Below are 72,089 nucleotides of genomic sequence, written 5' to 3'. Positions count from 1 at the left end.
TGAGACACATTGACCAGAGGGTCGCATTAAGTTAGCCTTGAGTGGCTAATGTGATGTGTGTGGTATTTTAGGGAACTCACTAAGCTTCATGCTTATCGTGTTATGTGTTATGTGTTTCAGGTACCTCTTAGGATCACGGGAAGGCACCGGCTTGATTGTACACACACCCGAGTGAGAGATATGTTTTTGGAGGATACTGGATTTGTGATGTATTCAGTTTTGGAACATGTGTTTTTATAACTTGATGATTACGGGATTGTTGTAATTTTGAAATGGGATAATTGTGTTTTTAAACAAAAAATTATGTTGAAAATTTACGGTGTTACAAACACACCTCTAAATCTTACCCCTAACTATTCATTTGTCTACGACGGAACTTGAACTCTTAATCCCTTATGGAAGGAACACGTTTTTAAACATCTTGATACCGCTAGGCCAAAGGCCCTTGGTAGAAAATCTATGATATTTGATTTGTAGTTAACTAAATATATGAAATATAATAGGGAATTAAGTAATCTAACCATTTTTTTGTTGGTTTTTTTAGAAAAAAATAATCATTTGGTCTGGAATGTTTATTTCGAACCCAAATTTTGAAATATTTAAATGGGTAAAAATGTTCGACCCGGTAACGTGGTCCATGTATATAGCATGTCATACACCTTATGTCGAACACACAGTATCAGACCATATTTCAGACTACTCTTTCCTTGTTCCAAACTTCAGCAATTTTGAACAATGTCTTATTCTAGCATTGAAGAGATCTAACATTAATGGGTATGTGCGATTCTTTCTATGATTATATGTTATAATATGTTAGAAATAAAAAAATTTGTGCTTTTTGTATGATTTGATTCAATTAATTAGCAATAACACGTTTTCCTTTCGATTTTAGTTGGTGTTAGGCTTTTGTATATATATATATGTGTAATGGGACAACTAAAATCATAAAAAACTACTTTTGAATCCGTTTAGACAAATCTGGAATACACAAAACAAATCCAGAACGCATAGAACACATCTGAAATGCATAGAACAAGTCTGAATGTTGTCCGAAACACTTTCGTTTTATTCCTGAATGTTGTCCTGAACATACAGTACTTAGCTAATTAAAAAAAATCATTGTACCATCACAAACATATGAAGCGGTTGTCATTACAACTACCAATCTGAATTGGACTGGGCAGGGAAATCATAGCTCGTTTACACACCCCCGAGCGTACAACCATGTTTAGGCTTCTTGTTTCGGTGCATATGTTAACATGTCGATAGGTGTAGACTGTCACCAATTTGTAACATTAGGATCTTTAAGGTATGAATTTTAAAAGCATTATGGGATTGTTGGTTGGCCACGACGTGGTGGAGGCATCACTACGGCATGGCAGGTGTTTATGGGGCGTACATGTTTAATGAGTGTCATGGCGTGACGCTATATTGGCGACGGCGAGGCATCCATTTTGTGCAAAACCTTAATTCTGGGTTTTGTTCCCTTATTTAAGGGATGTGAGGGATAGGGTTTTCACACCCTCAATATCCATTACCTCCCTCTCATTCTCTTTGTATCCCTAGCCTCCATTATTGAAGATCATGAGCTTTTGTTGGTATTTTGGTGTTTTGAAGAAGAAGGAAGCACACTTGGAGTGTAAATCTAGCTTGCAAGTCTCATCATCATCTCCAACCTTATATTATGTACCTTTGTAAGTGATTAAGATTCAACATTTATTGTTTATGTCTTTAGATCTAGGTTTTTGTCCCATTTTTCTCCATAATGATGTAGTTAGAGTAGAAGGATCCCATAAAGTTAGCAACTTTATGGATCCTTGAGGTCATATAGTCCGGATCAGTGTGCTAATGTTTTGGAGCACCTTACATGAAATGTTGGTGTTTCTCTTCATTTGTAACGTAGCTTGAGCTCTAGCCATGTATCGGGCATGCATGGCCGAAAAGCATCAATCTTTAGGACATAGTGGTCATTAGGAAGCTTTCTGGAAGGGGTGAATGGTTGGCTTAATGATTTGGAGGTTGAATCCATTAAGTTGTGAAAGTTCAGTGCCCACGACGTGGCATCCTGTTCGCCACAACGTGAGGACAGGAGGATTCACGACTGTTTTGGACTATTGTTGCCATGACGTGGTGATTTGTGTTCCACTGTGTGACGATGGTTTTCCTTACGACTGAAAGGTTGGGCTGGGGCCGAACTCATCAGCCACAATGTGGCCATGGATTAGCCACGACGTAGGTGTCAGTCGAAGTCAAACTTTGACCGTTAACTTTCTGACTAGCTAGGTTGAGTTTTAGTCAAATTGTTAGTATTAGAGTGTAGACTAAGATGAGGCCTTGTATGATTCAATAGGTGGAGAGTAGCACCTCTTTCGTGATGCTAAGCTGAGAGTTCTCTGATCATGTGAGAAAGATGGGTCTTCTCACTATAATGTGCAAAAGTTAATTAATATTATTAGGTAATTAACTTGTTCATTTAATTATAATCTTATAGCATTGATACTTAAAAGGTAATTTTAAAAATATATTTATAAAAAAAATACATGAAATTACCTTGCAATGGCTTGTTAATAAAATAATTAGTTAATTTGCTAGAATCAGACACGTGGGAAAGAAAATTCTAACCAGTTATATAGAAATTTGGCGATATTTAATCTTTAATCGACTAAATATATGAAATTTAAGTTTATCGTCAATGGGCGAGTTTTAAATCAAGAGATATTAATTAAAAATATACATTTACCAAACAATGGTAGATTGACTAATCTTCATTTACTAAAACGCTTTAAAAAATTCCCCAATCTTCTATATATTAAAAAAAAAAAAAAAAAAAAAAACCTGATAAGCAGAAGCACTATAATTAAAACCCCAATTTTTGGCAGCCCCTGTATCTCTTAATTATACAAATTTAGATGATGATGGAATACTAACAATCCCCTTTGTAATCAATCAAGTGCATCTTACTTGATATCACTTTCTTATTTGTTCAATATAGTCCTTAAATTCCATGATAATTTTGTTTTGGTTAAATACAAGAAATAACAACATATTTTATTTTAATATGTTTATTATGGCATCCTACTTTCATTTCTAAACTGTACCCAGTTATAGCACTATCATACAAATACAAAGCCATTTTCACTGTAATAATTACGTTGATTTTTCACTATTTAGCATCCTATTAAGAATAAACAAATTAAAGTAAAATTCTATATTGGATAGATTTTCAAAGTATATTGTCTTAATGCGAAACGTTTTTGAAGTACAAAGCTGCAATAGAAAGAAATGAAATGTGGATATTTTGCTACTATTCCACCTAGGTACCTTTAACCTTTTTTTTTTTTTTTTTTAAATTTCTGTTCCAATTTTGTGAAAACGGCTCAAATGTAACTTGTTACCTATTAGACTGATGACATGACAGTGACATGACCACTATTGTTGCTGACATGGACTAATCACTTGGTAACATATGTGAGACACTTTCATTAAATAATATAGTTATGAACGAATAGTTATTTTATACTATAGTCCCTTCACGTTAACTTTAGTTTTGCAACTTCAGAGATCCATATTAATGAGGAAATATCTAAAGTACTGCATTTACCTACAGATTTACTTTACAAAAAACCAAAAAGAAGGTGAAGAATATACAAGTGAGTGCCCTCATATGTCAAACATGTACAAAGTTGCCAAAAACTCCAAAGTCCTTAAAATCACATTTTCTTGCTTTTCATCATCTTTATCAATGCCATGGTACTTGAATCGGGTGGGACCCCCTCAGATACCATCCTATCATAAAGCATTTCAGCCTCTTCCACAAAACCCTGAGAGCAAAACCCACGCATAAGACAAGTGTATATTACAGTATCTGGTCTAACACCTCGTTCAATCATTTCATTAAAGAGACCAACAGCACCCTCAAGTTTCCCTGATTTACAATAATCGTCCATCAAAACTCTGAACAAAATAACATCAGGAGCAAACTCTTGGACTGGGGTTAAATCTCGTGTCAAAACCCTTTCTTTTCTCCCGGATTTAAAATCCCCTTGAAACAAAACCGTATAAGTTATGACATCAGGTTGTATACCATGATTTATCATGTCATTGAAAAGATCTTTGGCTTCTTTTAAACAATTCACACGACAATATCCATCTAACATAATCGTGTAGGAGATAACATCGGGTCTTATTCCTCTTGCAATCATCTTATCAAAAACCCACCTTGCCATTTTCATATCTCCACCACGACAATAAGCCGATTTGAGTTTGCTATACATAATTTTAGAAGGACCATTTTCTGATTTCAATAGTGCTTTAAAGAAGATTAAAGCTTTATCGGTTTCATCTTTTTCACATAGACAACTAAGAAGTTTCTGGCAACAAGAAGCTTTTGATGCTAAAAACACTTCCTTTTCTTGATTGGATAATGTAAGAAAAAGTTCATACGCCTCGATTGCATTGTTTGTGTCACAGTATGCGTTCATCATAGCAACATAATCATTCAAGCTTTTTCTTTCAAGATTATTAAAAAATAACCCTGCTTCCTTCACTTTTCCACATTGGGATAACCTCTCGATTATAGCATTGTTTGTAGCCCTTGTGGGTTTTAAACCTTGTGCTAACATATCATCATAAAGACTCATCGTCTCCTTGAAAAGGCCACATTTTGAGAACCCATCAAGAAGCATGTTGAAAGTAATGGTATCGGGTTTCAACCCCTTTTGATTCATCTCAATGAAGATGTTTAAAGCATTTAGAAGATCACTTTGGAGACAATACCCTTTAATCAAAGTGGTGTAATGCTTAACATCTACTTTCATTTTCCTCCTTTTCATCACTTCTAGAAGCTCCATAGCTTCTTCCATTTTCCTTAGTCTACATAGAGCATCGATCGCAATATTAAATGAGATTTCATCAAGAAAAACACCGGATTCCATTGCGTTCATGAATTCGTTTACAGCTTCAGATGACATCCCTATATGACACAAACATTGCATAATCAAGCTCACAATTACACAATTTGTTTTGATACCCTTTGAACACATTTCATTATAAAGATCCAAGGCCTTGAAAATATCCAATTTCCGATAGTACCCTTGGATTAAAGCACCGTAACAATACACATTCGGGACAATTGCGAGATTTTTCATATGAAGAAAGACACTTTCTGCATCTTCTAGCTTTAACTCTTTTACAAAACCACGAATGACAGAAGTATAAGCAAAAACATCTATAGGTGAATCTGACCCTTTTAGCAAATCAAAAGCCAAATTTGAGTAGCCATTTGAGCAAAGTCCATCAATATAGGAACCAAAAGTGAAAGTATTCTCAAGTCCAGTTTCCTTTATATCTTCAAATACATCTCGAGCTTCTTCTAAACAACCCTTTCTGCAAAGTCCTTTGATCACAATCCCATAGGTGTATGCATTTGGACAGAAACCTTTCTTTTTCAAATGTTCATAAACTGCCATAGCCTTATCCACTTTGCCCTCTTCAACCAACAGTTTCATTAAAAAGTTACAGGTATATACAGATGGGAGAAATCCAGACTGTATCTTTAACAACATATTAAAAGCCTCATCAAACTTCCTGACTTCACAGAAAGCAGTAACTAAAGCATCAACTGCTCTACCAAACAAATTCCAGCCATCCACATTCATCTCTTCCAACAATGCTTCAAACAGATCAGAAATTTCAAAACCAAAAGCCCCAATTTTATCATCAATAACCTCCAGAAACAAATAGTTTAACCTCTTCATCATACCCCAGTAACAAAAAAACCTTATAACAGCCATGTAAGTTACAACATCATGCTTAAAACCACATTCTTTCAAATGGGTAATTAAAAACAATGCAGTTTTGGGTTTTAATTGTAAGTGGGCTAAGATTTTGGTGAATCTATATCTATAAAACACAATGCGAGAATGATCGAATGAATTGGAACTACTACTTTTGTGAGAAAATGAAGAATTTTCATCTGAACCGGAATCCGAGACGTCGGAGTCGGAGAAGGGTAACTTGGCAAGTGATGAAACTGAATTAAATCGGATAGTATAGTCACATTTAACCAAATTACGGCGAAAAACTAACCTGATTAGAGGAACCCACATGGAAGTAACATGGGGATTTAAAAATAAATTGCACAGCAAAACATAATCGCCCTTCCTTTACATAACCGCCCTCTTTTAAAACCTAAATCGATTTTTAGCAGCTCGTCTTCCGTTGGATAAGATTCCAGTCAAGTGTTTTGCTTTCTGGAATAATAAAGCGCAGGAAAGCACATTGCACAAGACCAAATGCTTCGAGGTTTTCTGGGAAGAAATTGATGCACTTAGCAACTTTATCCTACAGGTGAGCTCGTGGATAGGGTATGCTCCGAGAAGATACTTGAGTTCCAATACAGAAGGACTGAAAAGAAGAAGCCTTATTAACCACGACCAAAAAAGTATCTTAATCATATGAGGAGAAATGATTGTGTCATTAGAAAGAAAAATAAATAGCAGTATGCGATGTAGAGAATCTGTTGCCTAAACCGATCAGACAAGAGATGGATCAAGAGAGGCAATAGATAAAAAATTCAGAACCTTTGTTAAGGTTTGACAGCGGTTGAAGGTATAGCGGAGCAACGTCAGGGTTTAAGCGAGGGAGCGATGTGCCAGAATCCTGATTTCAATGAGAACCCTTGACTATACCATTAGTGTAAAATGGTACCTAAACTATTTGTTAATCTACATTTGAGGTCCATCTAGAAAAAAAGCTACCTTTTACTTTCGTTTGGCCCTACTTTAATAACGTTTTCACCGTTTATTTGCGAGATGCCTTCTAACTGTCTTTGACTCCATTTGCAATTTGCATCTTATTTGTCGTTAACAAAATGGTGAGAATTGTATATAATTGAGATTGGAAAAGGTGAGACTTTTATCACCTTTTTGCAAAACACATAATTAAAGTGGGTCTCTAACTCCATTTAGTACAAAATATAATATTGTAGCATTTTAGTATTCAAACTGTCTTTGGTGCATCCAGGAACAGTTTTGGAGTTTGAAGCATTTTAAATAACTCTGTAAGTGATTTTAACCTTCTATTTTATGTTTGATTTGAATTTAATTCATAAAGAATGATGATTTTATTGTTCAGGAATGATATGACATACCACATCAACATTTTCTTTCCACAAAATACCAAATTTGTGGCTCTTACAAAAGATTTAACACTTTGGCATTTTTTGGTTAAACATAGTTACTACTCTATGATGACTCAATGATGAATTTATGATGACTATGATGATTTCCATATTTGTTTTGGATGATGAAGCATGCCAGGATCATGAGTGATGAAAGTATTGCATAGATATTATTAGTACGTTGCGATTAACCACCATAAAGAATATCATGCAAATTCATAAAAATAGAATGTCTAGTGGTTGATTTCATAAAGAATATCTAAGGTTCAAACCTTAACATGTCTAAAATATTATTAGTACTTTGCGAGTAACCACCACATGATGGACCATTGGGAAGGTTCAGCATGGGCAGCCTATAGGGTGCATTTTCACAGCGGTCGCATTTGCCAATGTTATATACACCATGCCAATTTGAAAAAAAAAAATCAATTGTATATAATTATAAAATAATAAATATTCATAATTAATTAGTTATTTTTAAAGATGTTGAAAAAGCCCATAAAAATAAAATTGGCTCAAAATGACTAAAACCCAAAACAAAATCTGTTTGGGTCCAAGGGAAACCCAAAATATCATGGAACCTTAAAAATACATGAACCATGTTTTTCAAAAAAAAAATGATATTGAGCATGCCCACAAAAATAGACCAAACGATTAACTTTTACAAAATCCAAAAACACGATCCATATGGTTTGGAAACTTACCGCTATACTAAGACTATGTGTATACATACTTTTTGGTCTCCTTCATCACCCATTTTCTTTGCACGTTCTTGGGTTTGTTTCGACATTCATGCATTTGCATATCCTTGTTTCGTCCATCGTGTCCTTTGCATGTCATGTTTCAATCCTCGTATGCTTGCATGTCCATGAGCCTTTTCATCATGAATGTATCACATAGCTAGGGACAACTTATCTAGAATCATCAAAGCACTTGATAAACCTAAAATCCATATAGATAGTCCGAACCACACAAAGTCATCTCACCCATGAACCATATGCATGAGATGTAACATGTACATGATTGACTCATTGACTTAACATCTTTTCACATCGATTAGCATGCAAATTCATAAAAATAGAAATTTATATCTAAGCATACAAAGAATCATAACAATTTATAATGATTAAATACAATTATACTTAATATATTTACATAGCACCCGGATTTAAACCGGAAAAACTACCAAAATATTAGGTATAGAAGTAAAAAAAATGCCTATGTGGCATGCCAAGTATGCAATGTCACCGGGGAGTTAACCTGGAAATAGAATAAGTTAGCCAAAAAAAAAAAAAAAAATACATCAAGGTTTAATAAGTGAAATCGGTTTTGGAGTTTCGTTTTTCTTGTTTTGAGTGTATGCAACTAGTTTTATATTAGCCTAACTTGATGAGGCTGAAATGAATACTTTTCAATGTTTTTTGCTTTAACAATGGTACCCATAACAGGGGCCAACTTGTTGAGGCAAGAAAGACTACATTCTTACGTTATTATTATTATTATTATTATTATTATTATTATTATTATTATTATTATTTTGCGTAATTTTTGCCTTGACTATGGTAGCCATCCTAACTAATTTTTAGATAACGATTTTTGCTTGGCAAAATAGTTCTTTTTGGCCGAATAGATATCCAACATTATCCAAGAGTAAATAATACTTGTAGGGATCAAGTAACCTATGTGATTAAAGGAACAATTTTTATAATTTAAGATCAATAAGTAGGCTTCTTAGATCCATTATTACATTTATTTGTATTATATAATAAGAAGAAACTCATTTGCTATCATTTTTTATAATTTATGACTATAACCCATTTTTGGTCAAGGTTGCTCTTTTGTGATTGTACATAGCCTTATTGGCGTTGTCTCGCGTAGAGGGTACTTCATGTTTCTTTGTTTCTTAAATGTATACTCCTTTTTGTAGTTATTTTGATTTTTGACCTCAACATGAAGTGCAGTTTGCTGGATTTGATACTTTTGAATTGAAAGATCTCTTTACTTTGGTCCTTTTGATTTGGAAAAGGTTAGTAATTAATATAAAACTTATGTTAGAATTTCTCTTTAATCTTTATCACTATTGAATTATGTTCATGCAGTTTGAACGATTCACACAGAGTTTTCACCATTCAACATAGCGAGTTTTACTAAATCACGGGGAGAGAAATATCTTATAACATCCATAAAATTCATGAAAAAATTAAATTTTAAAACCAATCCACAAATCATCATTCTTTACAAAATAGTTTTCAAAACATGTTTAATATCATATTTTTCCCAAAATCATAAATCAAAACACGAGGAGGTTCATGATCACGCCTTCGCCTTCCCACGATCATCTGAGGTACCTGAAACATAACCCAAAACTGTAAGTCCAAAGCCTAGTGAGTTCCCCCAAAGTACTAACACACGAACAAATAACACATATACAATAACAACATACTATGGGTCCAATCAATCATCGGGTTGAAATACCCTAGGCCCCTCAACCATCAAGTTGGAATGCCAATACTATGGGTCCAATAAACAATCGGGTTGGAATACCCCAGACCCCTCAACCATCAAGTTGGAATGTCAACATACTATGGGTCCAATCATCATCGGGATGGAATACCCCCGGGCCCATTCAACCATCGGATTGGTATGCCCCGGTCTGTTGGCTTATGCACAAAGCAGTGAAGCCTCAGCCACCGACCAAACATGAGCACATATAACAGATAATCATATAGCAGTCTACAACCAGTTCAACAGATCTACAGATCACTAAGCATAGCATCATCCTATATACCAGGATATCGATCTAAGAGATCACTACAACACAATAGCATGCATAACAGGATGTCAATCCAATGGGTCGGCATTGGTGCCTTCGACCCACAAGTGCAGTAAGGAAAACTCACCTCGCAAACTGAACAAAACTGATGAGGCCTGACTCCGAATCTCAACTCTCTTAATGGTACCTATTTCCACCAAATGACTAATTCCATTAAAATCCCAAAATACCCTCAAGTTCAAACTTGGTCAAAGTCAACTGGTCAAACCACTAAGTCAATCGAGTCAACCCAATCGAGTCAACTTAACAAGGCTAGCCCATGCGAGTACGTGGGGCGTACTCCGGAGGTACACTTAGCGTATGCGAAGCCTCGAAGAAGACCACAATCGGGGCGGTTGACTGAGTATGTGGGGCGTACTCCCATGTACGTAAGGCATACCCTCGCAGCTTCCAAACTCCATTTAGTGCTTAAAGGCTTAAGCACTTAAGCCCATATTTCAGATCCATGACCAAAACACACCCTAGAGTCATAAAGTTTCCAACTTTGTGACTTTATACGTCTAGTAAGAGCTTAACACAAGGTCTTAATCAATTAATACCTCCTACAAGATGCATGGATCAAAACTAATCAAAGGGACTTCATTTTTATGGCTAAGGACCCCTCCTAGGGTCTGAAAAGACAAATCAAAACGTCCAGAACATGTCATGCTCAAGATGAGACTTTTGGGACCAAAAAGATTACGTAAACCCCCATTACTAGATCTACAAGATTAAGAGACAAATGTGCAAGCTTTATACCTTGAAAGGCTTGCAAATGAAAGATGAATCCCAGATCTAAGGTGTCTCATCCTCCAAGTTGAGCTTGATCTTCTTCCTTCCTCTTCTAATCACACAAAGACACTCTTTAATGCTTGAAATGGCCTCACAAGATGCTTTTAGGGTTTCAAATCATGAAGAAAGGGTAGAGGCTGATTAGGTGAAGAGAAATGAGGCCATAAAGATGCTTAAGTACCACCCAAAGCTAAAAATTAGGGTTTCCAACTTTATTTAGTACGCCCCACGTACATAAGTGTACGCCCAGCGTACTAGAGCACGCCCTAGTACACTCAACGTACATACATGTATGCTTGGCGTACTTCTTTTGCCTAAAATTACGAAAATGCCACTAGGGCTTCAAGGCACATTCTCTTGTACTTAGGGACCAAAATGTCATATAATAAACTTAAAGGGGTAAATTTAGAAGTACCTTAACATTGGGATGTTACATATCTTAAGAACTTTAAATGTTAAGGAGGTTGGTTTTGTCTTTTCACACGAACCATATGCTATTAACAAATTTTTTGGTAAATTGTAAATTTTTTTTTTTGTTAAAATATGATTTAGAATTGTTATAAGCAAAGGGTTTAGATATAAGGCTGGACCTTAAGAAGAAGAAACATTTTAGTTTACAATGGTTCAGTTTAACAATATGAGGTTACTTGGATTAGATGTCTAAGCCCATAACTATTATTGGTATGTACTTGACCCGAGAGTAGCATGCTCCATTTGGGTTGCATATCATCAGGAAAATTTGTTAGGATGGGCTCTTGAGAGAAGGTTATATATGATTTATTAATATATTATAAGTTCTAATATATTAATATGAAATCATATGGTTTTAATTAGTATTGATCAAGAATTAATTTAGAACTAATTTAGTGATCAAATAGAGACTAATTAAATCTATGGTGACTAATTATGTTAATTAGTTATATTTATGTGTGTTGGGCTTATGATCCATGTTGGACCAAGTTTATGTATGGATACATAAAGAGTTGGGCCACATGAACCATGGATCATAAGACCCATGAGTATGGATTTGGCTTATATCCTTGACCCTAGAAATCCCGTATATAAATACATACTTCATTGTCCAAAATCGACACTTGTGTATTCTTGGAGTTCATGGTGGTTTTGGGTGCATGGAGATTCTCTCTCAAGTTCCTTCTTTGTCCATGATGTGTTGTGATTCCACTTGAGGCTTCCACACTATTTGGGCTAAGCTCTTAAGGCTAGATACATCAAGACTTCAATCTCCCACCATAAGATATGTTATCCTAACTAGATTCTTGTGTGGTATATGACAATTGTATGCTAGTTATATGTTTAATACCTTGGAAACACCATTGCATGTATAATTAGTGAAAACATAGATCCAAGGTATTTAGGGTTGCATGAACACCTTAGGAGTGTTAGAATGCTCAAAACCCAACAATTACATCACATTATCAATTATACATCGCCTTATTGGCAAACGTGACAACGTATATGTAGTTTAATTACCTATAATTTACAAACATAGAAAATGATGAAATGTTTATTCAAAAAGTTCGACCACCCTATTGTGGCAAAGAGTTGATGAGTTTTGGGATGGTTTTGGCTGACAGAATCTCTTCTTCACGGTGGACATAGCTTTTCCGACGGGGTGGCGATGAGACCATGGAAGATGTAAGAATCGGTGTCACGAAAGAATGAATCTAGGGTTTCTTACTTTGGTTTAATTGTTATTTCTAAAATTTAAGACTAATTAAAAATCCTACATTTGTATTTATTTGGTATTGGTTTACCATCCAGTTGTCTTGAATAACTTATAAAATAACTAAACTCATTTAAATTAATTTGGTTTCCAATTTAATTATGTTATTTAATAAATAGCAACAATATTATCGTGTTTGGCGAAAAAAAAAACATTAAACAGGAAACCAAGCATTTGTAAATTTTCATATAAGAATTGGGTTGGTTGTTTGGATAAATAAAAACATGGGTTGATGTCATGTGAAAATAGTTAAAAATTCAAGACACATGTTGAAAATGGTTGATGTCATGCAAAAATAATAACATGTTTAAGTTATTTGATCATGCCATATGGAATTGAAACTTGGGATACTAGCAAAACTAACGATTAGAATTCAAAGATTTAATCAAAGGGAAATTGTCACTGTAGCCCAACTATCTTTCGTATTTTGGTTTAAATGGTCAATCGTGACTATTTTTTGCATTTAAAGGGCTTGTACTTGTAAATGATCGGTCACTTTGGTACTTTAACCCACATTTGAAGGTAATACTACTGTGTGGAGTGCCAAGTAAGTGGGTGAGTCAGCATCGAGTCATAGACGAGTGGACTCGTCTTCCACCTAAGTCGATTTAATACCTTCATTAACTTCTACCAACCCACCAACCACCCTTAGAGGACAAGGAAACGTCGGTGGTGGGGGGAAAAAGCACCACCACAAACCCATGTGGGGCTTAACCTAGCATATTCTCAAGAATTTTTTACCTTATTTGGGAAAACACAATTCCGCCCAAAACCCTAAATACTAGCAATGTCAGCTCCACCACCTCCTTCACCTGAATCGATAAATTTATGGGAGTTTCTCAACCTCAACGACCTACATACCATTCTTTGCGACTGTGGAGACAAGATTGTTTCCATCCAGATCGAGATGTAGAGGCTCAAAGATCAGCTGGGTAAAGATTCCAATGTGTGCCATGTTGATCACATCAGTCTCCATCACAAATTGGAAGATCATGACAGGAAGTTAAAAGCGATTGATGTGGTGATGGGTGGCGTCATGGTGGCAATGCTTGGGATGATGGTGGTTGGGGTCAAAGTTCTTATGAAGCTTAGATAAGTTGTTGGGGGTACATTACGATGCATATATATTATAGATATAATAGTTTTAGGTTTTCTATTCATGTTTTTTTTTCTTTTTTGTGTGCTATCTATGGATTATGTGAAAAGCCGTGTGTTGATGACAGACATTTTGTACGTTTGTTAAGCTTCTAAATGGAAAAAGACCTAAGTTGATCTCAGGCATTTTGTATCTCATGTTTGACTTTATGAACACTTTGACTTTGGTTGACATATCATGCAAGAACGAAGAACAAAACATATGTTGGATTCTTGAACCCATGTGCCTTGCACGGTGAGGGTAGTTTTGTCATTTCATGTTCATAACAGTTGTAAAAAGGGGTGTCTCATTCAAAAGGGTCCCTCTTTCATTTTTTTGTCTCTTTCAAATCAATTGTCGAGTGAGATCCAACAAAATTCGACAAGATGAAGATTGTGTGTGGGTGTGGAAGTCCGACAATAATTCTCACATCTCTGACTGACACTAACCCTGGAAGACCATTTTATGCACATACAAACAAGGTAAATGTAGTCATATTTTTAGAACTCTAGTTCACAATTGTTTTCTAAATGTAACCTTAATTTCTTATTTAGGGAGCCCAATTAGGTTTCATTTCTTGGGTTAATGAAATAAATGCAACAATGAAGGAATCATTTTAATTGTACTTTTGAGGTCGAAGAAGAAGCTGGAATCAGAAGTGTTGAAGTTGAAGCTGATTTTACTTTGTAGTTGGGTTTTTTTTTCTGGGTTTAATCATTTATAAGTTGTAATCAAATGTATTTGGGTAGTTGAATTAAGAATAATTTATAGTTGTGTGATGTGACCTTGATGTATTGTTGTCTTGTCATTACCCTTATTTACATATAGGGATGCTAATTACCCTTAATTTGGTGAAATTATGCCACCCTTAATGTCATTACATATAGTACGTTGCTAAAAATCATATTAAAATTGTTAACAATTATTGTATATTTGTCCACTAAGAACACAAGGACCAAATGTTCTTAAATGTTGGAATTACATGTCATTACCCTTAACTTTTTAATTACATATACTACGTTGCTAAATAGCATTAAAAAAATTTAACAGTAATTGTATATTTGTCCACTAAGAACACAAGGACCACATGATACATCATGGAATTACATGCATGCACATTGAAAACTATTATTATTAAAGGACAGCCAAAGCATGATAATTATATAAACCATTGTCAAACCAAACAAACTAACTTCAAACAAATAACTAAATGTAAAACCAAACAACTACACCTTAATGTCAAACCATTATCAAACATAACCACATAACACCATAAAATACTCCCTACTCATTAAGGTCTACTGGGTTTGCACTAGTTTCTCCTTTCTCATCCTTGGTCTTAACCTTCTTTGCAAGTTTCATTTTTATGATTCTCTCTGAATTTTTTCTTTTACCGCCAACTTTTGGTCCTTTATCTCCTTCATCAACTGACTTTGGTCCACAACTTCCTTCATCAATTGCCTTTGGTCCACAACTTCCTTCATCAACAACCTTTGATACATAACTTCTTTCACCATCTTCACCCTTGGCCTTTGTTTTCCTTTTGGTGACCTTAAGTTTTGTGGGCCTTTGAACCCTTTCCATTTGTACATGTGGCCTTTTAACTTTAGGACAAATAACCTTGTTATGCCCTGCTTTTTTATACACAGTGCACGAAATTATTTTCCATACCTTAGACACAATGTGTCTTGGAAGATTTTCTGATGCATCACTTCTTTTGTTTACCTTTGGTCTATGTAACACATCCCAAAAATTACAACCCAAAATTTTCTTTTTTGTTTTTTTTTAAGTTACTAGTTCCATATCCCAAAATATCATTAGTTTCAAAAGCAATGTGTACATACGGTGATTATAGTATTTCAACAAAACCAGACATAGAAAAGTATTATCAGAGCATAAGTCCCAAAATCTCTACTGCGGAAAAACATAGTGTGGTGCGATGAGACCATGCCGACCCTTTCCCCCTTCGAGCTAGAAATACCTGAAACACAAACTGAAACTGTAAGCACAAAGCCTTGTGAGTTCCCCCACCATACCATATACAAAATAAACATATTGCCAATCATATACGAGTGTTGGCCTACCCCCTTCGTTCTATTTCAACTAGATACTGCCAAGCATATATGGGTGCTCGACCAGCCCCTTAGGTCTATTTCGACCGGATAATGTCGAGCATATTTGGGTGCTCGACCTGCCCCTTCGGTCTATTTCAACCGGATATCGGGTCTATTTCACCCCTACCTCTACTATATATTATCACACATAATTCACAGAATTACCAAATAATACATGCACAACCGATAATTACCACAAAAATAACCATCATGTCATATCATAACTAGTATGTCAGCCTTGGTGCCTTTGACCCACAAATTCCATGAAAGGAGACTCACCTCAAACTGTGGGTGTAATAACGTACTCGGTGAATGACTCGCGAACTCCTCCCCTTGTAACGCCTCGAATTTCAAAACAAAATTTTCATTTTTAATTCACCAAACATTATTCATAAATTCAAGTTGTCACGGAATTATACATCATAATTAAAACAATATCAGAGTATCCCAAAATCTACAAGACATCATAAGCCGGTGAATGTGTACAATCATGCATCTGCCTTCCTGGAATCTACAAAAGTACATGAAATATATTTAAATCAACAATATAAGCACGAAGTTTAGTGAGTTCCCCAAAATACCACATACACAAATAATTAACCTCTCATGACTAAATCTCGATAAGGACCCTCCGGTCATGTGTCTCAGTAAAGACCCTCCGGTCTCATGTCTCGGTATGGACCCTCCGGTCATAACTCAATATATACACACAAAATAATATAACAGCATAAGTCACAAAAACATAATGCATAATAATACATATCTCATTATAAGAAAATAAGACCCTCCGGTCAATAATACGAATAATTCAATAACACGAACAAGACCCTTCGTTCAATAATATGAATCAAACCCTCTGGTCACATATAAATAACCACACAAGTATAGTGAGAAGACTCACCTCAAACGCTACGCGAATAATCCTACAATGTCGTTGTTGGTTACATATATGTAACGCCTGATTCCTAGTACGCATTTATTTATAATTTATTCATTTTGTAGAGCTACTCGACGAGTTGGGAGCCCCAGACTCGTCGAGTTGAAACAAGATTGGACGCGGGTTTTTCAGCAATCTACTCAACAAGTTGAGAGCCCTCAACTCGGCGAGTAGGTCTGCCATAGTGAAACCCTAATTTCGGGGTTTTGCACCCTATTTAAGCATCTTAATCCCCACCTTATGGCCTCATTTCCAGCCTCCAAGTCCCAAGCCCTAATCCATGAAACCCTAGAGCTTTTTGTGAGTGTGTGAGCCATTCTTGAGTAATATTTGTGTGTTATTAAAGCTTGAAGAAGAAGAAGGAGTTATAAGGTTCAAGGAGAAGATAGTAGATCCAGAGATTTCCTTCCATCCTAATTATTTTCTGTTAATCAAGTCTCTAACTTGACTATCAGTTCATTAGATCTTCTTAGTTCCATTTTATGAGGGTTTTGGTTTAAGAATCTTGATCTTTGGGACATGGAAGTCCCAAGTGGCTTACCTTTCAGATCTAGGATCTAGAAGGGGTTTCATGGCATAAAGGTGCAAACTTTTATGACCATGGAAGCTGCATGCAAGCTTAAATACGTTATTATGTCCTTTTAAGACCCAAAAGGCCATGCATAGAAGTAAGTCTGAGACTTTACGTGTTCATTTGGTGTCTACGACTTAGACTCAAGGGATGCCTTTTCGAACTCAATCATGGCCCTCAGGCCTTAAACCCCATCACGTCCAACTCCACCAATCAATCCTGATCGGACAACCGGAGAATCACAAGCATCCTATGTTAAGAACCATGATACTCAACCCCTGACATCTCTTATCAATCTGCTACAATGCATGGCACTCGAATCTATAACATCACCCCTCAATCTGCTAAGATGCATGGTACTCGAACCATGGCATCACTTCCCAATCTGCTCCGATGTATGGTACTCGAACCATAACATCACTTCCCAATCTGCTCCGATGTATGGTACTCGAACCATAACATCACTCCTCAATCTGCTCTGATGTATGGTACTTGAACCATAACATCACTCCTCAATCTGCTACTTAGAACCTTCAGAATACTCCCTGTATCGAGTATGGATCCTCTGCTTTCGGTAGTACGGGCCCATACTACCTGCCACATCTACCCATACTTTCCACACGGACCATCCCAGAGCTCCTAAGTAGCTGATCAACCTTCTCGTTCACCAATTCTGTCACGCGTGCTCGCTCCTCAGCGAAATGCTATACTCTGCCAGCGCACTCATCTGGCCAAGGTTACTACCTAGGTTCTTTCTTGGTTCTACCACTTCTCCGCCATCAGCTGTTGAAGAACTCCTAATGATGCCAGCCATCTACCTCCTGAATATCGTCATATTCACTTAGTAGTTGACTCCCATCATCGAGAGCTCCACAAAGCACGAAGCAAGCAGCATTCGGGCATCGAAGCATCTCCTTCAACACGTAAAACCTCCCAAGGTTATTATCCACTCGCTTTCCTCACACTCGAAGGATATCACCGAACTCTAACATCTTCGCCCCACATGGCCTCTGGCTACCCTCTCGGCAGACTCCTCATAAGCTCATATAGATACCTCTCTTAGATTACTCCTCTACTCGAATCCCTTAAAGGATTCCTGCTGAATACTCTCACTTATCTCATACTCAAAAGCACATCTCATACAACAGCAACTCATAGGTTAAGGCATCACAAATCAGGCCACTCTAGTCCTAAGATATGAAATACCTAGCCTGTCTCTAGCATGCATAATATCTCATAAAATGTATCATAAATATCTCATAACAAAGTAAGGGTATTTTGGGAAATCACCGTTCGGGCTCTGGCTGATTGTACACACTGCTCTTTCTCGCTTTCTCTTTGAACTCTTATTCACTTTTAGAAAATCATTTATTTGAAAAATTTTCTTACTTCCTCAGTTTGAGCCCAGATTTACCCGAAGGTGCATCCGAATCCCTCAAACCAAGGCTCTGATACCAACTTGTAACACCGAAATTTTCAAAACAAAATTTTCATTTAAATTCGCTTATTTCTTTAACACATTTCATAAAAATCTCATTTTTATTTAAATTACAAATCATGACTCTTTTGTTCAATCACATTAATAAACCAGGATCCTCCAAAACAAACGCTTCCTCTGGTGTGTACAATCGAGCCAGTGCCGTCCTGTGATTCTGAGGAAACCTGAAACACATAACACAAAACACTGTAAGCACGAAGCTTAGCAAGTTCCCCAAAATACCACTCTAACACATATTAGCCACTCAAGGCTATAACTCTATTGACCTTCTGGTCAGTGTGTCTTAGTGGGACCCTCCAGTCCCAACTCTCAGTGGACCCTCTGGTCCTAACTCTATGGACCCAAAGGTCCTAACTCTGGTAACTCTGAATCATACATATCACATATCACAACAAATCTCATAACATAAATAACATACAAATACACTGGCACATAACTCTAATCCTAACTTTGTGGACCCTCTGGTCCTAGCTCTGTGGACCTTCTGGTCCTAACTCTGATATACACACATCATAAATCACATAGAAATAATGCAGTGCCACACATCGTATAGATAGCATACAATAACTCTGTCACTTAACTATGTTACCACTCTAAGTAAAGTATAGTGAGAAGACTCACCTCGGATGTCTCTAGTAATCTCGCATGCAGATACACTGATCTAGCCTCTGCCTAAATACATAAACAATTATCTCAATCAATAACATCTCTCCAAGCTAGACTAATCCCTTCCATGTCCTCTAAGAAGGATAAAAGACCATTTTACCCTTCAAATGGTCCATATGACCAATTGTTGACCAAACCCTAAAAGTCAACTCAAGTCAATGATCAACACTGACCAAACTCATCGAGTACACAAGGGTGACGCGGCGAGTCCATGCGTGTCTTTTGACTCTTCCATGGCCTCACTCGACTCGTCGAGTAAACCTTCCACTCGACGGGTTTCCACTGGATTCGAATTGTGGGCAACCCGACTCAACTCGTTGAGTCTCCCCATGGACTCGGCGAGTTGCTCCCATGCCAACACTCATCTGACCTTCTGAGGTCAGATTTGTTCCTCTAATCCATAGATCTGGCTCCCCTACGACCAATAACCACATAAAGGTCGAGGCTTGACATACATGCAAGGCTCACAAGGCTTTCCTTGGAGAGATGGCTCCAAGAATGGCATCAAAGTCTCAGTCTCTCCATGAATCAACATAAAGCATATAAAATAAGGTCCTATGGACCTCTATGGGTCCATATCTGGGATCTCTCACATAAAGGGACCCTATACTCATCACTACAAGCCATAGGAAGGTGTGAAAACCCTAAAATCACCAATCTCATCCAAAACAGAAAAGGGAAAACGATTTGATACCTCTACAATGAAGATATAAGCTCAAGAACTCTGAATCAACAACTCCCTTGACCTCCCCTTGCTGGAAATGACTTCTCCCTTGCAAAATCACACCAAGAATTGCTTAGAATGGCTTTATCTCTCTCACTCTTCGCTCCATCCCTCTAGGGTACCTCTCTCTGGACTGGTAGCCGCACAAGAGGGCTATAAGGTCCTTTAAATAGGTCTCAAACCCGGGCAATTAGGGTTTTCCTTAACAGCACTGACTCGGCGAGTCCAGATACCCGACTCGTCGAGTCCCTTCATTAAACAGATCACCAAGCCGCCATCCTACTCGACGAGTTGAGGCATCAACTCGCCGATTCTCTTCATATTCCAACATAAAATACTCAATTTTCCATGCCTGGATATTCGGATGTTACAGATTATGTGTATGGTATGTGGTAGTTTGGGGAGACTCACTAGGCTTCGTGCTTATAGTTTTTAGTTTTGGTTTCAGGTACTTTCGCTAGCAAGGGGAAGAGCTCGGGATGACTGCATGGCACACACCACAACTTTTAGCCTGGGATGTTTAGACTATGATATTTTGACAGTGATTGATACAGAATTTTTGATACGATGTTTTGAGATACATGACTTGTGATTTTATTATTATGATGTCTGATGAATTATGGTTTTCTTAAATGATTTAAAACGAAATTTTTGGACCGTATTTTTGGGATGTTTCAATATATCCCAAATTTCTCTTTAACCTCATCCCTAAGGAGCCTCACGCTTACTTTTTGTTTCTGTAAAAATTGGGTGGTGTAATGGCTACCTATCCAGGCATAGTTCACAATTGAACCTAATTTAAAGTTTCTTGCACAGTAATGCTCATTTATGAGACTCTTAATTTGGAAATATTTTTCCTCACTCATCCAAGAAGCCCACATTTTAAACTTGCAAGCACCCAAACAACATTTCACTAAAAGTCTCATGCTATTATTTTTCTTGTTGCATAATTGATAACCATTTGCAACAGCATAGTTACACATCATGTGTTTCAGTTGTTTAGGATTGACAAATCTCATACCTAATATAGGCTTCTGCTTTTTCCAATAAATATTCTCATTGTAAATAGCTTGGTTATTAGATATTACCTCATCCTCATGTAGTTGATCATATGGCTCTTCACGAGGTGGACTGTGAGGGGTACCTTGGTCCTTTGGCCACAACTTGCTCAAAAACTCCTCATCTTTTGTCTTGTTCATAGGAATACACTTATCAGGTTCATTGTCAACTTCCATGTCAATGTCATCATCTTCCTCACCTTGCAAATCTTCCATAGTACCTTGCAAATTATGACCTAGCAAATCCTCAATGTCAATTCTATCATCCATATCCATACCACCTTGCACTTCTTCATGAACTTCATTTCCAATAGACAGTTCGTCTAATGAACTGCATACTTCAGCTAGCTCGTCAAGTGTCCATTGATGTACATTAACACTAAGATGGTCCATGTATACATGAATTACACAATCAGAATTATACCCCACTTCAATGAACTCCTGGTAGTCTTTATCATTAGCTATTATCCTCAATCCATCAAGGAACTCAATATCGGGCATGCAAAAGTAAACATTCAAGCATAACTCATTAGCGAATCTTTGAAGGAACACCATAAACTCGCTGTTATCCATTTCAGCAAAATCGACATCATCAAACCTTTGCTCTGCTCCATCTGAGTAACCTATAGCGGGTACCCCGTAAAAATTTTGGCAAAATGGAGATCTATCTTCATGTAAACAGTCATAGAAATGATTATGTTGGCCGATTTGAGCAACGATGAGTTTAAGAAACAGATTCGTGCCAAGAACGGGTTGAGAAAAGTATACGGATGAAAAGGTAGCAGAATGAAGAAGATGAAAGGGACAGTTCAGTGGGTTTAAACGGATATTAGGTTTCATTTACTTACACACACGTGGCAATGACATGACATCTTTAATCTACTTGGCAATAGTGGCATAAACAAAGATCCTGATATGATGGGTGTTACCAGTTGAACCCTTCACATGTTAAATTGTGACATATTAAATCATAAAATTATAAGTACAAGCCCTTTAAATGCAAAAAATAATCATGATGGACCATTTAAACTAATATACAAAGATAGTCGACTACAATAACCATTTCCCTTAATCAAAATCAAGATGATCAAATTTATTTATTGTGGAAAAGGATTTCTTTACCGGACTAACCTTATATTACATTAAAATCACTTTTTTTTCTAACAAAATATATATTTAGGAATTTCTGATTCCGGGAAGAAAATGATAAAAACACACTATCTCGGTATTTTATATAATTAACCCATAAGTATAACAAAATTTGACCAAATCTAAAATCAAAGAAGACCTGCTGCTTTATACAATATTTTAGTCCCATATATATGGACAAAAGGGAGCACTAAAATGTGGAAGATGTGAAGAGTGTGAGTGACGAGTGTGGGCCCTCGTCAAGCAGCGATGCAACGTTGAACGTCAATAACTATATTAACAATCAACATACCATGGCAGCTGGTGTTTTCTCCTTCTCAATCACTCTACGCTTGCTCTATAGTTTCTCCGTCGAATTCTATTCTGGGTAAGATGATAACTTGTCTTTCATGTACCGATCAAATTACGTTTTCCGAAAGAAACTAAGTGATTTTGACTACATTTGTAGGTTGTTTCAGCTCAATCTTTCAAACGTCGACTGCGATTTTTTGAAAAATGGCTGTGTAAGTCCCGAATACCTCTGTTCGTGTTTAAATGATTAGTTTGGAACTGAGTCGTAATGGCATGTATTTCTGGTCTATCTTGAACTATGCTTGCTTTGAATACGTTCTAAAGAGGATAATAGAGAAACTTGTTGTTTGAAAGTTGAGTTTTGATCTTTTTAGGGTTGCTTCTGCTCCGGGGAAGGTTCTGATGACTGGTGGTTATCTGGTATTGGAGAGACCCAATGCAGGAATCGTTCTCAGTACAAATGCTCGATTTTATGCTATTCTTAAGCCACTTTATGATGCAGTGGGATCTGATTGTTTGGCAGAGGTGAGTGATCTATGTTGAAATTTGTTTTTTTTTTTCTTTTCTTCTAGTAATGCAATAATCAAACATGTATTTGCACCTGTTATTTGTTTATATATCTATGAAGATAATGCCTTTTAGAACAATATAATGCATTTGTGTGACTATAGTCCTTATCTCTTTTGTTTTCAGGAATGGATGGAAGTGAAGGTAAACTCTCCTCAGATGTCAAGAGAAACTACATACAAAATGTCACTAAAAGATTTTACACTTCAATGTTCAAGGTAAGTGTTTTGATTGAATGTTTAGAACAATGTATGTTGAATACCAACAAATGATTTAGAGCAGTTGATAAAGAAAAATGGGAACGATTATTGGTTTTTTAAGGTGTGGCTTAAAAAGTCTTATCACTGATCTTCATCAACTTTTGCTTCAATCTCAGTGAATCAAGGAACCCCTTTGTTGAGTATGCAGTCCAATATTCCATAGCAGCAGCATATGCCACACTGGACAAGAATAAGAGGAATGATTTGCACAAATTACTGTCACAAGGTACAATATAGGCTTCATATTTGCATATTTTACTGAATAAAACGAACTCAGCATTCTGATGACTAACTGATTATTTATACAGGTATGGATATTACAATCTTGGGTTGCAATGACTTCTATTCATATCGGAATCAGGTATATATCATTCTGTAAAGCAAAATCAGTTGCCCTTTCAATGCTAATTGTATAAAGAGATTTGAAATTGGGTCAGTTGCAAGAAAAGCAATGTACTCCTCACATTCATTTGTTATTTATATCATCCTACTTTCAATTTTTTCCATATTACAACTTTCTACTTTGAAAAATTTACACAATGTCCTACTCCTAATACGAAAAAAAAAAAGTAAAATTGCAATGCACAATGTACAAAGTTGTAATAGAAAGAAGTCAAAGTAAGATGCTATAATGCACAAAGAAATGAAAGTGCATTGCTATTTCTTGAAATTTAGTACTTTGAAGTATCTGAAAAGTTGTATGTACAAGTTTAGATTGAAGCACGTGGGCTCCCTTTAGTCCCGGAATCATTGGCTTCTCTTTCACCATTCACATCAATTACTTTTAATGCTGAAGAATCAAATGGAGAAAAAAACATCAAGCCTGAAGTTGCAAAAACTGGGTTAGGATCATCTGCAGCCATGACAACTGCTGTAGTAGCTGCTTTACTACATTACCTTGGAGTTGTTGATCTTTTAAGTTCCAGTAAAGATCAAAAAAATGACTTCAGTTCAAATTTGGATACTGTGCATATGATAGCTCAAACTGCTCACTGCATTGCTCAAGGGAAAGTTGGCAGTGGTTTTGATGTTAGTTCTGCTGTTTATGGAAGCCATCGCTATGTCCGCTTTTCACCAAAAATCATTTCCTCAGCTCAGGTATCTCTCTCTCTCTCTCTCTCTCTCTCTCTCTCTCTCTCTCACACACACACACACACACACACACATTAGACTTTAGGGATGTTTCTTTTTGACTTAATGGGCTTAATCGGTTAAGCACTTAATGTGCACAGTTAGACAAACATCATTACCCCTTCAACTACTTTACCCATACAGGGCTTAATGGGAAAAAAAAACCTTTATAATATTTCAATGTTATTGAATTAGTCAATTAGACACTATATTGTTTTATGATTACAGGAAGCTGTGTGTAGCACACCATTAGATGAAGTGATTGGTGAAGTGTTGAAAGGAAAGTGGGATCATGAAAGGACTAAATTCTCCTTGCCACCATTAATGAATCTGGTGAATATGCTAACAATAACAATAATTACAATCTTTTAGTTTTTATTTTTTGTATTTTAATGATTTTGTGATTTTTTTTGTAAGGTATTGGGAGAACCCGGGAGTGGAGGATCATCAACACCATCTATGGTTGGTGCTGTGAAGAAATGGCAAAAATCTGACCCACAAAAGTCAACAGAAACATGGAACAAGTTGTCAGAAGCAAATTCTGAACTTGAACAACACCTTAATTTGTTAAGCAAATTGGCTGCAGAAAACTGGGATTCATACAAAACTGTTGTTGAAAGCTGCAGCATGCTTAAATCAGAGAAGGTGATTCCTTTTGTCTCTTTTATTTAAACTAGGGTTAAAAATTCTACCTAATTATAGCAATGCCTTCCAAATATAAAGAAAATAATTGTTGGTTGAGCAGTGGGAGGGGCAATTTAGTAAAACAAGTGATGTAGAAATAGTTAAAGCACTATTGGGAGCAAGAGATTCCATGCAAAACATCCGCTCCCTCATGCGACAGATGGGTGAGGCTGCAGGCATCCCGGTTAGTTAGTTTTTTTTTTGTTATAAATTCATTACTTTTTCATCATCTAACTTCAAAGTCAAACATAAGTTATCCAAATTCAGTCTTGAGTTCAAAAGATTGTTTCAGTTGTCGAAATATGAGTAAATGACCATTTTACCCTTGTGTTCAGAAGTGATGCTGAATAACAAAGAGCTATAAATTACTGTTTATTTGACATAAATAATGATACAGATGCAATTATTAATTATATTTAATCACAATATATGCATTTGAATTTTACAGATCGAACCTGAATCTCAGACTAGACTCCTGGATGTGACGATGGACACAGAAGGTGTGTTGTTGGGTGGAGTTCCAGGGGCAGGTGGATTTGATGCTGTTTTTGCTATCACTTTAAGTGACTCAAGTGCTAATTTAACCAAAATATGGAGTTCACACAACGTATTGGCATTGTTAGTTAGGGAAGATCCCCGTGGGGTTTCTTTAGAAAGTGATGATCCTCGGGCTAAATAATCATCTCAAATTATAATTAAGGCCTTTTTTTTTATAAGTAATTGTTGATGGTTTTTCATGTTCGTTGTATCAATAACTCTTTGCACTTGTCACCTCTAATAAGCATGAGGTTTCTAAAATGTTTTCTTGTTTCTTATGCATAATTTGTTTACTTCCAAGAAAGTACAATCTCATTGTCAAAAAATTTGAGGGGCCCGTTTGTTTTGCAAGACACGACAGATATCCTTGTATTGTGTCGATGGAACAAAAATTGTATATTTTTTTTGTTCGTTCAAAAAGGTGGAACAAGGTGAGACAGAGACTACATTAAGTCGTCTAGTTCACAAGAGGTTAACGCAACATTAAGGAACATTTAAAAGTTCTTATTCCATAAATCGCCTGACGAAAGACAAAAAAAAATGATACCTTTAAAGGTAACTACAAGCAACAACCAAATATTTAACCAAGTTTTAAGGCATGACTATATGGTAAACTGCACCATTTGAGCAGCTCGTGTTAAGTTGTCTCACAGGTTAAGTTGTCTCACAGGGGACACATGTTGGTTATTTTTATAACCAAAACGTAAAACGCGGAAGCATAATATGAAGATCTTTAATCTCGAATCTGATTAAAAGAAAACTTAAACATGAAAGAATGATTAGATACCTTGTTCCATTGAGATTTTCAGATCTAGAGACTAGGAAGAGCTTTCCAGTTGATCTCAAGAGCTCTCTCTAAAATCCCCCAACAATGAACCATACGGATTTCTTAGTGTATTTTCATGTGTTTTGATTTGCTCATCATCACATGTATTTATAGATGGATATAAACCCTAATGTGAGAGATGGAATGGATCTTGAGGATCTTAAGTCAAACCGGGAACTCAACCCACATGGTAAGTAAATATTCTATAAATTGGTCCATCAACAATTTATATTCTTACCATAAATTGATTTCATGATAACATTACATATATATGAAGTGGTCCCATAATTATTTAACAATCTCCCACTGGACCACAAATATATAAATGTACATATAACCGTATAATCGCTTTAATGAATGCTATCATAATATTGGTACCTTTAAACAATCTCGTCCACTAATCATAATAGTATAGGATCAAAGCGGTCTTCGTTACAATTTACGTAACTAAACCTATAAATGGTCACATATACATATATAACTAACGACATAGATTAAACATGAAGTGTGGTTTTAAAATCTAAATAGATTTCCAACGAGTTCCTTTTTAACTTGAAGTGAGATCAAAATTCAAATAAGTGCAACTAATAATGGAGTTAACCGAATTCTTAATTCTGTACAAAAAAACATATTCTTAAACAAGACATAACGCACCATAAAACTCCCACTAAAACCAAATATCACACCAACGTGTGTAGTATGCTCATGAAAGACCTAGGGAGGTAATCCCTTTATGAGCGGATCCGCTTTCATGGAGTTTGTTTATATGTACTATATATATATTTCCATTTTGCACTATTGTGTTAACAGAAGGAAACTTGATGTCAATATGCTTTGATTTAATAGAACTTCTGTTATTGGAATATAACATTGCTGATTTATTATCACAACTTTAATGGTCTTTCAATACCAATAATGTGTAGCCTCGTGACAAATTTTCGCAACCATATTTCATGCTATAAATTATGATGCCATTATGGAAGATGCTACCGAAGTCTATTCCATGAAGTGGTTCATCATGCTAAAATGTAAAAGTATCTCGATATGGATCGGTAACCATTTTGGCATCTAATAAAATCATCTCCAAAACATCTGATTTCCTATAGTTGAGCATATAGCCTTTTGTTATATATAGATATCTCAAAATTCATTTGACTACTTTCTTATGATCCAAACTTAGGTTGTATAGATATCGACCCAAAACCAGAAAGATAAATTTACTCCCACTTAATATGTGATACACAATATCATTTACTGTATTTACCCCAAAACCAAAAGAGATAATAAATTGATGATAAATGTGGTACCACACATAGGATATCCAAAGTTGAGGTTATTGAGTTTGTGTAATCAAAATAGGAGATTGAAAAACATTGTCGATCACTGATTCATAATTTGCATACTATCAAAAGCAATAATAGGAATCAAGATTGATTCCTCCTTAAGGACAATGTTTTAACCTTGTTTCTCCCCCAAACTCAACATCCTCAAAGAATGTTGTTCTATCCAAAATGAATGGTCAATATCCACGCAATTGAGAACTAACATAATGTCCTCATTGCATTCCATAAAGTTAATCTCATTGAGTAAGAATCATAAGTGTGATCAATGTTAACAGGTATAATACCATAATTCAAATTTCTATTTTGAGAGTATAGGTAAATCTACTTTTATGCTCATTAATCCATAAATCGTAATCAATAATTTCAATTTATGACATTTTTACAAGGTATCAACACAACATTAATATCAAGTCTTTGGACAGTAATACTAACTTGCAAGAGATGTCCTTATTTTAAATATAAACGTTGACAATAAATCATGTCAATTAACAAGACCCTCTTTGGATTGACTTATTAATCATATGGAACCAAAAAATCGTCACACGTTTATCACCACATATATGTTTATTCAGCCAAATATCAGTTTACCTTTGGGTCGGCTAATACCCGCATTAATAAACACATAAACTATAAATTTTGATAATAAGAATTGACAATATATCATGTCAATTAATAAATCCCTCTTTGGATTGACTTATTAATGACATGTAACCTAAAAAATCGTCGCATATTTATCATCAAACATGTATTTATCCGGCCAAATATTAACCTACCTTTGGGTCGATTAATATCCGCAGTAATAAATACAAACCATAAAATTTAAGTTCTTTGTAAATTAATTTTCACAAAAGAGATCGCTTTGGCGATATATTGTGTCAATTAATTTACCCTTAAAATAAATAATATGTCATAAATGAAATTTATCAATAATCAAAAACACGTTTATAAGTTTCCATAAACTCTATTGCATGTTTTTGTACAACTTTTTTTAATAATTTTAAATATTTAATTTCACCGTAATTTAAATATTTACTCATAAGATTAAACCTGCAATAATTAAATATTACATACCAAAATTAACCATACAAGTTGAACATATTAAAATAGGTAGCAATTTCATACACCATAATTTTAAAAACTTATTCGTACCATAATTTCATAATTTAAATATATAACTTTATGGTAAAAAAAAATTGCTACTTCATTTTAAGGTTAATTCTTACACACATGTCAACTTGTGACCATTTGCTACTTAAAATATGGATTAAAATCTGGAACAAAGTTACATTGAGCATACACAATTGTATGTGGCCACAAAAATTAATAATTGAAAAAATGAAACCAAATTATAAATAGCAAAGGCTGCTGCTACGTACCCTAATGTCTGCAGTTTTACTAAAAGTTGGAAAAGACACGAATCTATAGTCAAAAGGTTTAATTGAATCAAAGATATACAAATAAACAATATATTAATCCAGATTGGGTTTTATCATGATGAAGATTTGAAAAAAAAATTATAGTCTCCAAATTATATATACATATATTCTTTAAATATATCGTATGTATCTAAAAGTTTAGATACTTGATAAAACCCCTCATGGTCACTGATATCTTTGATTTCTTTATTAGACTTTAATAAACATAAAATCTTTTAAATCAATTAAAAGAATAAAGCTTTGATATTATTATTGGACATCCACAAGTAAAGTAGTCAATTAAACATTGGCTTGTATTTTAAATCATTCACAACCGTAACATAAGAGAAACACTTAAAGCATCACAATCTCATACCATCTTGCTTTCAAGCAAGAAAAAAAATGTCCGAAAAGAACAAGAAGACAAAGTTACGTATACAAGTATGTTATACATCAAATGTTATCAGATCGGAAAATATCCCACAATTTTAATGGTTTATAATCCAATCAAAATTTTCTAGTAACAGATTCAAGTAAGCTCTGATACCAATTGTTGGTTATTTTTATAACCAAAACGTAAAACGCGGAAGCATAATATGAAGATCTTTAATCTCGAATCTGATTAAAAGAAAACTTAAACATGAAAGAATGATTAGATACCTTATTCCATTGAGATTTTCAGATCTAGAGACTAGGAAGAGCTTTCCAGTTGATCTCAAGAGCTCTCTCTAAAATCCCCCAGCAATGAACCATACGGATTTCTTAGTGTATTTTCGTGTGTTTTGATTTGCTCCTCATCACATGTACTTATAGATGGATATAAACCCTAATGTGAGAGATGAAAGGGATCTTGAGAATCTTGAGTCAAACCGGGAACTCAACTCACATGGTAAGTAAATATTCTATAAATCGGTCAATCAACAATTTATATTCTTACCATAATAAATTGATTTCATGATAACATTACATATATATGAAGTGGTCCCATAATTATCTAACAACACATTGAAAAGTTCAATTACAAAACAAAAGCAATATTTTGGGTATGTCAGGGTTCAAGCCTTGGACTTTATGTGTGGAATTTCACATTTCAACCGTTAGGATCTTGTTGTGCGTAGTCATAATCATATGCAACACGAACACATTATGTTTGGGATTTTTGTGTCATTAAGCATAAGCATTTTTAGGTAGTTGAAATTACAATTTAATGAAATGCTAGACTATGCTCAAATACAAGTTAGTTAAAGTGCATACTTGTTTAGAGTAGTTTGATCTTGGGCGTGACGAATGACACAGTTTGTGCCCACTTACTGGGTAAAGGGGCAACGCCTCATAATTTAAATGGTATAAGAGGATTGTGAACATAAAACAAGTGCACACTGCTGCTGCTGAAAGTTTTGTACTAAAACTTGGTCGTGTAATTTTGGTCATAAATATTTGGTCTTAAAATTTAAATGTTTTCGTTCAAATTGCCTTTTATCCCTAAAAATTATCGTTCTTAATATTTATCCGTTTTGATGGATCTATTCCAAATTCAATATTCAAATTTGATTATCTTGTCATGTTCGATTGGCTTATTTTGTAAATTAAAGCATATGAAAGGTAGAGTTACTTAGAGTTTAAGTATTATGAAAGAAAATCACATGGAAAGAGTGTTACTGGTTTTTCAAAAGCTAATTATGTTTGACATTATTAATCATAATTATCGTGTTGGCAACAAGAATTTTCAAAATCAAAAGGACTAAAATGTTATGAATTGAGAACTTAGGGACTTTATCTCCTTTTATCTAAACTAAACTAAACGACCAAACTCCAAAGTGCCAATCTACAAAAGGAAGCAAAACTAATGAAGATACACGGCCAAGATGGAGAACAATCCGGCTCCGGCTCCGGCGCCGACACCACTGAAACCACTGACGCCGCCAGAGTGGGAGTCTTTAATCGACGACCACCAGTACGGTGGATACCGCCGTGACCGCTGGATTTCATTGAACTACACCGGTATCTCTCTCATCGACCTCTGTCTATCATCCATCTCCCGCAAAGATCTCCCACTCAACCTCAAGCTACACCTCATCGTCTTCCTTGAAGAATACTTCACCTCGTTTTTTCCATCGCCGGAATCCGATACCGAAACGGAAAACACCCTAGCTCGCTTCCTCGAAACACTTCGCTCCGTCATCAATTCTCCGGTCGACGGCGTTTCAATCACTTATTCCCTCAAAGAACAGCTACTCGTATCAACTACATCTATATTCATACTTTCTACCATCGATAACAGCGAGGATAGTAAAACCCCTTGTTTGACTTACACAAGTCAACTCGAGGGTTTGATTGAGGTGTTGTTGACGGTTGTAAACCGCCCAAATCATGGTGTAGATCGACAGCTACGTGGTTCCGCATGCGAGTGTTTGCGTGAATTAGAGAGAGAATGCCCTAGCTTGTTATCAGAAACAGCTGGACATCTGTGGACATTATGTCAAAGCGAGAAAACTCATGTTGCTCAAAGCTATGTATTGATGCTAGCAAGTGTCGTTCATGGAATAGTGATCTCGAAGGTAAACGTTTCAATTCTTACAACTTCAATTCCGTTGATACCATTCAATGTTCCCCAGTTTTTGATCGGAGGAGGTTCAACCAGAGAGAATTCTGTTTTACCGATTAAGGAATTGAGGAGGGTAATGTCTTTCTTGCTTGAATGGCCTCCATTTTTGACACCTTTTGGGTTATTTGAGTTCATGTCCATTATAATGCCGGTGGCTGTAGCATTGGAGTTGCAGGCTTCATTGTTGAAGGTGCAGTTTTCTGGGTTACTTTACACATTCGATATGCTGCTATGCCACGCATTTCTAGGAATGTATTTGAAATTCCCCGAAGCTTTTAGTGGACAAGAAAATGAAGTTATCAGCCGTTTGTTGCTAATTTCAAGGGAAACACAACATGTTTTGGTCTTCAGAGTGCTTGCACTTCACTGGTTATTGGGTTTCATGGGAATAGTGATGTCAACAAGAAAGGTCATTAAAGAGAAAATCTTTGCAACAGCTTTAAAATTTTACCCAAGTGTATTCGATCCACTTGCTTTGAAGGCTTTGAAGCTTGATTTGATTGCATATTGTTCAATTTTACTCGACATGTCAAGAGTGGCAGATGCAAATGGTAATGGTCAGATGGTTTCTGATGTCCCTGTAGTGAAGCTATTTGAAGATGGTCTTGAATCTGTGTCTGGTTTCAAATGGTTGCCACCATGGAGCACTGAAACTTCAGTTGCATTCAGGATGTTTCATAAACTTTTGATAGGAGCATCTTCTCATTCTGATAATGGTTCTTCCACCAGAACTCTCATGGAATCCACAATCTTCCATGCTTCAGAGGTAAAATGTAAGATCTTTCATAGCTACATTCCACTTATATAGATTAGGTCATATTCATATTTATGCATCAAACTTCAATTGTGCAGAGGATGTTAGTGTCCATGACACTAAACTCTCAGGGATTGATTCCTGTGATTGTAGCTTTTGTGAACCGATTGCTGAGGTGTCATAAGCACCATGTGTTTGGAGAACGTCTGCTTCAAACATTCAACAATCATTTGCTTCCAAAGGTCAAAGTAGACTATCGATTGGGATCTTATTTCCCACTTTTTGAAAAAATTGCTGAAAATGAAACAGTTCCACCAGGTGGATTGCTTGAGCTTTATGGTAAATACATGCGTATTTTAGTTCAAAAACATGGCCCAGATACAGGATTAAGATCATGGTCTCAAGGAAGTAAAGTTCTTGTTCTTTGTAGAACAATATTGATGCATCACCAAAGCTCTCGATTCTTTCTTGGGTTATCTCGTCTTCTTGCTTTCACCTGCTTACATTTTCCAGATCTTGAAGTCCGTGACAATGCAAGGTATCAAAAAAACAATCCTTCACTATTCTCACAAGGGTAAAATGGTCATTTACTGTACATTGCTATTTCTTGCATTTTCAGAATATACTTGCGGATGCTACTCTGTGTGCCAGGAAACAAGCTCAGACACTTGCTAACAACCGGGGATCAACTCCCTGGAATTCCACCATCTTCTCATTCCACCTCATTCTTCAACATCCAATCTCCAAAATTGTCTTTGGATTCCAAAAAATCAAAACATATTTCATCCTACATCCACCTTGACCGAGTCAAACCCCTATTAGTCAAACAATCTTGGTCCTTATCTTTATCATCTTTCAACATTAGTAACAACAACAATCTTGAAGTCATCAGAGACAATGACACCTCATCATGGCAACCAGAAACCCCAAATAGTATTAATAATAATAATACCGATAATACCCCAATCATTCCTGCAATCGAAGGCCCAAATGAACCCCTTCGTGTGACCGATTCAAAAGTTTCAGAAATCGTTGAAATCTTGAGAAGACACTTCTCTTCAATCCCTGATTTCAGACACATGGAAGGGATCAAAATCGTAATATCATGTAACTTAAGCTTCCAATCAGAAGCCTTTAATCGAATATGGGGTGGGCCCGAACCCGATTTGCTTCCCGCATTATATGCAACTGTCCTCAAGTTCTCATCTTCAGCTCCATACGGGTCGATCCAACCATACCGCATACCATTTCTCCTCGGGGGACCCACCAAAAAGAATACACCTGATTCCCTAGAAATCGTGCCAGCTGGCAACGGGCATATAAAAGAAGATGACAACTTCAAATCACCCGTTTTGATTGAATTGCAGCCACAAGAACCGACACCGGGACTCATCGATGTGTCGATAGAATCGAACACGGAAAACGGTCAGATCATGTGTGGTCACCTCCATAGTGTTACCGTGGGGATCGAGGACATGTTTTTGAACGCGATTGTCCCCGAAGATGTTGATAAAGATTCGATACCCGGGTATTACATAGATTTGTTTAATGCGTTATGGGAGGCATGCGGGAGTTCATCGAGCACTGGGCGGGAGACTTTTCCGGTGAAGGGCGGCAGAGGTGTTGCCGCCGTGAACGGGACACGGTCCGTGAAGTTTCTTGAAATTCCGGCGAGGGAACTTGTTCGAGGTGTTGAACGGAATTTAGCGCGTTTTGTTGTGAATGTTGTTGGGGATTCGCTTATTGATGTTGTGAAGGATGGAGGGGTTTTAAGTGATGTGGTTTTGAAAGATTCCGGTGACCTTGATGTTGTGGTGGCGGATTTGAATGTGAGTGAGGGCCCACTTTATTTGGAGTATGGTGAAAATGGAAATGAAAATGGGGGTTATTTGAATAAAAGAAAAATGGGGTGTTTTTATGTATTGATATTTCTTCCTCCGATGTATCATCTTTTATTTCAAATGGAAGTTGGGGTTGGATCGACTTTGGTTAGGATTAGAACAGATCATTGGCCGTGTCTTGCTTATATTGATGATTATTTGGAAGCTTTGTTTCTTGCTTAGATTCAGAGAGGTACTTTCTTTATTCTCCTTTTTACTGTATTGCCCTTTTGATGATGTTTTTTGGCATTGTGAAATGATTTAAATCTGTAAATTTATGTATTAATTATGTAGTTGAATTATGTTGATTAGGAGATGTGTTTTTTGTATCCCTGATGATTTATTGAATAATGCAACGGATAATATTGTTTTTTGTGAAACAGCTGATTGTTATTGGTGTGTATTTTTTGTTGGACTTAATGGAAGGAGTTTCTTTTTGACTTGATGAGCTTAATGGGTTAAGCACTTAAGTTGGACAGCTATACATGAATGTTGCTTTTTCACTTAAACCGGACAGAATGACCTGATGGGTTAAGCCAAAAAACTTGGCTTAATGTATTAACACATTTAACGCTTTACTTATTTGCCTTTCTTTTTTTGATCCCAACTCTGTTGATTAAAATTGATGAATATTGTTAAACTTGGTTTTTGGAATGGAAGGGTAAAATGGTCTATTAGTCTCTTTCAGGCGGTTTATCCTTGCCTTTTACAAATCTTCCCTCATTTTTTTCCTTCCAATTTCTCAAGTACCTTGTCATTTTCTCAAATAGTATCATTTAAGCATCGTTTATGGAGATAGGGACAGTAGCTGACGGCAAATGAAGCAGGGCCTAAATCACTACTGAAATATTTATTTGAAAAAAGATGAATTGTTTTTGCTTCTGTTTCTTTTGGAGTCGAGTGAGGCTTGCTGTTTGTGGCCTGAAAGTTTATGGTTTTGAACCTTCCGTCGAGTTTTCATTGGCTTTATGAGAGTTGCAATAAATTTGGGATCTTTTTGCTTCAAACTTGCAACTTTTTGGCAAAATTTTCAATTGAAGTTGCTTATTTGTATATGATTTTTAGTTGCTACAAATAATTTTGTTAATTTTCAGATAAAGTAATTTCTAATGAAATTGTTTGGTAAACATTTCGACAAGGATTCAATTTTTGGTGAAATTGCTTGGTTGGACACAAATGTTGTTTAAATAGAAGCGCTGTGACATGATATGATAACCAATCAAATTAACTCTAGCCATGGTACACCAAAAAGAAAATACAAAAGATCACAGGTAATGTGACAAGACTAAGGTGGATAAAATCTCAAATGATATATAATATATAAAGCTCTAAAATAACAAAGCTAACGACGAGGATCGTAGTTTCTTCTAGAAGCTGAAACGTATTTCCTAGAATCAACTGCTGTTGTTCTATCATCTCCATGTTTTTCTGATGCGTCTTGTTGGTCAACTGTTGACTTGCGCCTTCGCCTGAGGAGATCTTCCACGTGTCGCCTCCACAAGGATTCACGATCTTTTCTAGGCATTTTGTTGTATCTGGTGTCGTCTTTTAGAAGCTCTTTGGCTGTTGACCATGAAGTCAAAACCGTCTTGCCATCTTCATATTCTTTTGTAGATGCTTCACTCGTTATCACTTCCGATAACAACGCTTTAAACTCATGTGCACATCGCTAAAACAACAACAACAACAAAAAAATCATTTACATAAAGATATTGTTTCTTTTTTTTAACTGAATGGCCATTTTACCCTCAGAAGAGAAGTAACGCTGTTAATGAGGAGGCTAACTTACATCATGCAATGACTTGACATGTTCACGGAAAAGCTTTTCAAGATCCGATTGATCTAGATATGAATTGGCTGCACGCCCTTGAGGATCCTTCTCTAGCTTAACCTTTGCATCCGTCCATGAAACCTAAATCATCAATTACTTAATTAATTAGTTAGAAATATTATACTATCATAAAACTGTGTATCTAAAGTGTACCTGTGGATCTTTGATTGTTTCTACAAGTAATGCTTGATATGACTCAATGGCTTCCTTTCTTCTAGCTTTTGAACGCACCCTCTCTACTTCCTGTTCTTCTCTCTCTTTCCTCTTACGCAATGCCCGTTCTCTTTCCCTTAATTTCTCCTGTATTTAATAATTATATAAATACATGTTTTACAAATAACAAAAATAATAAAACAATACCTCCTCATCTCGTTTTGCCTTTGCTATGCTTTCAGCTTCATCTTCACAAACTTTTAGCTCGGAAATATATTCATTAAATATAGCTTCCCTATCCTCATGCCTAACAGATTTGTATCGAGGGTCATTTCTTAAAATATCCTTAACCTTCAAGATCAAAAGTTCAAAAAAATAAAATAAATACACAATCTACTTTTGGTTTTTTTAGAAACTCGAAGGTATTTTTACTAACCTTGTACCAACGAGAATTGGAGGAAATGTCCTTGTTATCCTTCAGCATTGACTTGAAAGTAGACACAGAGGCTGCACGTTTTGCACGCGCCTCTTCTTCAACAGACCTCCTTAGAGGAATAACCCTTGAACAGAAACAATATATTTTAGCTTCGCCAATATACTATAAAAAAGTAAACAATAAAAATAAAAGAAATCACCTTTCATTTAATAAAGCTTCACGATCCTTCCTTTCCAAGGCCTCAAAGCGTGGATCATGACCCCATTTTCTTTTAAATGTTTGATAATCGGTGTGGTGGTTGATATCCTGACAGGATGATAACAAATTAGAACGCCAATTTATTTTATTATAAAAAATATATAAAAATTGAAAAAATATTTTGAGGCTTAAAATTAGAGACAGACTTAATGCAAACCTCCTTCGCCTCATCCAGTAACCTTCTGTAGCCTTCGATTGCAGCCTTCTGTGCTGCTCGTTTTTCTTTGCGTTCTTCTTCAGCACGTGTTCGAACAAAATGATCAAAAATAGCTCTTCTTGCACTATAACTCGGAATTAACTACAAAACAATATTGTTTTTTTTCACACTTTATAATTAAAAACGACGAAAAGTAAAAGAAAATTTTAAAAACAAGAATCACAAACCTTAAAACGTGGATCAAACACGAATTTTGGAAGCTCTTTTTCCCATTTAGAAAAAGGAGCCACTCCACGCTCCTTAAGCATCTCCTGAATATTCCATAATATTAAAAATTAATGATAAACGCCAGTTTCAGACTAAATGCCTGTTTCTTCTTTACTTAATATGTTTAATGGGTTAAACACTTAATCTGGAGGACAGCTATCTAATTATAACTGTTTATTTTTAACTTAATCTAGACAGAATGAGTTAATGGGTTAAGCCAAAAAAAAACTGACTTAATGCATCAAGACATTAACTTTTTACTAGACCCTTTATTCAGTCTACAAAAAGAAGTATCATTACAGATTCAGCCACTTTACCCATATAGGACTTGATGAAAAAAAAAAAAAAAACAGCCCTTAAGATGACAAAAATAAAATACATATAGAAGATACCTTAAATTGAAGGGCACGTTCCTCTTTGGTTGGTCCACTGTCCACATCCTCTGAATCTGAAGAAGTGTCTGATAGATTTCCATCAGCATTTTCATCTTTTACTTTATCTTTTCCATTCTCACTCCCTACTTGATCACCACCATTCAATTCAGATGACTTTTCTCCTCCTGGCGGGGTTACAGAGGTGGCAGGAGCTGTGGGATCTTGAAGTTTCTTTTTTATCAAATCCAGTGCAGATGATGATGTCACAGGTACACCTGATATTGCATCACGACCACCTGTGTGAATAGCAGGGGCACTCAAGCTTAAAGGACCAGATCCTTTTTCAGTTAAACTAGTATTTGGCACTGACATTGATTGTTCTTTCAAATTCAATACATCACTCTCTTGCTTTTTTCTTTGCTCAGCCACATCCATTGGTATTTGCCAGCTGCTCAACTGATCAACCAGATAAACATTATATTTTTTATAACAAACATCATGTTTTTAAAAACAGAAAGTTAGTAAAACAAAGTTAAAAATAGAGCTCCGTCTCACTTTACCTTGGTTTTAGCATTGTAGTAGTATCTTTTGCCATCATTTGTGGTAACCAGTGACCAATCAGTGCCAACACACTTCTCCCTGAACAAACAAATAATGAAAAAGGCAGATATTTGACAATTAAAAAGGGCTAAGAGTGAAAAAAGGCAATAATAAGTGTATCCTACTAAAGCATGTGAAGCACTCACCATGAGATTGGAGTTGGTTGTGCATAAACTCTTTCAGGCTGCCAACAAGTACATATCAAGAATGTGAAAGAAAAAGAAAAAGCAACATTAGCTTAATTAAGAAAGCACATATATAGATCATGAAAGGATTGACAAAAAACATTGGACTTACCTCTCCCTTAAAACCAGGAGGTTTCTGGTAAGTAGACTGTCCTGTCACAGAATTATAATAGTACAAGATTCCTGTTTCAGTCCTGTGGGCTGACCATGCATCCAACTGTTCAGCACCAACAGCATTTACATGTTTGCTATTGTCTGCAAAAACCCAAACATAAATAAATAACTCAACTAAACCCCAGCAAATTCACTTCTGGACATTATCAATTAACTCACACATATGACATACCAGTCCCTGGAGGTAATTCAAGTGGCATCACAGAACCAACAGATGGCATGCTGTCAGAAACTATGCCAGGAACTCCAGTTGAAGAACCAGGAGGCTGAGCATCAGATGGTGGTGGCATACGCTGAGCTGGCAATGAAAAGGAACCAGGAAAAGCAGCAGGAGGAGGATATGGTAAAATCGCGGGTCTTGACAAACCACCAATTGGTGCAGGCTGAATCCAGACTCCTTGAGGAGGATTGGAAGCATAGGGACCATAAATTGGCTGCTGTGAAGAGGCAACAGTGGTGTTAGGAGGGGGTGGTAGTGCTGATGCAGCTCTTCCTGGAGGTTGTTGAAAAGGTGGTCCGGATGGCATCCAGAATGTTGGTGAAAAATTTGTAGATGTGGGACCTAAAGTCGAATGAGGGACAGGTGGTGCAGAAGATACAGACTGATGATGTCCATTGTAAGAGAAATTAGCCGCATTTGATGATGTGTCTCTAGGGACAGCAACAGGTGGAGGTGGTGGCATTCCTCGTATAAATGAACTGGGATGTGCCAGCTGTCCAGAAACAGGAGGTTGCAAAGATGTAGGAGATACTGAGACATTCTTTGGCACTTCGGAGGCAACCACCTGATAAGGATGTTTATTACATTTGAGAACCAATGAACAAAGCATCAAAATAAACACAGGTAAATGTTCTAATGGTCCACTCTTTGTGAGAAAATTCACTAGATTTTTTATAGAATCTTATCACATCCACAACTGGAAAAAGAATATTGACATTTCATTCAAATGTAAAAGGTCTTACTTTAAAGATAAGCACAAATCATATAATAAGTAAATGTCTGGATGGAAGTATAGAGAAATTCATCATTACCACTCTTGAATGGAATGACTGACCACCAGACACAGCAACTTCAGTTTGTGGAATGTTATATGAAAATGAAGGAGCACTGCTAGAAGAAATACCAGGAACAGGAGGTCTTGGAAATGAAGAACCTGGTGAATTTATCATTGCCTGCAGTTATAACCAAAAGTTAGTTGACAATATGCACAAAAGGCTTGCAACAACTTCACAACAATATTTGCCTATTTGGGTAATGAAGTAATTGGTAAAAACACTTCCAACAAGCAGAAAAAAGATAGGTTCAGAGGGATCCACTAACAGTGTTAGATGATGAATGATGAGGGCTCTCAGAGTTTCTATTCGCATTTTGAGGCACGTTGTATGAAAGAGAAGGGATGGAAGCAACAGAGCCATGCATTGACTCAGTGCTTACAGTGTCTGCATCCTTTAAGGTGGGTGTACTGAGAACTGAAGCAGGTGCAGTAGTTGGAGTTGATGGTGTTGAAGATTTTCCTTCAACGGGTGATGATGGTTCCATAATCTGAGCTGCAAAATGAAATTGGAAAAAGAAATTTTACTTAGGTTCATCCAATATCGATTTTTTAGAGCAACTAAAATTATTGCTTCCATTTCAAGTGTAATATTCAAGCCCGACTATAGATTTGTGTCTCGATTTTGAAGTGTAATGTTCAATCCAATCTGACACGGACATTCTTGTATAAGATGGTGAAAACAGAATCAAAGCTGGTGTTAATCCAAGTATTCTAGATTCACCATAGGTCATAGGATCCACACTCAACCAACTCAAATATACAATTATCTACAGACTGTATAAAAGTAAAGAGCGATGCATGATGCAGTCATGCACCCAGTCATCACAATTTATCCTAATTATTATTACATAATCCCAAATTATAAACAATGACCATGAGTATTGTTGAAATTTGGATAGTAAGGCAGTAGCAAAGCACTAGAATGCAAATAGGACACAGCACAAATGGAGTCTTGACAGTAACCAGCAATATACAATTTGCATGTGTATTTCATTTACTTCAATCTAACAGGAGTTACAAATTGTAAAATACAACAAAACACAGCCATCTCACTATTCAACCATTGAGCAAAAAATATTGATATTAAAAACCCATCAGAACGATTCAGTATGCAACAAGCGCTAGAGAGATTTATCTACACTTATAGAACAGAGCTTGTGCAGTGCCACTTTATCCTCAAAAACACAGGTGCAGTGTACTAAATTAGTGATTTGACATTTAGAATGTATCAGAACCAGTCAGTGATACCAGCTTCAACAACAATTATATCATGGGCCAAATAATTGAATACTGTTTTTTTTATCATAAACAGTAGAGAGCAGTCTGACTCTGAACCTTTTGGATAATTAGGAGAGCTCAACAGTCAGAAGGTTACAAATTCATAGAAATTCAATCAAAATACTAATTCGCGTATGATATAAGTATCAGAAGTTTTAGAGTTGGAAATTTTTGCAAGATCCTAAACAAGTATTTCTAGTCAATTATCAGGAATTAAGTATTGTAACATGAATAAATACTAAATACATTCTTATCAGTGCAGAGATATTACACTTGTAAATGCAAACCAACCTGTGTCGTACGCCCACAGCAGAGAGAACCAAACAGACGCCGGGGCAAGCGATAACGGTAAAGGCGAAAATGAAGCAGAGGCGGAGCACACTTGCGACGGAGCAGTCGCACGGCGATCGGCGAGGGGGTTTACGGGCCTCTGTCTTGCTCACTCTTGTCGATTCGATTAGGGCTTTTTTATTTCTTTAAACCCATATTCGCTTCATTGGGTTGAATTATAGTACTATCACATCCTTATGGCTCCTGTTCGGGTTCTTACGGCCCCGGTCCGTCCGACCGATTGAAGTGTTTCCTTTCCCGCTTTACATAATTATATCAATTGTTAATTATAATATTTTGTTAATAATATATGACAAATATCTTTTTTTTTCCTACTTATCTTTAAATGATAATGTCTAAGAATATTATTAATTTTATTAAAATATGACAATTATCATAATTTCAAATTAATAGGAAGATAAACAAAAAGAAAAATATATGAAAATATTTAATTTCTCATAATATATTGTTGCTTTTTAGAAATTCTTTATAATTAGTATTTGCCCATCTACATCACCCAAGGAGTTTATCCATTTTGTAAATTGAATTTTGAATATTGTATTAACAAAAGTTAAGTCCAATTGGAAGAAAAATATAAAATATGCATAACCGGGTCAAGTACATACCAAATATAGTTACAGTCTTAATTCAACAGTCTTCCACTTTGATAAGTCTAGTAACTATAAGTACAACTTCAGGATCTGATTAGCAATCGTAGCTCTCAAAGACGCTATCGAACTCTAATGTTATCAGTAACATGTCCTTTAGATAAAGGATCGTATAGTCCTCCGTTCTAGATATCGTGCAGACAATTACATGGAACATAGTCATACTTATTGTCCAACAATTTGTTTCTCGGTCTTTGATTCGCCTGACATAGAACTCAATTGAACACATCAATTCAGTCCTGACCGGGCCCGGCACATAAGTCAAACCAAATCGTCGAGGGGCCCAGATATCGCTTTTACCCTCTTAGGATAAAAGGAACAAATGATAATCTTCGACTTATATGTATTTACCATTCACTCATCAAATCATGCACAACAATGTGTTTTATAACATCAAGTTATCGATGCGTTTACGCATTATCAATGCACAACCAACTTGCAAATAATAAACCATATATCTAGGTTTCAAGACCATATGGTATTATCGTCTTGCGATCACTCGTGATAAATTCCATGAAGTGATGTCAGCAAGCGTGGGTTTAATCCAATGCTTAAATCTTATTCATAAGCACTCATGAACGTTGCAAAAAACCTTTGCTATGTTTAATAGACTTTAAACAATCTACAAACCAATTCATGACAATCTTCTTTCATACCTAATCCTAAAGTATGAGCGGCTGTGGAACGTTCGAATAATCTTATTATTCAGGAAGTCAAAAGATGCAAAGTTAAACAATAGGTAAACAATTAACATAAGACAGTAACTTTACTCATAAATAATACTCCTTTATTTAATCATCAAATGTTAATTACAATTTATCTATTATACGTTTCGAAGCTATCTAATCTACACTAATATTGTCCTTCAGCCCGATGCTCCTAGCATGCTGCAAGTGCTTAACCCTACTCAGTCCCTTCGTAAGGGGATATGTTGGGTTATCCTCCGATGATACCCTCTTCACTACGAGGAGTCCCTCTTCCATCCGATGTCGAATAAAATGATATTTCATGTCGATATGTCGAGATCTACCATGATCCCTCGGTTCCTTGGTCAAGGTAACCGCTCTTTCATTATCACAGAAAATTTCCATTGGCTCCTTTATGGTTGGCATAACTCCAAGGTCTCCAATGAAGTTCTTCAACTATATTGTCTCCTTTGACGCTTTGCTCGCCGCTATGTACTCTGATTCGCACGTTGAATCAGCTACGGTCTCCTGCTTGGAACTTTTCCAAGTCACTGCTCCTCCATTTAGAGTAAAGACCCAGCCTGGCTGAGTACGGTAGTTGTCCCGGTCGGTTTGAAAATTGGCGTCACTATACCCTCGCACCCTTAAGTCATCACTCCCACCGAGGACTAGAAACCATTTCTTGGTCCTCCGAAGGTACTTAAGAATATTCTTGACTGCGGTCCAATGTGCTCTGCCAGGGTTCCCTTGATATCTCCTGACCATGCTCAAAGCGAAGGCCACATCAGGGCGAGTGCAAGTCATAGCATACATGATCGAGCCAACTGCATAAACATATGGTACTCAGCTCGTCTCTGCTATCTCAACTTCGGTACTCGGGCGTTGAGTCTTACTCAACTTGGCATTACTTTGGATTGGTAACTCCCCTTTCTTGGAATTCTCCATACTAAAACGCTTTAGTACCTTGTTCAAGTAAGTATTCTGACTAAGTCTTATTAGTCTTTTACTCATGTTTCTCACTATCCTTATTCCCATAACATAGGCAACTTCTCCGAGGTCCTTCATAGCGAAACACTTCCCAAGCTAGGACTTGACTTCCTGCAGGGTCGGGATGTCGTTTCCTATAAGCAGTATGTCATCGATATACTATACTCCCACTAGCTTTGACATATACACACGATTCATCCTCGCTTCGTAGAAAACCAAACTCTTTGACTTTCTCATCAAAACAAAGATTCCATCTGTGAGACGCTTGTTTCAATCCATAAATGGATTTCTCAAGCTTACACACTCTATTGGGGTGCTTTGCATCAACAAAACCGTCTGCCTGACTCATGTAAACATCCTCAGCCAACTTCCCGTTAAGGAAAGCGGTTTTGATGTCCATCAGTCATATCCCATAGTCATGAAATGCAACAATGGCTAGCATTGTTGGATTAATGTCTAAGTCCATAACTATAATTGGTAAAACTTGACCCAACCCGACATAGTCCATTTGGGTTGCATGGCATCATGCATTTGGATAGACTATAATGATAGAAATAACACTTAAGGTTGGTTAATATATTATAAGTTCTAATATATTAATAAGGTTATTTAATTAGTATTGATCAAGAATTAATTTGGAATTAATTAAGTGATCAAAAAGAGACTAATTAAATATATGTGTTGGTTGTGTAAATCATCCATTCTTATATATGTGGGCTTGTGATCCAAGATTCCTTATGTTGGACTAAGTCCATGGGGTGACCCATGGATACTCCGTGGAGGTTAAAATCCATGGAGCATAAAAGAATGAGTAAAGTTATGAGTTACATGGTGTAACCCTAATAGCCACCATATAAAAGAATCCTATGACTCAAGAAATCGTGTACTAGTGTGTAAATATGAGGGCTATATGATTTCAAGGAGTTTTCCATTTCTCTCAAGTCATTCCATGTGCATTTGGTGTTGTGTGAACCATTTGAGGCGTCACACTTGGGGCACCAGGCACTCAAGCTTCATGAAGACATTCAACATCAAAGAGGTATGTAATTCTACTTGAGATATCCATATGAATCAATGTTATTTTGCTAGTTAGGATGAATACCTTGGAAAGTTCATATTTGCATGTATAATAGAGAAAACATAAATCCAAGGTATTTAAGGTTGCATGTACACTTAGGAGTGTTAGAATGCTCAAAACCCAACAGTAGTATAAGAGTCTAGGCTTGTTTTCAATTATACTTTATGCAAATTGCTGAAAAATGTTAAAAAAATCGATTTTCTGGCTTTCTGGGCATTGGACTCGCCGAGTCCACTGATGAACTCGCCGAGTCCATGATGAAAATCATCCTACTCGTCGAGTAGGTTCATACACTCAACGAGTAGGATCCCCAGACAGCATATTTCCGAGTTTTTTGGCTAGAAATGGACTAAGAACATTACCCTAAGCTGTTTTTGAACTTATAAACTTATTGTTGATGTGGTAATGTTCATACTAATCCAATTTCAAAGATAATTGTCAATAGATTCATGTTTTGTATTAGTTTAAGTGTTATGCTAATTACATGAAAAAGTTTGATTCCAATTATCTTGTTCATATGAGTTGCTTAGATTAATCGATAAGTTAATTGATTATGTGTTTTCAATCCATTTTAATCTAAGAAATGATTCTAAAATGTGTTTGTGTAACTTGTCCTCAAGTTATACGAAAAGTCACATTTAAGTTTCATAAAACTCATAAAAGTTGGCAATGGTTACAAAAATGAAGAGTATTGTCCTCAAGTTATGGAGGTTCAAGAGTCACTTCATTAAATAATAAGAATGTGTAACCTTAATTAGTTCCATAAGTTACAAAAGAAGAAAAGTTACATTCTTTAATAGTTTAAAGTCTTCCATAACTTGTCCTCAAGTTATGGAACTTGAAGAGTTTTTAATTAAAACTACTTTAAACTCATAAGTTATGGAATTAATTAGTTTTGAATAGTCTAAAAAACTTGTCCTCAAGTTTTGGAATTAGAAAAGTTTTCGCTTATGAATACTTTAATTCCAAGTTAGCCCTTAGAATTTTAAAAGTTAAAATTCAACCCTTATACTTTATAATATTATAAGTTAATAATATATATATATATATATATATATATATATATATATATATATATGTATGTATAAGAGTAAAGTCAGTCTTACCGTTAGTAGGCCTCATTCACGAAGTCGGTCTATAAGGGGGGTATAAGGTTACTGCCTATAAAATGGCAATTTAATGGGTGTCCACTCTCACCCACCGCTTCCTTGACCGGTGGAGGGTCGTTAGCCGAACGGGCAGGACAAGGACTAGAATTATCCCTTCATTAAAAGTATTAATGATAAATACTAAGTAACTAAACTCTTATTAATACCCAATCTTAGTTACTTAGGAAAATGTGAATTTGGTGCTAACCCATGAAATTACACTTTGCACTTTGTTTAAGTCGTTAGTGGAGCGTGTGTGGTTAATCGGCACACTAACCTGGACTTAACAAGGTATGCAAAGGGTAACTTAATATTTATCATAGTATCGGTGGAGCGTGTGTGGTTAACCGGCACATCAATTAAGGGGTAAATATTAAGGGAACCAAGTATATTTGCATGGTTACTTCACACCTTGTTTTGTGATCCTCAGCATCCCAGTCACAAAACCTGAAGGGCACACTCGAGAATGAAACATGTCATTGAACAGTTCAATGAATCTCAAAAGAATCTAGGTGTAACAACCAAAAAATCAAAGGTAAAAATTTCATTTTTATTATAGCCAAACATTTATATCATTTATTTCAGTCATTCCAAAACATCGTTAATTAAAAACATCTATCAAAGTTCCTCCCAAAATCTATCATTATGGAAATCATGGGTGTGTGCGTTGCGATCAATCTGAGCCATTCTTTTCCAAATCGATGATTCCTAAAACAATAACCAAAACTGTAAGCACGAAGCTTAGTGAGTTCCATAGAGCATACCCACACACAATCATGTATAACATATCATACTAGCTAATCAGTTATACAGAACGCATAAACCATGCAATCCAACACATAGGGAAGCCTTGGAAACCCTCCAGGGTCTTACTCCGGGTGCCATGGGAACCCCCACATGGTCTTAGCCCAATGCCTCGGGAACCCCCCGAGGTCTTCGACCTAGGATGCCAAGGAAACCCTCCAAGGTCTTATACCTAAGCGCCTCGGGAACCCCCCCCCCCCCCCGAGGTCTTTGACCTAGGATGCCAAGGAAACCCTCCAATATTTTACACCTAAGTGCCCTGGGAACCCCCCGAGGTCTTTCATGCAAGCACAATCACAAGCATATATATTCACAGAATAGATAACACATATATCATAACACGTAATGGGTCGGCCTTGGTGCCTTAGACCCATTGGTATGGTGAGGAGACTCACCTCGCACTGCAGAAGCTTCCCCCATGAAATCATTAGTTGCTGCCTCGCCAGCTTCCCGAGCTGTCACTACCAATCAATATACCCAATTAGCAATTGGGTCCATAGCATAATCCTTAATCCATCAATGGACCAATTTTTCAAACTGGGCCCAAGACCATAGTGGGCCTCTACAAATAAAATATCAACCCAAAACCTGATGGCCCAACAACACCCAAAACAACAAAGCCCAGAAGATGGCCCAAACCGAAGCCCAAAAACCAAAATCCCATTATGCTGAGTACGCGGGGCGTACTCAGCTTGTACGCTAAGCGTACTGGCTCAAGGGCTTGTACGCTATGCGTACAGGCTTGTACGCCCATCACACTCATCTTGTTCACCAACTCTCACTCCTAGTTCTTAATCCACTAAGCCAAGACGTCCAACACCTCAAAATGGCTAGATATAAGTGACTTGATCCCTAAAGTCGAATGCTTCAATCCTTTGCATGGCTTAATGAATCCCAAACACCAAAGATGAATTCCAAAAGGTCAAAAATCACTCCCAAAATGTCTTAAACTTCTTAATACCTTAAGACATCAGTCCAAACTTTCAGATCTGATTTCAAGGGACTTCTTAAGTCATAAAGTTTCCAACTTTATGACTTAGCATAACTCAATGGGCCTAGATCTAAACCCTAAATCCCAAACTTTCATCAAATAACTACCCAATCATGCATGGAAGGTTTACACTCCTCAAGATCCAAACTTTATGACTCCATAACCTTAGTTAGGACCAAATAAGAGGCTCAAAGGTTCTGGAGTAACTTCTACTCACAAGAACCACCTCAAAGGGACCAAATCATAACAATGTACCTCTTAGCTAGATCTACATGAAAGAGTTATAAAGGTTGAGACTTTATACCTCCAGAAGATAGATCTGGGTGCACAAGGCTTGGATCCAAAAGCTCCAAGTCAAATAATGACTCATCAAGAAGTTCCTTCTTCCTCCTCTAGCACCAAATCACACTAAAAACCACTTTGAAGCTCTTAAATCACTCAAATGGGGGTTAAGGGTGGATTTCTAGGGTTTGGAAGGATGGAGGCTGAAGATCTTGGGGTTAGGTTATGAGATAAGGAGCTTAAATAGGGTCCAAGACCCTAAAATAGGGTTCTGATCTGACGGAATTACGCCCAGCGTAATTCTAGTACGCCCAGCGTACTCCAGAGAACCTTCGCGACCACTCCTGGTAATTACGCCCAACGTAATCCCTTTTTCCCTAGTACACCCCGCGTACAATTTGTGTACGCCCCGCGTACTCAGCCAAGCCTGAAAACCACGAAACTTCTGAAGGCCATAACTTCTTCGTTACAAGTCCGATTCCGATGATCCTTATATCCATGGAAAGGTGACGAGAAGCTCTACACTTCTAACAAATCAAACCTTTCTTAAGACCTTCCGAACAAAAATCCATTTTCCACCAAAAGCCCGAACTGCCACTTTACTGAAATACCCCTAGGTTCCAAAACAATAACTAAACACCCAAATCACTTCTAATACATCACTCGCACCCAAATGGGCCTAGATCCTGCCTTTTTCAAAGGCCCTAATCCTTATGATGACCGATATTCATCCCACAACATCAGGCTATGAATCAATGCAGAACAGGGTGTTACACTAAGAGTTTCAAAACCAATTAAAACCTAATAATACATTTCGTTTATCTTGGTGGAAATTGGTGAATCATCATTCACCTACCTTCAAATATTTTATAGTTTGGATTACGGCATCCCTCTTCCGAGTTATAAAATAGTTTGTAGGGTCCTAGCCTTAATATCTCATATTGGGTGTTATATTAAAGACTCTTAATCAACTATCTTGAATGTATCCCAAAAGATGTCTAGTTCAGACATATATGATCCTCCCAAATCTCTTGGAACTTCACTTCCTCCATCTCCTCCAATTATGCTCCCTAACCCCATAAGTTCAAGGTCACTAAAGCCATATTTGCAAGGCAAGGTCTAGGTATGATCACATCTTGGAGATGAAGTCACATATTGACAAGCCGGGAGAGTTGGGTGTCAAAGTCTTGAGAAAGTTGGTGGTTCAATCACTTTCTAAGTCACATAGTGAGTTCCTTTGGGACTCTTATGAAACATACTTTGACAAGACCCTTAATGATCTTATCTATTTGCTAAGATCAACTTCCTAAAACTTTATGGACAGTGACAATGATGACAATGGAAATCCAGAAAAAGCATTCTCCTCCCAATGGAAAGGGATCGTCCATAATCAACTCGGTTGACCAAATGGTAAAGAGAAAAGCTAAGTATGTGATAGTCCTGCGTATCATTATTAAAGGGTCCATATGTTTATATTGCCAAAGGAAGGGGCATTAGTTGCGAAGCTGCCAATTTTACCTAAGGATGTTAAAGTCAATAAGTTTGACTCTACTTCATGATAAAGTCCATTATCTAACTTTGTTAAGTTTCTATTCTGAGATTCTTGTTACATGATGTGATTGGGTCACATGTTGATGTTGTACGAATCAAAGAAAAGTGAAGAAACTTATGAAAGAGTATGTTGAATCTGATCGCGTAGATGGATTTCTATCGCATAGTTTGAGGATCAGATTTTTGAGCTACTTCTTAGGAGTTATGATATATTGCTTAGGAATAGATAACAACAAAGTTTTCATGTGCTTTTGCACTGTAAGGATAGTTTTTTCGCAAAGTTTTTAAAATAAAAGCAAAACATTTTGATTTTATTTATTTTAAAATATCCTTACAATGACATTTGTGAAAAAAAATTATTGTTTATATGATTCCATTAATAGCAAGAGTGGAAATATGAATTTGGTTCTTTCATTTGTGGTAGTGTCTAAATTTACCAAATAAGGAAAATTTCTCTTCGCCCAAGTTTCAATTGAACCGAAACTTGGAATCATGCAAGTTTGTATAGCATGATGAATGAGAACTTTCAAGCATTGGAAAATTAAGGCTAACTACTTGTTCACATGGATGTGTGAGTCAAGTAAAGGACTAAGGCATCGAGTACACATTCTTGTGCACTGGTCAAGTCCACCACAAAAGATCGATAAGACTATTTGTCATAATTTACTAAAGCTCAGTAAATATGGTTATACTTACAAGCTTAAGTGTAATTCTGATACATTGGAAAAGGTTCCAATGTATGGCAGAGCGAATAAGAAGAATCAAATTAGGCAGAAGGATAAAAGTTTCTCAAATCTGAAAAGATGAGAGAGTACTTTGGTATCATGTCATATGACCATCTTAATGATTAAGAGACCTTATCGCAATTCATCCTCTAAGTGCATTCTGATAGCTAAGAAGAGGAGCTATGAATTGTTGAAGTGGTAAAATCAAGAAGATGAGTCATACTTCGTTCCAAAACAAGTCTTAGAGTCATACTCCAAGACTGTAAGTTGAGTGAAATATCTTAAAGAAAGGTTTAAAACACTAGTCAAATGTAAGAGTAAAAGTTTTATACTCTTGTACATTTGAAATTGGTAAGTTGTGATGTTTTGGACAAAACAAAGACCAACTAAGACCAATTGTGTGAAGTGTTTGTCTTGATTAGAATCCACACTATCTCTTGGATGTTTGAAAAGGGAGTCTTACATGTCAAGAGGACAGTGGGAGTTTTAAAGGTCTTGAAAGTCTCAAGAACTAATCAAGAATAAAACCTGAAGTTCTTCACTAGCACACGACTTGATGTTTATAACCTATCGTGTTGACATATTTTATGCCCATTCCAATTAGAGTTGGCTTTGCACATGAGTTCTTAGAGTTCTCAATTGGTTGCACAACAACTTGGAATCAATGGCAGGCCCTTGAGCTGCTAGATGGCAAGAAATTAAGATTGAGTTCATTCCATATGAGTTTGGATCTGTCATTATCCTTGTCTTGTGACTATGGTTTTGACAATTCACATGGATAAGAACACATACACCATTAAATCTAAGTGTCATAAGGTTTCTCTCCGATTCATGAAAATGATGGTGAGGAAACACTTTCACTAAGTAGATTTTAGCTAAATAGCAATTGTGATATTTGCATTCTCAAAGTCGTTAGTAGAGCGTGTGTGGTTAACCGGCACACTAACATGGACTTGTGAGAAGTGGCAAAATTCTAAACAATCAAGACTATGATTACGACATCCTTTTTCATAGTTCTTAAATTGTTTAGACACACCTATGAGCTATCTAAGATAAGGCGTATGATATTGATAAAGTTTTATCAAAGCAATCTAGTATCAAAAATCTGAACTTTGGTAAGAAAGTCAATAAAGTATTGTTTTTCTAGAAGTCCAGCTGATTTCTGAGTACATGTCAAAGCTAGTGGGAGCATAAGTGTTATACTAATAATTATCATGTTAGTGGGAGCATGATAATTATGATAAGTATTGCAAGTTAACAATGTTAATTATAGAAAACAAAAGTTTTGATTCGTGAGGCAGCAGGGGTTGAAAAAGTTGTTTTGCTATAATTAAGGGAGAGGAAATTATACTTCATTTCAATTCTAAAAGCTTAGATTGAGATTTTAATCAAATTTAGTCAAGAATATATATGAATTTCATGTTGGAATGGCTCAGCATAAGGAAATTCTATATATGGGTTCATTATTTGCGTTCTAAAATTCGATTATTATTACGGCATCCCTTTTCATAATCTGAATTATGAGAACTTGGCAAATAGAAATGGAAATATTATAGCAAAAGACTGGTTTAATCTTTATGTGAGACATCATGAATCGTGTCCCATATGCTTCGGATATAGGATCGATTACATGTGATATATTCATCCTTTCTAAAATTTTCCAAATGCCTGGGGCATTAAGAAGGGAAAAGGTCTAGAACTGGATATGACTAAAACGATTAAGCAATTGTCGAGGACAATCTAAGGTTTACCAAAGATTGGTTGCTCAGGGACAGTTGGAAGTATAGTGTTAATTGTTGGAAGGACTATATTGACATATTTTGAAAATAGGCAACTCTTGTTCAAAAGTGATAGTCAAAAGGGGAATATGTAAATGATCCCATAAGTGGAAGTTGTTCAATAAATATGTGTAAGATTAGGAAACTTAATGCAAGAAGGATGTTTCTAAGGAGTTGATCTCCTTTGGAATGCTTTGTAATGTTTGTTGTAAAGTCTTTGTGACTTTGTGCATAATCATTACAAGAGAATCATTGCATATAAGTTTAGAATCTAACAGATTTCGGTAAAATGGCATGAATTTGAAATTCCTGCATTTGCCATGAGAATTCGGGAGTGTGAAATTAGAATCATTGAAAGTTTGGTCAATTGGTTTATTTCACAAAGTAAGGATATAAGACAAACATAGAGTGCATACTTGGTGCATGGAAAAGCTATTGTTTTGAAAAACATAGTGTACATGCTCGGAGCATGGGACAACTATTGTTTTAATTCAAGAATAAAGTTGATAGATAAAACAATATGCAATGAATAATGTGTAATCATATGGTGATAAATAAAAGGTGTTTTATTTATGTTCATAGGTTTTGATACCATATTAGATTCAATTATTCTTGTGTTTCATTTTTGCATGTTTTGACTTCCAGAATAAACTAGGTTATTCTTCCGGAATGACTAAGTTATTCAAACCATCCACAGTCGGTCATATGTTGGAAGTAGATATGAATCAAGACTGACATGGGTTGGCTTGTAGAGGTCCAAGTTGGTGGACAAAGTTGTGCTACAACACTCATGAGTGCTCATAAGTTCTGAGTATCAGATTCAACCCGCGCTCATTGGAATCACTTCATGGATTTTATCACGAGTGATCATGAGACGATGATATCCTATATTCTTCAAACCTAGAGATATGAGTTGTTACTATGAGTTAGTTGTACATTGATTGGACGAAAACGCATTCGGTAACTCGATGTTATAAAACGTGCCTTTGTGTATGATTCAACTGTTGGATTAATGTCTAAGTCCATAACTATATTTGGTATGTACTTGACCCGACCCGGTATGGTCCATTTGGGTTGCACTTCACCGACACAATTTATATGGATAATCTTTTGAGAATAGTATGTTTATGATTAATATTAATATATTATAAGTTCTAATATATTAATATGGAATCATATTATTTAATTAGTATTGATCAAGAATTAATTTATAATTAATTAAGTGATCAAAAAGAACTAATTAAATATGGACTCTTATATATATGGAATGGGCCAAGTTCATTTAGGTTGGGCTAAGCTTTCATGGATAGTCCATGGAGTGTTTAACCCATGGATCCTAGGAAATGAAAGGTCATGGGTATTAGGGTTTAACCTTAATCCTCCATACTATATAAAGATGTCTTTGGTTGGTGAAATTGGCACTAGTGTGTGGATACACTATGAGGGCTAGCCGATTTCACTAAGAGAGAACCAAGTATTCATATTCTCTAAAGTCTTCCAAGGTGTCTTGGTGATTTGTGATTCCACTTGAGGCTTCCACACTATTGGGGCTAAACTCTTAAAGCTTGAAGACATCAAGCTACATCAAAAAGGTATGTCATCTAACTAGTACTTTGTAGTATAAGAACTTCATAATATGCTAGTTAGGATTAAAGCCTTGGAAAGTTCTTATTTGCATGTATTATAGAGAAAACATAGATCCAAGGTTTATAGGGTTGCATGTACACCATAGGAGTGTTAGAATGCTTAAAACCCAACAGTGGTATCAGAGCCACGGGTTGTTTTCTGTTATATTGATGCAAATATTTTATTATCAAAGTTGAAAAAAAAAGAAAAAAAACATGAAGTTTGTCAAATTTTAAGATAATTATTTGTTCTTGTAAAAAACTAATTATTTGTAAAATTTGAATAATTTGCTTTATGAGTTGAATTAGGTCAAATTTAATAAAAGATAAAATGATATGATTATTTTATTAGTTTTAAAAGTTTGATCTAAAGAGTTTTATTTTTTGAAACCTCCATAAGTTATGGATATGAAAAGGTTTTAAAAAAAAAATTGATTCAAAGTTTTTATGGAGTTACAAAATTTGGTGTTAATGTTTTAAAGGATTCCATAACTTAAGAATAAGTTATGGATCACCAAAAGTTTTTTGTGTTACCTTATTTTATGAGTGAATTTAGATTAATGAATAAAATTATGTGATAGTTGGTTTTAATCCAAATTAATCTAAGAATTGATTCTAAAATGTGTTTTTGTAACTTGTCCTCAAGTTATATGAAAAGTCACATTTAAGAATCATAAAACTCATAAAAATTGGCAAATGTTACAAAAATGAAGAGTCTAGTTCTAATTAAATGGTTTTATGACTTCATAACTTGTCCTTAAGTTATGGAGGACCAAGAGTCTCTTCATTTAATAAAATAAAATAAAATAAAATAAAGTGTAACCTTAATTAATTCCATAAGTTATAAAATAAAGAAAAGTTAATTCTTTTATTAGTTTAAAGTCTTCCATAACTTGTCCTCAAGTTATGGAACTTGAAGAGTTTTTGGATTAAAACTACTTTAAACACATAAGTTATGGAATTAATTAGTTTTGAATAGTTTCAAAACTTGCCCTCAAATTTTGGAATTTGTAAAGTTTTCTCTTATGAATACTTTAATTCCTAGTTAGCCCTTAGAATTTTAAAAGTTAAAATTCAACCCTTATACTTTATAATATTATAAGTTAATAATATATATATGTATAAGAGTAAAGTCAGTCTTACCGCTAGTACGCCTCATTCACGAAGCCGGTCTATAAGGTGGGTATAAGGTTGTTGCCTATAAAATGGCGACTTAATGGGTGTCCACTCTCACCCACTGTTTGCTTGACCGGTGGAGGGTCGTTAGCCGAACGGGTTTGACAGGACTATAATTCTCCCATTCATTAAAAGTATTAATGATAAATACTAAGTAACTAAACTCTTAATAATACCCAATCTTAGTTACTTAGGAAAATGTGAATATGGTGCTAGCCCATGGAATTCACACTTTGTACCTTACCAAGTCGTTGGTGGAGCGTGTGTGGTTAACCGGCACACTAACTTGGACTAGTAAGGATCACGAAGGGTGACTTAATGTTTGTCATAGATCAATGGAGCGTGTGTGGTTAACCGGCACATTGATTGGGTGATAATATTAAGGGTACCAAGTGAATTGGTATGGTTATTCACACCTTGTTTTGTGATCCTCGGCATCCCAATCACAAAACCTAAAGGGCACACTCGAGATTGAAACATGCCTTTGAACAGTTCAATGAATCTCAAAGATCTAGGAGTTTCAAAACCAATTAAAACCTAATAATACATTTCGTTTATCTTGGTGGAAATTAGTGAATCGTCATTCACCTACCTTCAAATATTTTATAGCTTGGATTACGGCATCCCTCTTCTAAGTTATAAAATAGTTTGTTGGGTCCTAGCCTTAATATTTCATATTGGGTGTCATATTAAGGACTTTAAAAATCAACTTTCTTGAATATCTCCCAAAAGATGTCTGGTTTAGACATATATGATCTTCCCAAATCTCTTAAAACAAGCTTTCCTAAATGAAGATGATGTCCCATGGAAATCATACTTCTTTCACCTCCTCCAATTATTCTCCCTAACCCACAAGTTCAAGGTCACTCAAGCCCTATTGGCAAGGCAAGGTCTAGGTGTGATCACATCTTGGAGATGTAGTCACATATTGACAAGCCGGGAGAGTTGGGTGTCAAAGTCTTGAGAAAGTTGGTGGTTCAATCACTTTCTAAGTCACATAGTGAGTTCCTTTGGGACACCTATGAAACAGACTATGACAAGACCCTTAATGATCTTATCTATTTGTTAAGATCAACTTCCTTAAAACTTGATGGACATTGACAATAGTGACACAGGAAATCCAGAAAAGCATTCTCTTCCCAATGGTAAAGGGATCGGCCATAGTCAACTCGGTTGACCAAATGGTAAAGAGAAAAGCTAAGTCTGTGATAGTCCCTTGTACCATTATCAAAGGGTCCATATGTTTATATTGCCAAAGGAAGGGGCATTGATTGCGAAGCTGCCAAATTTACCTAAGGATGTTAAAGTCAATAAGTTTGACTCTACTTCAGGTAAATTCCACTATCTAACTCTGCTAAGTTTCTATTCTGAGATTCCTGATACATGATGTGACTGGGTCACATGGTGATGTTTTAAGAATCAAAGAAAAGTGAAGAAACTTAAAGAAAGAATATGTTGAATCTGATGGCGTAGATGGATTTCTATCGCGTAGTTTGAAGATCGGATTCTTGAGCTACTTCTTAGGAGTTATGAGATATTGCCTAGGAATAGATAACAACAAGTTTTCATATGGATTGTAAGGATAAGTTTTTCCGCAAAGTTCTAAAATAAAAGAAAATTTTTGATTTTATTTATTTTAAAATATCCTTACAATGGCATTTGAGGAAAAATTGTTGCTTATATGATTCCATTAATAGCAAGAGTGGAAATATAAAATTGATTCTTTCATTTGTGGTAATGTCTAAATTTACCAAATAAGGAAAGATTTTCATCACCCAAGTTTCAAGTGGACCGGAACTTGGAATCATGGAAGTTGTATAGCATGATGAATGAGAACTTTCAAGTATTGGAAAATTAAGACTAATTACTTATTCACATGGATGTGTGAGTCAAGTAATGGACTAAGGGATCGAGTACATAGTCTTGTGCACTGGTCAAGTCCACCACAAAAGATCGATAAGATTATTCGTCATAATTTACAAAAGCTCAGTAAATATGATTATACTTACAAGCTTAAGTGTAACTCTGAGACATTGGAAAAAGGTTCCAATGTATGACAGAGCGAATAAGAAGAATCAAATTAGGCAGAAGGATAAAAATTTCTCAAATTTGAAAAGATGGGAGAGTACTTTCGTATCAGTTTTGTGATCATCTTAATGATTTAGAGACCTTATCACAATTCATCCTCTAAGAGCCTTCTTATAGCTAAGAAGAGGAACTTGAATTGTTGAAGTGGTTAAATCAAGAATATGATTCATACTTCGTTCCAAAAACAATTCTTAGAGTTATACTCTAAGATTGTAACTTGAGTGACATGACTTAAAGAAGGTTTAAAACTCTTGTACATTTGAAATTGGTAAGTTGTGATGTTTTGGATAAAACAAAGACCAACTAAGGCCAATTGTGTGAAGTGTTTGTCTTGATTAGAATCCGCACTATCTCTTGGATGTTTGACAAGGGAGTCTTATATGTCAAGAGGACAGTGAGAGTCTTAAAGGTCTTGAAAGTCTCAAGAACTAATCTAGAATAAACCTGAAGTTCTTCACTAGCACACGACTTGAGGTTTATAACCTATCGTGTTGACAAATTCTGTGCCCATTCCAGTTAAAGTTGGCTTTGCATATGAGTTTTTAGAGTTCTCAATTTGTTGCACAACTTCTTGGAAGCAATGGCAGGCCCTTGAGCTGCCAGGTGGCAAGAAATTAAGATTGAGTTCAGTCCATATGAGTTTGTATTTGTCATTATCCTTGTCTTGTGTCTATGGTTTTGACAATTCACATGGATAAGAACACATACACCATTAAATCTAAGTGTCATAAGGTTTCTCTCCGATTCATGAAAATGATGGTGAGGAAACACTTTCACTAAGTAGATTTTAGCTAGATAGCAATTGTGATATTTGCATTCTCAAAGTCGTTAGTGGAGCGTGTGTGGTTTACCGGCACACTAACCTGGACTTGTGAGAAGTAGCAAAAAGGTCTAACCATTATGATTACGGCATCCCTCTTCATAATTGTTTAGACACACAAGTGTGATATCTAAGGGAAGGTGTATGCTTTTGATTAAGTTTTATCAAAACAATCTAGTATCAGAAATATGAACTTTGGTAAGAAAATCAGCTGATTTCTGAGTACATGTCAAAGCTAGTGGGAGCATAAGTGTTATGCTAATAATCATCATGTTAGTGGGAGCATGATAATTATGATAAGTATTGCAAGTTAGCAATGTTAATTATAGAAAACAAAAGTTTCAATTGGGAAAAAGTTGTTTTGCTATAATTAAGGGAGAGAAAATTATACTTCATCTCAAATCTATAAGCTTAGATCGTGAGGTTTTAATCATTTAGTCAAGGATATATATGAATTTCATGTTGGAATGGCTCAACATAAGGAAATTTTGTATATGAGTCCATTATTTGCGTTCTAAAATTCGATTATGATTACGGCATCCCTTTTCATAATTTGAATTATGAGAACTTGGCAAATTGAAATGGAAATGTTATAGCAAAAGACTGGTTTAGTCTTTATGTGAGACATCATGAATCGATTCCCATATACTTCGGATATAGGATCGATTACATGTGCTATATTCATCCTTTCTGAAATTTTCCAAATGCCTGGGGCATTAAGAAGGGAAAAGGTTTAGAACTGGATATGACTAAAAGGATTAAACAATTGTCGAGGACAATCTAAGGTTTACCAAAGATTGGTTGCTCAAGGACAGTTGGAAGTATAGCGATAATTCTGGAAGGACCATATTGACATAATCTGTAAGGAGACAGATCTTGTTCAGAAGTGATAGTCAAAATGGAACCTGGAAATGTTTCAAAGTTAGAATTTTCAATCTGTTTAAGATTAGGAAACTTAATGCAAGAAGGATGTTCCCAAGGAGCTGATCTCCTTTGGAATGGTCTGTAATGGTTGTTGTCAAGTCCTTCTGACTTTGTGCATAATCATTACAAGAGGTTCAATGCATATAAGTTTGGAATCTAACACATTTCAGTAAATGGCATGAATTTGGAATTCTTGCATTTGCAGTAAGGATTTGGGAGTGTGAAAAGAGAATCATTGAAGTTATGTTCAATTGATCTAGTTCACAAAGTAAAGATCATAGACAAACATAGTATGCATACTTGGTGTGTGGCATGACTAGTGTTTAGAAAAACATAGTGTACATGCTTGGAGCATGGGACAACTATTGTTTTAAATTCAAGAATAAAGTTGATAGCTGAAACAGTATACAATGAATAATGTGCAATCATATGGTGATAAATAAAAGGTGTTTTATTTATGTTCATAGGTTTTGATACCATATTGGATTCAATTATTATTGTGTTTCACTTTGCAAGTTTTGACTTCCCGAATAAACTGGGTTATTCTTCCGGAATGACTAAGTTATTCAAACCATCCACAGTCGGTCATATGTTGGAAGTAGATATGAATTAAGACTGTCATGGGTTGGCTTGTAGAGGTCTAAGGTGTTGGACAAAGGGCTACAACACTCATGAGTGCTCATAAGTTCTGAGTATTGGATTCAACCCGCGCTCATTGGAATCACTTCATGGATTTTATCATGAGTGATCATGAGACGATAATATCTTATATTCTTCAAACCTAGAGATATAAGTTGTTACTATGAGTTGGTTGTACATTGATTGCACGAAAACGCATTTGGTAACTCGGTGCTATAAAACGTGCCTTTGTGTATGATTCAACAAGTAGTAGAACAAGCCATATGAGTCGAAGTTTATCCATTCCTTTTACCTTCGGGATAAAAGCGATATCTGTGGGCCCCTCGATGATTTGATGATGACTGATGGAAGTGCTCGGCCGGGCCAGGACTGATTTGATTTGTTCAATTAGTCAGTCGTCATAAATCGGAAATCGGGAAACAACAAATGGACAGAGAGAATGATTATAATCCATGTCTCAGTCCATATGATATCTAGAATGGAGGAATATATGATCCCTTATCTAATGGACAAGTTCGTTGACAAGATCAGAGTTCGACAGCAGCTTTAAGAGCTACGATTGCCAGTTAGGTTTGAAGTCATACGCAATAATAATTTTAGACTTATCCAAGTGGGAGACTGTTGGATTAATTTCTAAGTCCATAACTATAATTGGTAAGACTTGACCTGACCCGGCATGGTCCATTTAGGTTGCATGGCATCATGCATTTGGATAGACTATAATGAGAGAAATAACACTTAAGGTTGGTTAATATATTATAAGTTCTAATATATTAATAAGGTTATTTAATTAGTATTGATCAAGAATTAATTTGGAATTAATTAAGTGATCAAAAGGAGACTAATTAAATATATGGGTTGATTGTGTAAATCATTCATTCTTATATATGTGGGCTTGTGATCCAAGATTCCTTATGTTGGACTAAGTCCGTGGGGTGACCCATGGATACTCCATGTAGGTTAAAATCCATAGAGCATAAAGGAATGGGTAAAGTTATGAGTTACATGGTGTAACCCTAATAGCCACCATTTAAAAGAATCCCATGACTCAAGAAATCGTGCACTGGTGTGTGAATATGAGGGCTAGACGATTTCAAGGAGTGTTCCATTTCTCTCAAGTCATTCCATGTGCATTTCGTGTTGTGTGAACCATTTGAGGTGTCACACATGGGGCACCAGGCACTCAAGCTTCATGAAGACATTCTACATCAAAGAGGTATGTAATTCTAACTTGAGATATCCATATGAATCAATGTTATTTTGCTAGTTAGGATGAATACCTTGGAAAGTTCATATTTGCATGTATAATAGAGAAAACATAGATCCAAGGTATTTAGGGTTGCATGTACACTTAGGAGTGTTAGAATGCTCAAAACCCAACAAGCATCACCCTAATAGACTTTATCTTCGCAACTGGTGAGAAGGTGTCATCATAGTCAACTCCGGGAGTTTGAGTAAAGCCTTTCGCAACCAATCGCACCTTATAAGTGTGTACCTTCCCATCTATGTCGGTCTTCTTCTTGAAGATCCACTTGCACCCGACCGTCTTACGACCTGGCATATTGTCAACCAAATTCCAAACTTGGTTGTCATACATGGACTGAATCTCGTCGTCCATAGCCTCTTTCCATTTCGTAGACTTCGGGCTTGCCATGGCTTCCTTGTAGCTATTAGGTTCATCCAAAATTATTATTGTATTATCAATAATAAATGTATCACCCTCACTTGTTATATGAAAACCATACAACACAGGTGGAACACTAACTCTACTGGAACGTCTAAGAGGTAAGGATTTGTCAACTGGTTCAACCGGAGATTCCTCCTCGGGTTGAGTGCCAGTGTCAGAGGTTCCTTCATCGCTCTACCCTTGAAGCTATTCAAGATTGATTTGCCTCCTACTGTCCCCTTGTCTTATGAGTTCTCGCTCTCGGAAAACCCCTCTCATCACAACGAAGACAACATTGTCACTCGGTCTACAGAAGAGATATCCAAAGGAATTATGCGGGTAGCCGATGAAAATACACCGCTCACTACAAGGTTCGAGCTTGTCGTGAGTCTCTCGTCTTACGAAAGCCTCACAACCCCAAACCTTGATATGTGCTAACGAGAGAGCTTTCCATGTCCACATCTCGTGAGGCGTTTTGGCAACCTTTTTGTAAGGACTAAGTTAAGGATATGGGTGGCAGTCTCTAAGGCATACCCCCAAAACGAGATAGGTAGTGAAGCACGACTCATCATGGAACAAACCATGTCTAGCAAGGTTCGATTACGCCTCTCAGCCACAATATTCAACTGCGGTGTCCTAGGTGGCGTCAATTGCGAAACGATTCTGCATTCCTTGAGGTAGCCGTGGAATTCAAGACTAATGTACTCTCCACCTCAATCTAGGGGCGAGCACGGTGTGGTTCGGTGCAGTTATTAGCCAAAACCTCACCACTAACCGCAAATGCGGTTAAACCATTTTCAAAACCGTTTGGTGCGGTTATTTTTGTGGTGCGGTTAGGCGGTTATTTTTGCGGTGCGGTTTTGTTTTCTCTGTGTTGCGGTTATTAACCGCATGTATCTGGTTCAGTTATTTTGTGTGGTTTTTAACCACACTTTAGAGCTTAAACAGTTTTAAGAGTTCAAACATATTATTTGTAATAATAAAAATCCATAATGTATAAGACAATTAACTTAAAACACAAACAATTAATATCTTAAAACATCAAATCAATAGTAATTAATAATATATTTCTTAAAATTGTCTAATTTCACCATTTTTCAAAGTTAAAATAACAAAAAAACATACTTTTGTCTTCTAGTATTTTTATTCATCTTTCATTCATGAAACTTTTCTTATTTTTTAATATTTAATATATATTAATTAATAAAAAAAATTGTATATAATATATGCGGTGCGGTGCGGTTTTTGAAAACTAATAACTGCACCGCACAGAAATTTGTGATTTTTGAAAAACAGAAAACCTCACCATCGGTTTTTATTGCGATTGCGGTTTATCAGTTGCGGTTTTGCGGTTAATTTTAGTTGCGGTGCGGTTTTTTCTCACCCCTACCTCAATCAGATCGAAGCATCTTGATTTTCCTGCCCAATTGATTCTCCACTTCCATCTTAAACTCGTTGAACTTTTCAAAGGTTTTTGACTTGTAGTTGATTAAGTAGATATACCCATATCTGCTATAATCATCGGTGAAAGTCACATAGAAGCAACTCGCATCCCTTATGGTGGATCTAAAGGGCCCACACACATCGGTGTGTATGAGATCCAATAATCCCTCACCCCTTTCACAAGTATCAGTAAAGGGTGACTTGGTCATATTTCTAAGTAAACAAGACTCGCACACGTCATCGTCCCTAAGGTCGAATCTCCAACACTCCATCCTTTTGGAGTTAGGCTATGCGTTTCTTGTTGACATGTCCAAGACGACAATGCCACAAGCATGCTTTGTCCAAACTATTGGAAGATTCGATATGTAACACACAATTTCTTAAGTTGTCTACAATCATCACAGTTTCATATATTCCATTGCAAGGCAATGCTTCAAAATAGAAAACACCATTAATACAAGCATTAATAGAAAACTTTTCATTATCAAATGAATATCTAAATTGTTGTCTATACAAACCATGAAAAGAGATGATGTTTCTTTCCATTTGTGGCGAATAGCAACAATTATTCAAATCTAGTCCTAATCCATTACTAAGCACTAAAGATTAAACTTCAATCTTGGTGACAGGTGACAATCTTCTGTTCCCCATGATCAAGTTTATCTTTCCATGCACCACATCCCTATTTCTTCTTAAGCCCTACAAATCAAAACAAATGTGAAAACCACATTTTGTATCAAGTACCCAAGAAATAGCATGTGATGAATCATTATATTGAATAATATAAATACCTGCGAACGACGACTTGATCTTTCCATCCTTGATGTCTTGCAGATATTTTGGGCAACTTCGTTTCCAATGCCCTATGTCGTGGCAATGATAGCACGCTGCATCTTTGGGACTCGAGATGGTCGCAGTGGGACCATCCTTGGTTCCACTATAAGAGGTGCCATCATAGGACTTTCCCTTATGGTGGCTCTTTGAGGGAGCCTTCCTTTTCTTGCACTTTCCTTGCCCAATCGCCAAAACTGGGGCAGCAATAGGAGTAGGATTTTGTGCAATGGACTTGTCCTTGAGGTTGCTATTAGCAGTCCTCAACAGACCTTGAAGCTTACTCAATGTGACCTCCTCTTTATTCATGTGTTAGGTCATGCGAAACTGGTTGAAGCAGTGTGTCACACCCCAAAACCAGGAACAGCGGAAACGTTCTGGGGCGGAGGACGTCATGTACAGTATCACAACAGTGAATAGTAGTACACAAGCAACAACATCATCCATTGCATTAATAATATAATTTTAATGCAAGTGTATCCTGTCAAGTTATATAGACACCAAAATACAAATCAAAACGAAAGATGAGTCTTGAACGAGCTCCATCTTCTCTAAAACCTTGCACCGGTACCTGTCTACTGGTAACCTGAGGATACAAGTTATTTTGAAAGAGAGTATCAGCTTTAAAGCTGGTGAGATCATAAGTATTTTAGTGTCTACATTTGTAAGAAATTATTTGTAAGTATGTGAAGTGTAAGTATGTAAAAGTTTTGAACCTCCTAGAAAACCCTATGTTTCCTACTAAAAGTAGCCTTCTACCAAGGCATCTAGTATATGTGTGTGTCTCTTGTAAGAGTGTGTGTTTTCCCAAATTTGACTATCATTAACCAAAAATATAGTTTTTACATTACTGTGCATTGTGTGAATGTTCACGAAGTGAATGTAACGGGAAAAATATTATAGTATTGTAGTATTGTAATAAGTAACTACTGCTGTACTAACTACCTTAAACCAAGTGTAATTTAAAGTACCATGTGATCGGCCTGTATCCTGCTACCGACTCTAGTAAAACGACGATGTAAGACGCCATAAGAAATGACATTTGGCACCCGTAGAGTTGCAAGCCTCACTGTAGCGATCAACAAGGTGTAGGATAGTCAATCCAGTATAGATCTATATGCAAACTCATACGCTCCCCAATTAAGGAGATTTTGGATACAAAAACGGTCATGGCAGGTAGTGCCATGCCCCGTTTAGTGGCTCACATAAATGTAATAATGTATATGTAATGAATGTGCTAGCCGTATTGTATGTTCTCCCTCTGTCTAGCCTGTATGTATTGTAATGTTCTGCGTGTACTAGTTGTATTGTGTGTTATCTCTCTCTCTCTCTCTCTAGCAAGTATTGAAATGTACTGTGTGTTGGAGCTGTATTGTGTGTTCTTTCTCTATCTAGCAAGTATTGAAATGTACTGTGTGTACTAGTTGTATTGTGTGTTCTCTCTATATAGCAAGTATTGAAATGTACTGTGTGTACTAGCTGTATTGTGTGTTCTCTCTATCTAGCAAGCATTGAAATGTACTGTGTGTACTAGATGTATTGTGTGTTCTCTCTATCTAGCAAGTATTGGCTCATGAATGAACTAACTCATTGTATGATTCTTTGTTCTAGTAATAGTATTAGTAACTTCCTAAACTACACCTATCGTAGTTTACTAGTAATATGACCAGCACGTATGAACATGAACATATACCCTTGCTACCCAAGGGCATTGAATTGACTGATAGAACTTTTATGTCTATATATGTATACATAATATATAACTAATATTTAGACGACCTTCGGACGATTAACCTATGCCCTAAGGCCACATCCCAACGAGGAAAAGGAGATAAAGCGAGCTAGCCTTCCTAATTCCTTTAAACATTACTTATATAACTATACATATACAGGCATGCAATTGAAAATATAAAAGTATAAAAGAAGTTTTGTAAAACCTTTGAGAAGTTTAATAACTAAGAAAGGATGACTTGATGTCAGTTTGTAAAACAATTTGAAAGCAGTTTGTTTGATAAGAACAGTTTAAAGTATAAGGAAACCTTTGTTTGAAACACAATTGTAACAGAGTTTGAAAAGTACTCATTTGATATGTAAAAGAGCTTTTAAAACCGTTTGAAGAGTGGTTTGTTGAAAACTCAGTATGAAAATAAGCATTCAGTATGTAAGACAGTTTGACAAAAAATTTTAAACAAGTAAAAACGTTTTGGAAAGCCATTTGAAGTATTAGGTTTGGTAAAACAGCTAAAAGAGTAGTAAATCCATTTGCATGCTACTTATTAATCACATGTGATTGATATAATAACTAGCATGATCCAAATTGTATCCCCCCCTCATAAAAGCATTTAAAAAAAAATTTAAAACATTGATTAAGGGGTACGAACTCACCTATAGTGAGTGGTTTGGCTGAACGGACTGTATAGGATGCTAAGTGTCAAGTGAAGACTCGAACACGTACAATGATCCTAGTTTACATATAATAACACATATATGTATCCAATTAGTCTTTAAACAACTAATTAACAAAGTTAAGACATCCTAGGACATGAAAAACACCTAATATAAGTGCTATAAGTCCTAAGGATTGCATCTAAGTGTTGTAGGACATTGCTATTGAGTCTAGGGTTCAAGGGAACCCTTTATTTGAGTTTACGTTTTTTGTGACCATAACCCATTGAGTTTACGGTTGTAAGCCCATGAGTTTACGGTCGTAAACTCATGCTCCTTTGACCACTTTGTGATTTGAAGCCTCATAAGTCCTTATAAGCATTTCTACTTGAAGTATAAGCCTATGGAAGGGAATAGGGAACCATTTCACTCCTAAATGGAGTTTACGGTCCTTAGACCATTTTCCTTTGGGTTTACGACCGTAAACCCATATGGTTTATGGTCTTTTGATGTTTTCAAGCCCTTAACTCATCAAGTAAAGGATCTATGCAAGTTTCCAAGGCTTAGGATGGACTAGAGCACACTTTGGCACCCTTTTTAGGGTTTACGGTCCAAAAGCCATGTGGGCCGTAAAATCCAAACTCTTGGAGTTTTGGAACTTTATTGATGCACAATAAACCCTAGGGCATCCTCTCTCTTGATTTCTCCTAAAGTGCTAATCCTAAATTTGATGGGTTTTATGCATTAGAACAATCCTATGTGCTCATACAAACCCTAATGCTTGGATCTAGGTTTCTCTATTGTACACGCTTTGAATCCAAGACTAATAGACTTAGATCTAACATATTATGAACTGAATTAGGGTTTAGGGAATTACCTTGGATTGTTATATAGCAATAACAATCAATTCCTTGCGTGGATTGGCTTCAAAAGCTTAGTGCCTCAAGTGTTGCACCTCTAATGGAGTCACAAACACCTTATGCAAATTGGATGAAGAGGAGAAGAAGAGAGGCTGCCCAAAAAAGACTAGAAACCCTAGAGAATCAGTTGTCCACGTTTTTGGAGCCTAAGGGGTCCTTTATATACTTGTGTGGGCTGCTAGGGTTTCAATCAAAACCCTAATGGACAGCTTAAACTCTAAGCAGCCCATGGAACCTTCTAGATAAGGCCATGGACGAAAATATGATGGGCTTCCATCATAATTTCGTTCACCCCTTGTTCCTTTAGCATTCCTTAGCCCAATAACTCAATTATCCAATAATTGCAGTCCAGTCCCCTAAATTCAATTAATCTCTTTTAGCCACAAAATTAATTATCAATTAATTCTTGACTAATATTAATTAAACAATATGATTTCTCCTTTAATATATTATTCTCATAATATATTAATAAATCATATTTAAACCTTTTTCTCCTTAAATCATCCTACATATTGCTATGGTGAAGGCAACCCAAAAGGACCATGCTCATAATCGGGTCAAGTACATACCAAAATAGTTATGGACTTAGACACTAATCCAACAGTCTCCGACTTGGATAAGTCTAATAACTATTTTCCGTATGACTTCAGAACCTGATAAGCAATCGTAGCTTTCAAAAGCCGATGTCAACTCTGATCTTATCAGATAGCGTGTCCTCTAGATAAGGGATTATATATTCCTCCATTCTCAAGATATCGTATAGACAAAAGACATGAATTTCAATCATTCTCTCTATACTGTTTCCCGACTTCCGATTTATGACGACTGACAACAGACTACAACTGAACACATCAACTTAGTCCCGGCTTGGCCAAGCGCTTAGGTGTCGTCACTAAATCATCGAGAGGCCCACATATATCGCTTTTATCCCACTTTGGGTAAAAGGAATGGATAAACTTCGACTCAAATGCTCACTTGCATTTACTGATCGAATCATACACAACAATAAGTTTTATAACACCAAGTTACTGGTGCGTTTACTTATTATCAATGTGCAACCAACCAACAAATAACAATTCACACGTCTCGGTTTCAAGAATATACAATATTATCGTCTCACTAATCACTCGTGATAAAATCCATGAAGTGATCCAAGTGAGCGTGGGTTTAATCCAATACTCTAATCTTATCAAAGCACTCATGAACTCTGCAACAAACTTATGCCATGTCTAAACACTTCAGACAATCTACAGACAGATTCATGACAATCTTTATTCATACCTACTCCCAACGTATGACCGACTGTGGATGTTTGAATAACCTAGTTATTCTGGAAGTCAAAACATGCAAATTGAAACATAACAATAATACTTAATCCTATATGGCCCCAAACTTGTGAGAGTAAATAAAACACTTCTATTTATCCACCATATTGATTACTTATTATTTATCATTTAATGTTTCGGATAATCAACTTATTACTTGAATTACAACGACAACTGTCCCATGCTCTAAGCATGCACACTTTGTTTCCTATGGTCCATGCTTTGTGAAATAGAACAATTGAAATTTTTTTCCAATGATTCTCATTTCATAATTCCTCAATCCCCATTATTAGTGTAAGGACACAAGGTTCTTCCACTACTAGAATATGCTAGATTCTAACATTTTACGCAACGATCCTTTCGTAAAGTCATAACACAAAAGTCATGAAGACTTGGCTAATGAAATTACAAAGTACTTACTTAGAAATTGTTACAAGACAATTCTATAGACGTGAAGCCTCACATTCAAAGTACATTCCTTTGAATATCCTTCTTGCATAAAAGTTTCTAATCTAGACATAGATTCTTAATATCCAACTCCCAATATGGAAACATTTCCACATTTGCCATATGAAAACTCATTCTTGATAGAATCTTATCTATTCATAATAATGTCGATATGGTCCATCCAATACCATACTTCCAACTACTCACAGGCGACCAATCCTCAGCGAACTTTGGATCGTCCTTTGATAGTTGTTTAATAATTTTAGTCAAAATCCATTCTAGTCCTTTTTCCCTCTTAATGCGCTAGACATTTGAAAAAAAATATATTTAGAATGGTAAATATTATAGCATTTGCAATCGATCCTATACCCAAAGCGTATGGGACACGATGCATAATGTCTTACATAAAGATATGATACTTTACCAATATTTTGCCATAATATTTTATGTGTCATGTTCTCACAATTCGAACTATGAAGAGGGATGCCGTAATCATAATCAAATTTTAAGAACACACAATGTATCCTTTGACTGAAAATATTAAAATTTCTCAATCTAAGCTTTAGATTTTGAAATGAAGTATAATATTCTCTCCCTTAATTATATCAAAACAACTTTTCAACCCATGCAACTTTGCAAATTGAATTTTTTTGTTTTTCTATAATTAATATTGCTAACTTGCAATACTCGCCATAATAATCATACAATCATAACACTTATGCTCCCACTATCATGATGATTATTATCATATAAGCATAACACTTATGCTCCCACTAGCTATGACATGTATTCAGAAAACAAATGAACTTCCAGAAAAACAATGCCTATTGAATTTCTGAAATTCATATTTTTAATACCAGATGCTTCGATAAGCCTTTATCTAAGCTTCTTAAACTTATACACCTTTGCCTCAGATAGCTCATATGTGTGTTTAAACAATCTAGAACTTATGTTACTAAGTTCCAAATGTTCAAACTAATTGCCAAATCTCACAATTCGAACTATGGAAAGGGATGCCGTAACCATAATCGAATTTGAGAATACAATTTTCACAATCACTATCCTCTTAAAACCTCTCTTAGTGAAAACATTTCCTCACAATCATTTTCATGAAGGAGTGAATCTTATGACACTTAGATTTTATGGTGTATGAGTTCCTATCCATGTGAATTTGCCAAAACCAAGGTCTGCGACAAATCCAAACTCATATGGACTGAACTTTCTTAATCTTGATTTCTTGCCCTATGGTAACACGAGTGCCCATCATGTCTTCCAAGTAGTTTAGTAACTTGTCCTTACATATCAATGTACTCTCCATCGACTAAGGCTCTAGTATGCATTCAAATGAGAACTCATAGAACTCACATACACAATTAACTTAATTGGAACGGCACAGAAAACAATATAATGTCAGCACGATAGGTTGTAAACCTCAAGTCGTGTGTTAGTGATGATTGATAAGGTTTATCTTGATTTGTTCTTGAAACCTTTCAAGACCATAAAGGCTCCCACTGACTCCTTGACATATAAGATTCTCTTATCAAGAAACATTTCTTGATAAACAAATATTCAAGAGTTAGTGAAGCATTTATCAAGACAAAACACTTAACAAATTGGTCCTAGTTGATCTTTGTCTTATCCAAGACATCACAACTTACCAATTTCTAATGTGCAAGAATAAGAAAACTTTTCCAAATTCCACATTTGTTAAGTGTTACAAACCTACTAAAGACTTTTTCACTTAATGTCACAATCTGGACTCTAAGACTTGATATTGGAACGAAGTATGATTGACTTCCATGATTTAACCATTTCTACAATTCTCGATTCCTCTTCTTAGACATGCAATTGCACTAAGACTCACTTAGAGGATCAATTGAGACATGGTTCTTAATCATTAAGACTTATCATAAAACACAATAAAAGGTACTCTCCCTTCTTCTTAGAATAGAGAAACTTTTATCTTTCTGCCTACTTGAATCTTCTTTATTCGTTCTACTATTCATTGAAACTTTTTCAATCAACTCAGAATTACACTTAATCTTATAAGTATAATCATATTTACTAAACTTTAGTAAATCATGACGAATGTCTTTGTCACTCTTGTTGTGGACTTGATCAACGCACAACCTTGTGTACTTGATCTCCTTGTCCTTCAATAGACACTTTGCCAAAGAATTAGTCTAAGTTCTCCAAATGTGAAAGTTTTTCATTCATCATACAATACACATTGCATGATTCCAAGTTTCTTGTCCAATTGAAACTTGGGCGATGATAAACTCTCCCTATTTGGTAAACTTTTGACATTTCCACAAATAAGAATCAAATCCATTTTGCTAATAATAGAAGTACACAAACATCAAATTTTCATATATTTCATTGCAAGGATAAACAAATAAGATAAAAACCAAAATTTATTTTATTCATAAAAAAAACAGCGGAAAACATGTCCTTACAATGCAAAATTCAAATGGAAAACTATGCAATCATATACTCCTAACAAATCTATCATAACTTCCTAAGCTCAAAATTTGATCTTCGAATTCATGCGATCGAAATCCATTGCTTCGTGATCAGACTCGTCTTGCTCTTCCATCAAACTTCCTCTCTTTTCTCTAATCCTGCAAAACATGCAAATGTAATCTTATCACATTATGAATAAAGAATAAGAATTTAAATGGAGTTAGATAGTGGATTTTATACCTGAAGTAGAGCCATACTTATTGACTCTCCCATCTCTTAGACTCTTCAGGTCCTTCGGGCAGCTTCGTATCCATTGCCCCTTCTCTTGGCAGCAGGAACAGGTGGTGTCCATGGAAGCATGGTTGGTTGAGTTATCAGAAAAATATGCTCCATTACTTCGCCAAATCATTTCTGATTCGGTAGCAATAAGCATGTAAGTCAAGTCAATGAAGGTTGCGTCAAGTTTCATCATATGATACTCTCTTATGAACTTATCATATGATTCAGGGAGTGACTGAAGAACCCAGTCCACAGCCAACTTATTTGAGATAGACGCACCCAACATAATCAACCTATCAATGTGTGATTTCATCCTTGCCATCTTGATGTTCCATTTCCAATAGGGATTTGGTGATCTTGAACCTTTCAAGTCTTCGATCATTAGGGCTAGGGAGAACAACGGGAGGAAGAGGAGGAAGTGAAATCAAGCTAGTCCATAGTAATCCTTCACTTTGACTCAAGCTTTTACTTTCATTAGGAACACCTTTTCCTTGGGATTCGGGAATACCACGGTTAGAGTCAGACATCTACAAAACGGGAGAAAATTCAAGTTAAGTTGATTGAGTCCTTAATAAAACACCCAAATGAG

The 72,089-nt window shown here is 36.0% G+C and overlaps 4 protein-coding genes across 4 annotated transcripts; 2 read left to right on the top strand and 2 right to left on the bottom strand.

The window, feature by feature from the left end:
* Positions 1-3,568: 3,568 nt before the first annotated feature.
* Positions 3,569-6,618, bottom strand: LOC145092157 (uncharacterized). Its single transcript, XM_079030068.1, has one exon. The coding sequence runs from the start codon at positions 6,105-6,107 to the stop codon at positions 3,711-3,713; it is 2,397 nt and encodes a 798-aa protein (XP_078886194.1). The 5' UTR covers positions 6,108-6,618; the 3' UTR covers positions 3,569-3,710.
* A 15,998-nt stretch (positions 6,619-22,616) lies between these two features.
* On the top strand, positions 22,617-26,111 carry LOC145092156 (phosphomevalonate kinase, peroxisomal-like). Its single transcript, XM_079030067.1, has 11 exons — positions 22,617-22,747; positions 22,829-22,883; positions 23,046-23,196; positions 23,365-23,456; positions 23,615-23,724; positions 23,807-23,859; positions 24,213-24,596; positions 24,858-24,962; positions 25,047-25,274; positions 25,375-25,497; positions 25,762-26,111. The coding sequence occupies exons 2-11, from the start codon at positions 22,876-22,878 to the stop codon at positions 25,990-25,992; spliced, it is 1,485 nt and encodes a 494-aa protein (XP_078886193.1). The 5' UTR covers positions 22,617-22,747; positions 22,829-22,875; the 3' UTR covers positions 25,993-26,111.
* Positions 26,112-31,268: 5,157 nt separating this feature from the next.
* On the top strand, positions 31,269-35,053 carry LOC145092155 (AP-5 complex subunit beta-like protein). Its single transcript, XM_079030066.1, has 3 exons — positions 31,269-32,805; positions 32,892-33,331; positions 33,413-35,053. The coding sequence occupies exons 1-3, from the start codon at positions 31,300-31,302 to the stop codon at positions 34,854-34,856; spliced, it is 3,390 nt and encodes a 1,129-aa protein (XP_078886192.1). The 5' UTR covers positions 31,269-31,299; the 3' UTR covers positions 34,857-35,053.
* Positions 35,054-35,852: 799 nt separating this feature from the next.
* On the bottom strand, positions 35,853-41,938 carry PRP40C (pre-mRNA-processing protein 40C). The gene is made up of 16 exons (XM_079030065.1): positions 41,733-41,938; positions 40,430-40,656; positions 40,141-40,281; positions 39,281-39,893; positions 39,047-39,189; positions 38,896-38,933; positions 38,710-38,788; positions 38,168-38,605; positions 37,736-37,819; positions 37,509-37,649; positions 37,293-37,399; positions 37,094-37,217; positions 36,865-37,008; positions 36,658-36,804; positions 36,463-36,585; positions 35,853-36,342 (listed from the first exon to the last, which is right to left on the bottom strand). Exons 2-16 carry the CDS (start codon positions 40,646-40,648, stop codon positions 36,016-36,018), a joined length of 2,868 nt encoding a protein of 955 aa, XP_078886191.1. The 5' UTR covers positions 40,649-40,656; positions 41,733-41,938; the 3' UTR covers positions 35,853-36,015.
* Between the last annotated feature and the right edge of the window lie 30,151 nt (positions 41,939-72,089).

Source organism: Lactuca serriola, chromosome 3, assembly GCF_051521515.1.
Source record: "Lactuca serriola cultivar US96UC23 chromosome 3, Lser_US96UC23_V15, whole genome shotgun sequence".
Classification (NCBI taxonomy): domain Eukaryota; kingdom Viridiplantae; phylum Streptophyta; class Magnoliopsida; order Asterales; family Asteraceae; genus Lactuca; species Lactuca serriola.
The sequence above is the reverse complement of the archived record's forward strand: the minus strand, read 5'-3'. Positions and strand labels throughout refer to the sequence as shown.

Coding starts and splice junctions, on each gene's coding strand:
- LOC145092155 (XM_079030066.1), top strand. CDS start 31,300: ATGGAGAACAATCCGGCTCCGGCTCCGGCGCCGACACCACTGAAACCA. Junction 32,806..32,891: donor CAATCTTCCATGCTTCAGAG/GTAAAATGTAAG, acceptor TCAATTGTGCAG/AGGATGTTAGTGTCCATGAC. Junction 33,332..33,412: donor GAAGTCCGTGACAATGCAAG/GTATCAAAAAAA, acceptor TTGCATTTTCAG/AATATACTTGCGGATGCTAC.
- LOC145092157 (XM_079030068.1), bottom strand. CDS start 6,107: ATGTGGGTTCCTCTAATCAGGTTAGTTTTTCGCCGTAATTTGGTTAAA.
- LOC145092156 (XM_079030067.1), top strand. Junction 23,197..23,364: donor GATCTGATTGTTTGGCAGAG/GTGAGTGATCTA, acceptor TTTTGTTTTCAG/GAATGGATGGAAGTGAAGGT. Junction 25,498..25,761: donor GTGAGGCTGCAGGCATCCCG/GTTAGTTAGTTT, acceptor TGAATTTTACAG/ATCGAACCTGAATCTCAGAC.
- PRP40C (XM_079030065.1), bottom strand. CDS start 40,648: ATGGAACCATCATCACCCGTTGAAGGAAAATCTTCAACACCATCAACT. Junction 39,894..40,140: donor AGTCATTCCATTCAAGAGTG/GTAATGATGAAT, acceptor CATCCTTATCAG/GTGGTTGCCTCCGAAGTGCC. Junction 37,820..38,167: donor AACGTGCCCTTCAATTTAAG/GTATCTTCTATA, acceptor TGGAATATTCAG/GAGATGCTTAAGGAGCGTGG.